This window comes from Apium graveolens, chromosome 1, assembly GCF_009905375.1.
Source record: "Apium graveolens cultivar Ventura chromosome 1, ASM990537v1, whole genome shotgun sequence".
NCBI classification, from domain to species: Eukaryota; Viridiplantae; Streptophyta; class Magnoliopsida; order Apiales; family Apiaceae; genus Apium; species Apium graveolens.
In genome coordinates, this window is record NC_133647.1 from 178720061 (window position 1) to 178792149 (window position 72089).

Below are 72089 nucleotides of genomic sequence, written 5' to 3' on the forward strand. Positions count from 1 at the left end.
GTTAGCTACGCTTTTATAATAATCACCATTGTAAAATTTTGGATTAATAATTTTATTTTGTATTAGTTTTGATTTAGAATTAATAGTCCGAAAGTGCAGGTTGTTGTGACAAGGTCATTTGTGATTCTGAGGGAAAGGGCCTGGTTGGGGAGCCAGTGAAAGTGGGAACAAAAACCCTTGTTGACCTTGTTAACTTCATGTGTGACATCCCTGATGATGATGACTGGGATGAAATGGAGGGGTTCGGGTTCGCTGCAGCATTTAAGAAGGTTATCGGGCACTGGGAACAGGTGTGTTGATCCTTTTCTGCTTTTATAATACCCAGGTAGTGACCTATTTTTTGACTTGTTTATTTTTTCTTGATTTTTTATAGGTGAAGAGTGATATTGCTGTTTGCTTGAATAGGTTCCGGAGGCCAATACGAAAGACTGAAATTGAGAAGGACTAGGCAGATAAGTTAAAAAATGAGCTTGATGAGGTCCGAGAGGCTTTTAAGACTGTTGAGGACGGGTTGAAGGGCCAAGTAAAGGCATAATAAGACCGGGTGGATGGGTTGGAGAAAGAAGTTGAGAAGCTTAAGGCTGAGTTGGTAGCTAAGGAAAATCTTGACAAGAATGCCATCATCGCCGAGTTTAAGGCCAGCGAAGAATTTGACATGGATGTTGCTCAATCCGTGGCTCCAGATGTGTAGAGAGCCTGGGTTGTTTCTGAGAAGCATGTCAAGATTGACCCCGGGGAAAGCTGGCCGAGCTTAATTCAGGAATTCCTTGTTGTGAATGCTGTAATTGAGCAAGGCAAGGGAGAGCCGGAACCCTATGATGGTACCAATCCCAGTTTCCTATAGATCTATCCCCACTTTGCAAAGATGTTTGGGCCATGTCCGTGTAATTAGTGATTTTTTCATACTTTGTTTATTTTAGATGATGTTTGACTATTGAATTGGCCGGATTGGTTTCTAATCCAGACTGCTCTTTTTATGGATTTGCTTTCGTTTATCAATGCTAATAGTTAAGTAGCATGTTTGCTTTATAATGCTTTTTATACTTAAAAATATTTTAAGTAAGATATGACTGCTTTCAACCCGGGTATGCAACCATAGCCGGGTTGATGTTTACCTTTGTATGTTCTCTGTACTTAGGAAATATTCTAAGTAAAAAATTTAATTGCTTTCTACCCGGGTAAGAAACCATAGCCGGGTTGATATTGGCTATTTATGTTTTTTGTACTTTGATAATATTCCAAGTAAAAAATTAATTACTTTCAACCCGGGCATGCAACCATAGTTAGGTTGATGTTGGCTCTTTATGCTTTTTGTACTTAAAAAAATATACTAAGTAAAATTTGATTGCTTTCAACCCAGGTATGCAACCATAGTCGAGTTGATGTTTTCTTTTTGTATTGTTTTTATACTTTGAAAATATTCTAAGTAAAATTGATTGCTTTCAACCCAGTTATACATCCATAGCCAGGTTGGTGACTACTTTTTATTGTTTTTATACTTAGAAAATATTTTAAGTAAAACTGTTTTCTTCCAACCCGATTATACAATTGTAGTCGGGTTGATATTTACTTTTTATTATTTTTATACTTAGAAAATATTTTAGATAAAAATGATTGCTTCCAACCTGGTTATACAACCATAGCCGGGTTGATGTTTGCTTTTTATTATTTTTATACTTAGAAAATGTTCTAAGTAAAACTAATTTCTTCCAACCCTGTTATACAACCATAGGCGGGTTGATGTTTGCTCTTTATTGTTTTTATACTTAGAAATTGTTCTAAGTAAAACCGATTGCTTTCAATTCAGTTATATTTCCATAACCAGGTTGGTGACTGCTTTTTATTATTTTTATACTTATAAATTGTTCTAAGTAAAACTGATTGCTTCCAATCCGGTTATACATCCATAGCCAGGTTTGTGAATATTTTTTGTGCTTTTTTACCTTAGAAAAAAATTCTAAGTATGCTTTTGACCCTGAACTTCTTGCTGAAGTGCTCCTTTATTTTCTCCTTGTATTTTTCCATCCTTGTTATAGCTTGGTCTCGGACCTCGTCAATAAGCTCAATGTTTGTTCTGAGCCCCTTCTCGTTATCTATTTCATCGAAGTTGATTGCTCGATGAGAAGGGGATCTCACTTCGATGGGGAGCATTGCTTCCGTTCCGTGGGCTAGCTTGAAAGGGGTTTCTCCTGGGCTTGTCCGGAGACTAGTCCTGTAGGCCCATAAAATATTGGGCAACTCCTCTGGCCACTTGCTCTTACTTTCTCTATGTCTCTTCTCGATGCCCCGGAGAAGGATCCGAATTTTGACTTCTACTTGCACGTTCCCCTGAGGGTATGCTACCGATGATTTTTTTGTGTTTGATACATCGATCTTGGAGATAGGTTTAAAATTTTGACCCGACAAATTGTGGTCCATTGTCTGATACCAGGACCCTCGGGATTCCGAACCTCGTCAAGATATTATCCATGAACTTTGTACAGTCTTGTTGGCTGATGGTCCTCATTACCTTTTCCTCTACCCATTTGGTCATGTGGTTAATTGAAACTAAGAGGTATCTCAGATCTCCTCTAGCCTGAGGGAAGGGTCCCATGATATCTATCCCCCAAACAGCGAAGGGGATTGGAGATATATTCCTGAAGAGTTGACATTATTTGTATTTTTTCACGAACTCAATAGCATCTTGGTGAATGGTGGGCCAGTAATAACCCTGCCTTATGATCTTATGAGCCAGGGCATTCACCGATATATTTGATCTCCACATATTCCTTCATAAAATCCATCAAACAATAATTAGTCTCCATAGGGCCGACATATTTCAGGATAGGGGAGGAGAAGGTCCGGCGATAGAGTAATCCTTCTTCAAGAAAAAACTTTAATGTCTTAGCTTTTAGTCTTTGGGCCTTCCCTTTGTCTTCTGGGAGCTCTCCATTTTCTAGGTAGTTGATGAAAGGGGTCATCCAGTTCGGGGTGTTGTCTATCTCCAGGACTTCATCAGTTTCTACAGTTGACTTTTAAAATTCCTCAAATTTAACAAAGCATTTCAGGTCTGATGAGTTCTGGACCAGCTTGGACAGGGTATCAGCCTCTGAATTCTCTTCTCGGCAGATTCGTAGAATTGGCTTTGTGGTATCAAAGCAAGGTAGCACTGGACCAAAGCTTGGTACTTGGCTAGTATGGGATCCTTCGCTATGTATTCACCATTTATTTGCTTGACTACAATCTGGGAGTCACTATAGATGTTTAGGTCCTGCACCCTGAGGGTCCTGGCTAGCATCAGTCCCGCAATTAGGGCTTCATACTCTGATTGGTTGTTTATTGTTGGAAAGCCGAAAAATATGGTAGTTGAAATCATAAAACCATCGGGGATTTTTAGGATGAGCTCGGCTCTTGACATTTCGTTTGTCAAAGATCAATCGACCTTCAGAGTCCAGGCTTCCGGGTTAAGATTATGTTTGCTGGCTAAATCATTACTCATAGATGTGGGCTCAACTTTCGGAAAGTCGTATTCAATGATGAAATTAGCAAGTGCTTGGGCTTTGATATCTTTCCCTAGAATGAAGTTTAAGTTGAACTGACTTAGCTAATTTACAAGCCTCCCCGAGACGTCGGGTTTATGTATTATCTTCCTTAAGGGCTGAATAGTCACAACCCGGATCTCCCTTCCTTGGAAGTAATTTCTGAGCTTTCTTGATGCCATAACCAAGAGAAAGGAAAATTTTTCGAATCTTGGGTATCTAGTCTCGGTATCTTTTAGTACTTGGCTTACATAATATACTGGTTTCTGTTTTCCATTTTCTTCCCGAATCAGTATTGCTCCAACTGCCAGGGTCCCGGTTGACAAGTAGAGGAATAGGGTTCCCCGGGTTGGGCTTTAGTTAGGATTGGTGGTTGGGAGAGATATCTCTTGATTTCTTCGAATGTTCTCTGGAACTCTGAATTCCAATTAACTTCTTTCTTATTGTTGGCTCCTTTCAGCAAATCAAAGAAAGGTATGTACCTTTCTTCCAGCTTTGACACAAACCTCCTGAGTGCTGCTAGTGACCCTTCTAGCTTCTGCACATCCTTCTAGGTCCGAGGAGCCTTCATCTCTTGGATTACTTTTATTTTCTCCGGATTGGCTTCAATCCCATGGTTGCTTATCATGAATCCCAAGAATTTTCCTGCTCCCACTCCGAAGGTGCATTTTTCTGGATTCAGCTTGAGTGTATGCTTCCTTAAATTATCAAAACATTCTTTAAGATCTCCGATGTGACCTGGGATGGTTGTGGACTTTGCAATCATATCATCAACGTAGGATTCCAAATTTCTTCCAAGCTGGGACTTAAAAATTTTATGCATTGCTCTCTGGTAGGTTGAGTCTACATTTTTCAATCCAAAAGGTAGCATGATAGAAGCATAGACTGCTCTGTGGGTGATGAATGATGTATTTGGGATGTCCTTTGGATTCATCTTGATTTGATTGTACTCGGAGAAGGCGTCCATGAAGCTTATCATAAGATTTCTGGATATGGAATCTATTAGTTGATCTATGTTTGGTAGATGGTAGGGATCCTTTGGGCATGCATCATTCAGGTTGGTGTAGTCAACACACATTCTCCATTTGCCATTCGGTTTATTCACCATGACCATATTAGCCAGCCACTACAGGTATTTGATTTCATATATGATTCCAGCTTTGAGTAATTTTTCCACTTCTTCGTCTATCGCCTTCTGCCTTTCTGGAACAAAATTTTTTCTCTTTTGTTTAACTGGCTTCCTGTTCGGGTTGATATCCAAGATGTGCATTGCTATAGATTCGTCCAGCCCGGGCATGTCTTTGGGACTCCAAGAAAATAAATCAGAATGCTCCCGGAGTAATGATATCAATTCTTCTTTGAAAACCGCTTTGAGCCCAGACCCTATTTTTACCTTCTTAGAAGGATTGCTCTCATCAATCAGAATTGCCTCTGTCTCTACTGCAGCCTCAACCTTTTCTTGGTCCTGTATTGACACCATTTGCTGTATACGGGCTTTAGCATTCTTTTTCATATAGATTTGACCTGGGCTGATATCCTTATTTGGTCGCTTTCCCTTGATTCATTTGTTCCAATTTTGGTTGCTTGCATAGTAGGATTTCCCTGGCTGAGAACCGGGTCTACTTCAATTGCTACCATAACTTGGTTGCTTTTTGGCTCTTCTGAGCCTGCCTTGGTTGCTTTTGGATCTAGGTTGGATTCAATAACTTGAACTTCTTTTCCCACTCATTCTCTAGAGCGTGGGCGGTGTTTCTTAAGGCTTTGCTATTTCCGAAGGATTGTGGCCTTCCTCTTGTTGTCTTGGTGAGTTTCTGCCATGACCAGGGCTTGGCTATAGCATCTTTCTGTGACTTCATAATCTCCTTTGACTTCTCTGATCCCGTTCGGAGTTGGGAACTTGATTTTCATATATGAGATGAAGGTGATTGCTTGCATCCCAGTTAGATCCGGGAGACCAATTATGCCATTGCAGGATGAAGGGGTGTTGATCACATATAATTCATGACATGGGTGACTTGATTGAGAGCAGTTCCAAATAGAACAGGCAAGTATAGTGTCCCCTGGATCGGGACCAAGTTGTTTCCGAATTCATGGAGGGGGTCCTCCCGGTACTCATTTGAGCGGATATTTCCTAGCTGCATTCGATCAACTGTATGATTGAAGAGAATATTAACCGAGGAACCATTGTCTATCAACATTCTCCTGACTTTATTGTTGAAAATATCTAGAGTGACTACCAGGGATTCATTTTAATTAGGATTGACCCCTTCATAATTCTTGTTTCTGAAAGAGATTATCATCCCCGAGAATAATTGAATATAAAGGACCTCATCTCCTGACTCTGGGCTGCGTGGGGGTGAGTGGGAGCCCCCCAGGACTACATTCACGATATTCTTGCCCTTTCTTGGCATTTCTCCTTTCTGATTATCATCTCGGGATATGTACTAGCCCAGGTTCCCTCTCTTGACCTGTTCCCCAACGAAGTACTTCAGAGATAAGAAATTTTCCGTTTTGTGGCCATGCGTTTCTGTTCACACTAAAACATACGCGAAAATACACGCAAGTGTACACGATCACAAGTAGTATAAGATTAAGTCAAGTTTGTTCCCACAGAGACCGGTTTAGGTTAAGTTCAGATTATGAACTTATGCAACAATGTATGATTATCGTTCACAGCTAAGACACGTAACTAATTGAGTTGATTAACTACTTAAGAGATTATATTAGCATGCATTAACTAAGAGATTAAAAGTGAATTACTTATATGAGAATAAAATATGGGATTTTAACTTCATTAAATACTTCATTCAAAGTTTATGTCCTTATCAGTGGTTTGCGATGGTGATGATAACTAATCAGATAACGTGAAATTAGTATACGTTATCTTTCGATATATGTATACCCTACTACCGAGCATCCACAATCATGATTGAAGCCAAATAGACACCAATTAAGATTAGACCCTATATGTCTATAAGATTTGAAAACATAACAGTTTAACAAGTTATCTATTATGATTACATAGGGTGTGTAAGATGGTTAAAATTACTCCACGAATTATGCATGTCAATTCATACATAAACCTATGCTAGCATGGCAAGTTCTAATCCTCTATATTCACTGTCACTTTAATTGAGATTAACAAACAATCTTAGATGTTAGCTACGCATCAAAGATGAATAAGCACAACCAAACTAGGAAATCATGAATCACCGCACACTAAAGATGTAAAATAATGAACTATTGAAATCCAAAAATAAATCCGCTGGAACCCCATGACAACGATTAGTTTATGATCGAACACATCGTCACCATGGGTTCCAATAAAAACATGATACTAAATAAGTTCAGAATACTACGAGATAATATAAAAGTACTAGGGTTTAGAATAAATAAAAAACAAGCATCCAAAAGTATCGCCTAAATCGAAGAATACAAAAGAATGAACTAATTCTTTTTCTTCTTAGCTGTCTTGTGTGCTCAAGGTCTTCTGAATGTTCTCCCTGGCTTCCTTTTTTTCGAAAACGTCTTCTTATCTTTATATATAAGCCCTTGGATCACCCGGACTCTCCAAATAACAAATCAGAGTTGAAACAGGATTTTACAGCTTTCAACAGCCGCGGGCACGCGGCACTGGAGCGCAGGCGCGCTCTCTCTATCAACATAGGAGCGGGCGCGCCTACTCTTTTGAAAAATTCCTGCATTTTGTTGATTCTTGCTCTGATCTTTGTGCAATCTTCCGCAACTCCATTCCTAACCTCTTATTAGCATAAAATCATTTGAAAGCTCAATTCCACCTCCAACTAGTGCCCTGAAACAACTAACCACCATACACATGAAATATACCAAATACATGAGTCCAAAATACCAACTTAAGCCGATATGAAGCGTTCCAAGTGGATATAAATTCCACTTATCACACCCCCAAACTTAAATCGATGCTTATCCTCTAGCATAAACAGACTCAACACTAAAAACACATCTAATGCATGAATGCAACTAATATGAATATGCAACGATCCCCTCGGAATAACCATAACCAATCAATAAGCAAATGCCTTTAGGAATTCAGTTACTCGAAACAAAGTTCAACTAAATCCCATAAACCAAGTTACAAACCAGAAACGTGCGTGTGTGCGATGCTTAACAGATATACTCTCCATACTAGATCAATAATCATATCCTATTTTTCACCAAAACAATCACAAGTTTAGAAGTAGAATAGATGTTAAACACATAATAACTCACATCACCTCATTTTTACTAGAGTTATTCAAGGATTCATGCTATTATAATAAACACATAAACACAAATATGCTTATTTGACCGTGTAATGAATGAGGTCCCAAAAGACTTATACAATAATACCCATGTAGCGAGCATTAGGTTAGCGGATCCCAGACTATACAAGCCTTAGGTCACTAGGCACAAAGTCCCCTAGAACTTAATTGCTCGAGGATTAAAGAGTTCACTTTTGGTCAATTCTACATAAACACATACTAGCACAAAAAAAATCTTTTTTTCTTTTTCTATTTTTTTTCTTTCTTCTTATTTTCTTCTCTTTTTTTCAATGATTCTGAATGAGTGTGTTTCGCTCCATCTCATTAAACCCTAGACTACTCATAAAAATATGAGCTGACTACTAGTCATTTGACGCCTAGCTTTATTCACAACAAGCAATGAAATACATGATTTTCCCCCAGTTTAAAAATTAGTGTTCCTGTGTCATTACAAGAATAACAAAAATTCTAAATATAACCAAGTGATTTCCAACAAACAAACAAGTATGATCATGATCTAGTTCAAAAGCAACCTATAAGACTTGTGAAAAAAACTTTATTTCTGGACATGCAAATCAATTCATTCGGACTTAAACATCCCTCTATTCGACATCACTACACTTAAATTAACATCAACCAATCAATCAGAAACAGCTCATCCTAAGGGATCATGTTATATGCATGCAAATGCAACTACATGGACTCACATAATAATAAAAAACATGCAAACAAATATGACCTAAAAGATCAATCATGCAAAAATACAAATGAACTACCACTAAACATGCAATATGAATCTATATGAACACAACACACACTACTAATCCTTACATTATCACCCCAAACGTAAAATTTTCAATATCCTCATTGAAGATAATAATAAGGATACAAGGCATACCTAATAGTCGGTAGGATCACCCTCCTCGGGTGGAGTATCAGGAGGCAGTTACACCGAATCAACTCCAAATACAGGCCAATCAATCTCGACACCAGTGGCCCGGAAAGCGATACCCAAAGCCTATGTCAAATCCGCAGCAAAACGACTATGAATGTCGTGCATCCCATCCATGCGGCTGGTCAATCGCCTGTACTGCGTATCTCCAAGTCCAGAAATATCCCCTGTATGTTGGGCACGAGAAGATCTAGCGGCTCCACGAGAGGATCTAGTAACTGCCTGACGTGCTTGAGAAGAACCCCCTGCATAAGTCTGATCAGCTTGCCGGCCACCCAGTAGATAATCATATGTATAACCCAAGCCCTTTTCATCGGCTTTACCGCTATACCACTCCTACATCACTGTAATCGTAGAACTATCAATGGGAGCACTCGGCAGCTGTAGCTGCTCATGCTCAGGCCACCGAACACCAACCGAAGCACACAACTTCATAACAATAGAGGCATGAGGAATCGTCTCCATGGTACCCCCTCGCAGAAAATGCAGCATACTCTGATGAATTACACATCCGAGATAAATATATTCTTCATTCAAAATCCCCCATAGCATAATAGCCCGATCCACAGTAACCTCATGACAATGCGAAGATGGCATGATATTAGCACACACAAACAGGTTCCAACCCTAGCATACTTGTTCATACACGAAGCAGGAAAATTAAGCGGCTCTTCGTGCCCGCCTTGCACTTCCACTCTGTGCCCGGAACATACAACTCTACCACAATATAATCCAAGTCCAAATCCTCCCTAGACTTCTGCACCCAATCCTCAGTTGTCGGTTTCCTCGCGGGTTGATTAATAACCCGACGAATAACCTCAGGAGTATAATCAACAATCAACCCATGAACTACAGAAAACCCATTCTTTTCCGCCTTAGCATTTGTATAAAATTCCCGCACAATGCTCATCGGGACCGCAACAGGTGTCTCACAGAAAGTCTTCCATCCCAACTCAATAATCATAGTCAAAAGCTTCCCATCATTCACCGTGGGTAAGAATCCCCTCTCCTTAGCAATCGACTTAGACATCAACCTAGTAAACTCTACCTGAGCCTCCGGAAAAGAAAATCTGTTAGCCGTAGCTCCCACACTAGAATCTTCGGTAGACGAGGGATGAGTGCTACTACTCCCAGCGGTTCTCGCTAATTTGGGTGCGATAACAACAAGTGAAAAGAGATTTGGGTGCTTGTAGTGTATAGGAGAAGCTAGGGTTTTGTGAGAATCGGAGATGTATGTGTATAATAAGAGATGTATATATATAATAGGTAAAAGAATGGGTGTGGGATTAGAAGTGTTTAGAGTGAAGAATTAGGGTATAAATAGGTTTAATTTCGGGTTGGGCTTGGTATAAACTGAATTTTTTGATTTTTATCTCTTTTTTTCTTTTCCAGATGGGTCGCGCGACCGCCCTGCTTCAGGCACGGGCCTGTCGTGCTTCTGGAAAAAATTCTAGAATCTTGATTTTTTTTGTTTTTTTTCTTGAAGCTACTATACAACAAACATGGGTTGCCTCCCACGAAGCGCTTGGTTTATGTCATTAGCTTGAAGTGAAAACTCGAAATCAAGTCATCGTAAGAACGAGGCTCACCACCTCACGGTTTGCCGTATCACCTTAGTAATGCTTCAACCCCTGACCAGTTACTTTAAACGCATGGTCCAGATGCTTATCAAAAATCTCCACAGCTCCATGTGGAAACACAGTTTTGACAATGAACGGACCTGACCACCTCGACTTAAGCTTTCCTGGAAAAAGTCGGAGACGAGAGTTGAACAATAGAACTTACTGATCAGGCACAAATGACTTGTGCACTAACCTCCTATCATGCCATCTCTTGACCTTCTCCTTATATACTTTATTATTTTCATAAGCCTGTAGTTGAAACTCATCGAGTACATTAAGTTGAAGCATTCTCTTCTCTCCAGCTGCTACCATGTCCAGATTCAGCTTCTTCAAAGCCCAATACGCTTTATGCTCTAACTCCACAGGTAAATGACACGTCTTCCCATACACCAATTGGAACGGAGACATTTCTAGAGGAGTCTTGAATGTTGTTCTATAGGCCCAAACAGCTTCATTTAGCTTCATCGACCAATCCTTCCTCGATGCACTCACAACCTTCTCCAAGGTTTTCTTGATCTCTTTATTCAACACTTCAGCTTGCCCATTAATTTGAGGATGGTAGGCTGTGGCAACACGATGATTCACATGATACTTTTCCATTAATACAGTAAATTTGTGATTGCAGAAATGTGATCCCTCATCACTGATTATGAACCTTGGAGTACCAAAATGTATGAATATCTGCTTATGAAGAAAATTGATAACCGCCTTAGCATCGTTGGTTGGCAAAGCTTTAACCTCAACCCATGACACATAATCCACCGCCAAAAGAATATACTGATTATTGCATGACAAGACAAATGGCCCCATGACGTCGATTCCCCAAACATCAAAAGTCTCAACTTCAAGAAGAACATTGAGAGGCATCTCGTCTCCCTTGGACATATTTCCAACCCTTTGGCAGTGATCACATCTTAACACGAACTGATGAGCATATTTAAACAAAGTTTTCCAGAAAAATCCCGCTTGAAGAATTCGGGCAGCTGTCTTCTCTCCACCATAATAATGGCCACCATACACAGTAGAATGACAGTCTCGCAGGATACCCTTTGTCTCGCTATACAGAATGTACCTCCAGATAATCTGATCTGCCCCCTGTCTAAACAAGAATAACTCATCCCATCGATACCACTTCACCTCATGTAGAAACTTCTTCCTTTGAGCATAAGAGAGTTCTGGGGGAATGACATTACTCACAAGATAATTCACCATATCTGTAAACCATGGTTCATCTTCTTGCACCCAAAAAGTTGCTCATTGGGAAAAGATTCATTGATTAAAGTCTTATCTTGTGAAGCTTTGCCTTGATCTTCCAAACATGAGAGATGATCCTCTACCTGATTTTCCGTACCTTTCCTGTCCTTGATTTCCAGCTCGAAATCCTGAAGCAATAGAATCCATGGAATCAAGCGAGGTTTTGAATCTTTCTTCGAGACCGGATATCGAATAGTGGCATGATCAGTGAAAACTGCCACTTTTGTTCCAAGTAAGTAAGATAAGAATTTCTCGAAACCGTAGACAATTGCCAAGAGCTCCTTCTATGTAGTAGTGTAATTCAGCTGAGCACTATTAAGGGTTTTACTAGCATAGTAAACCACGTGGAAAATATTCTTCTTTCTCTGGCCAAGAACTGCTCCAACTGCAAAATCACTAACATCACACATTATCTCGAAGGGTTCATTCCAATCAGGTGCAGTAATAACAGGTGTTGTAGTCAATCTCTTCTTCAAGCTCTTAAAAACAACTAGACATTCTTCATCGAATTTGAAGGGAACATCCTTCTCTAACAGATTGCACAAGGTTTTAGAGATTTTGGAGAAGTCTTTGATGAATCGCCGATAAAAACCCGCAGAACCAAGAAAACTGCGGACTCCTTTAACTGAGATTGGTGGAGGAAGATTTTCAATAACCCCCACCTTGGCCTTATCCACTTCAAGACCCTTGATAGATACCTTGTTCCCAAGAATGATACCCTGTTGCACCATGAAGTGACATTTTTCCCAGTTGAGCACCAGATTGGTCTCAACACATCTTTTCAGCACCAAACCAAGATTATGCAAGCACTCGTCATACGAAGTCCCAAACACATAGAAGTCATCCATGAATACCTCCACATTAGTGCCAATCATAATATGTCCATCATGCATCTCTGAAAAGTAGCGGGTGCACCACAAAGTCTGAAAGAAACTCGATGGAAAGTGAAAGTGCCAAAAGGGCAAGTAAAGTGGTCTTCTCTTGATCTTCTGGGGCAATGCAAATATGATTATAGCCCGAACACCCATCTAGAAGATAATAATACTCATGGCCAGCCAACCTGTCAAGCATTTGATCAATGAATGAAGGAGGAAAGTGATTCTTCCTGGTGGCTTTATTCAACTTTCAATAATCCATGCATACTCTCCACCCTGTGACTGTCCGAGTAGGAATGAGCTCGTTCTTCTCATTAGCAACAACTATAATGCCTTCTTTCTTAGGCATACACTGCACTGGGCTCACCCATGAACTGTCAGAAATCAGATAGATGATCCCTACATCCAGCCATTTAAGAATTTCCTTCTTCACAACCTTTTTCATGATATGATTGAGTCTTCTCTGTTGTTCAACTGTTGGCTTACTTCCTTCCTCAAGTAGAATTTTATGCATGCAGTTATAAGGGCTAATTCCCTTAATATCTGCTATAGTCCAACTAATCGCTGATTTAAACTTTCTCAGAACTCGCAAAAGTTTATCTTCATCACTACCTAAAAGGTCAGATGCAATAATAACATGCAAAGTAGATGCATCACCTAAAAAAGCAAACCTCAAGTGATCAGGAAGTGGTTTTAGCTCAAGTGTGGGAGCTTCCTCAATAGAAGGCTTAAGACGCTCCTAAGAATTTTTAAGCTTTGATAATCCAAGAGACTCGAATGGCAAGTCCGCTCTCCTTTTCCATGACAAAGCATTCAAATACTGCATCTGCTCTGCCCACTCTTCATCTTCACTATCAGATTCCCCTGCTAAGGCTCTCTCTAAGGCATCAGTCCTTAGCAATTTATCAATCTCTGAAGTCACTATAGAGTCAACCAAATTTACTTTAAAGCACTCATCTTCATCAGTAAGGAATTTCATTGCATTGAAGACATTGAAAGTCACATCTTGACCCTGAACTCTCATAGTAAGCTCACCCTTCTGCACATCGATCAGAGTTCGGCCTGTAACTAAGAATGGTCTCCCCATGATGATGGGAATCTTCTTATCTCCCTCGAAGTCCAGAATGACAAAATCAGCAGGGAAGATGAGTTTATCCACCTTAACCAAGATATCCTTCACTACTCTTCGTGGATAAGTGATGGAACAGTCAGCCAGTTGCAAGGACATGTTTACAGGTTTTGGATCAGGCAGACCAAGTTTCTTGAAACCGGACAAGGGCATCAGATTGATGCTAGATCCCAAGTCACACAAACACTTGTCGAAAGAAAGATTGCCAATGGTACAAGGTATCGCGAAGCTTCCTGGATCTTTAAGCTTAGATGGAAGTTTCTGTTGCAGCACAACACTGCACTCTTTCGTTAGCGCAATGGTTTCCAACTCTTCAAGTTTTAGCTTCCGAGATAGAATACCCTTTATGAACTTAGCATAGCTTGGCATTTGTTCTAGAGCTTCCGCAAAAGGTATGTTAATGTGCAACTTCCTGAAAACCTCCAAAGACTTAGTAAATTGCTTGTCGAACTTCTGCTTCTGAAGCCTTTTAAGATATGGAGGTGGAGGATATACTTGTTTGTCTTATTAAAATTGATAAATAAATATTATATTTATATAATATAAAATTCTAAAATTAATATTCATGTAACATATGTATATATATAATTATATATTATAAAGTGAAGTACTGAACTAATAAAAAAAAGTTATAGTGGTTCACTTTTTACTAAATTTTTCTGGCAACTTCTATAGTTTAAGCCTTGTTTTTTAGTTCTGTAACTGTTGATATGCACTGTCGAATAAGCATACAACAAATATAATCAGAAAATTATGTCATCAACTGTTATAAAGCTATTTTATTATAAACTTTGTAATTTCTTATTTGGCAACAAATGTATTTTATAATTTATTTACTTCAAAATTCTAATAATTATATTTGTATTTTTAATTTTGAGTGATGCGGTTTTAAAACCGAAACCGATCCGATTAAAACCGAACTGAGGTTTTTCAAATCGAAACCGAACCGACGGTTTCGGTTCTCAATTTTAAAAACCAAGGACATGAGGTTTCGGTTTCGGTTTTGGCCAAAAACCGCCCCGAACCAAACCGCGCTCCACCCTACTTGGAAGAGTTCCTTGTGGTCGGTTTAATAAGGCGTTAGCAATCTACCCTAATTGATTCTCCAGAGTCTTAATCGAAACCGCTTGGCTTTTGCACATAAGCCTCAACTCCTCCAATTCAGATTTTCTATTCGAAGATGGATTGACACCTCCATGAGATTGTTGTTGCACTCCCTGTGGCTGAAATTGTTGCCTTGGTGCGAACTGTTGCTGAAAACTAGGAGGATTGAATTGCTTGTTTCTAAACTGCTGGTATGGTTGTTGTGGCTGTTGCATACCACCCTGATTATTTCTCCAGCTAAAGTTAGGATGATTGCGGTTGTTAGGATGATAAGTGGCAAGAACTGGTTGCTGCGACCTCTGAAAGTTGCTCACAAACTGAGCTGACTCACTAGATATAGTACATTGCTCCATCGCATGTGATCCTGCACAAAGCTCACAAACACTCATTATCCAGTTGAACACCATAGTTGGTCAGAGAATCGACCTTCATAGTCAACGCCTTTAGCTGAGCAGCGATAGCCGTACCTGTATCCACCTCCAAAATTCCTGCTACCTTGCCTTGTGGTAGCCTCTGAGTTAGATTATGATATTCATTCACTGCCATCATCTCAATTAGCTCATAAGCTTCCTCATAGCTCTTAGCCCATAAGGCTCCACATGATGCTGCATCGAGCATAGGTCTTGACTGTGCTCCCAAACCATTATAAAAGCAATTGATCACCATCCAGTCAGTCATTCCATGATGAGGACACTTCCTAAGCATCTCCTTATAATGCTCCCAAGCTTTACATAAAGATTCTCCCGATTGCTGCACGAACTGATTAAGAGCATTCCTGATTGCAACTGTTTTTGCCATATGGAAGAATTTAGTAAGAAATTTCTGAGCAAGATCCTCCCAAGTCGCAATAGAACAGTTGGTAGAGAGTGCAACCAACTCTTAGCTTTATTCCTCAGAGAGAATGGAAAAAGTCTCAGTTTCATAGCATCTTCAGAAACATTATCAAATTTGAAGGTGTCACTGATCTCGATGAAATCCCTAATGTGCATATGGGATTTTCCGTTAGAGAACCCCCAAACTGGACTGAATTATGTACCATTTGAATTGTGTCAGGCTTGATCTCTAAGGTATTAGCTGCGATAGCTGGCATGAAAATGCTAGATTGAATGTCATTGATCTTTGGTTGAGAATAATCCATCAACGCTTTTGTTGCTGCTATTGGTTCTCTCATTGTAATCAAAACTTCTTCTTTAACTTTTTCAATTTCTTCGAAAACTTCTTTTTCCTCTTCTACAACTTCGTATAGTGTTTCCTTACGAGATTAAGAATGTGTTCGTATACACGCTCTCTAGAGTACCTGAACACAACAAAGTAACCATAGTAAGTACAGTAATCCGAGTCAGTGAACTTTAACGACCACTATTGTCAAGCACATAAACTAAAAATTAAGACCGAGTCCCCGGCGGCAGCGCCAAAAACTTGTTCACACTAAAACACACGTGAAAATACACGCAAGCGTCCGCGATCACAAGTAGTATAAGATTAAGTCAAGTTCGTTCCCACATAGACCGGTTTAGGTTAAGTTTAGATTATGCACTTATGCAACAATATATGATTATCGTTCACAACTAAGATAAGTAACAAATTGAGTTGATTAACTACTTAAGAGATTATACTAGCATGCATTAACTAAGAGATTAAAAGTGAATTACTTATATAAGAATAAAACATGGGATTCTTACTTTATTAAGTACTTCATTCAAAGTTTATGTCCTTATCAATGGTATGCGATGGTGATGATAACTAATGAGATAACACGAAATTAGTATACGCTATCTTTCGGTATACGTATACCCTACTACCGAGCATCCACAATCAAGATAGAATCCAAATAGACACCAATTATACTTAGACCCTATATGTCTATAAGATTTGAAAACATAACAGTTTAAGAACAAGTTATCTATTATGATTACATAGGGTGTGTAAGATGGTTAAAATTACTCCATGAATTATGCATGTCAATTCATACATAAACCTATGCTAGCATGGCAAATTCTAAACCTATATATTCATTGTCGCTTTAATAGAGCTTAACAAACAATCTTAGATGTTAGCTACGCATCAAAGACGAATAAGCACAACCAAACTAGGAAATCATGAATCACCACACACTAAAGATGTAAAATAATCAACTATTGAAATCCAAAAATAAATCCTCTAGAACCCCATGACAACAATTAGTTCATGATCGAACACATCGTCACCACGTGTTCGAATGAAAACATGATACTAAATAAGTTTAGAATACTACGAGATAATATAAAAGTACTATGGTTTAGAACAAATAAAAAACAAGCGTCCAAAAGTATCGCCTAATTTGAAGAATACAAAAGAATGAACTAATTCTTCTTCTCCTTAGTTGTCTTGTATGCTCAAGGTCTTCTTAATGTTCTCCCTGGCTTCCTTTTTTTAAAAAATGTCTTCTTATCTTTATATATAAGCCCCAGGATCACCCGGACTCTCCAAATAACCAAATCAGAGTAGAAACATAATTCTACAGCTTTCAACTGGTGCGGGCGCACGAGACTAGAGCGCAGGCGCGCTCTCTCTATCAACATGGGAGCGGACGCGCCTGCTCTTTGGAAAAATTCCTGCATTTTGATAATTTTTGCTCTGATCTTCGTGCAATATTCCGCAACTCCATTCCTAACCTCTTATTAGCATAAAATCATTTGAAAGCTCAATTCCACCTTCGACTAGTGCCCTGAAACAACTAACCACCAAACACATCAAAAATACCAAATACTTGAGTCCAAAATACCAATTTAAGCTGATATGAAGCGTTCCAAGTGGATATAAATTCCACTTATCAGTTTCATCATAATCACATTGTCGATTGTAAGGCCAACTCTCTGAGGGAGTCTGTATTGGCTTTAACGGATAGTAGAATGGCTTATCTTTGATTTTTTTAAGGATTTTCTCCCTTCTTATCTGTTCTTTCATTTCTTCCAACCTCTTCTTTCTCTTGCTTCTGTCTCTTTCTGACTGCTTTGATCTTTTTGGTGCTTCTTCCCTTTAGCTTCGATTCGGTCAAAGAGATATCTTCGGGATTGTTGAGAGTACCCAGACTCTTCCGGTTCCTCTTCTTGTTCAGCTTCCTCTTGAGCATGGGCCTGCTCATCCCTCTATAGCCAGATTGCTTCATCTACTTCATCACTAGTCAGGTTGGCCATGTATTCCTCTGTCACTGAAACATTGGTGTACTTGTATTGGTTCAGCTCGATCAAATTTCTAGCATCCCGGGTTGTTACTACCCTTTCCATGATTGGGGTGTGTGTCAATGCTTGTTCGTGGATGGTGTCTTGGTCAGCTCCAGGGTCCCGTACCTGTGAATGGTCCTGGTCCTGGATATCGGCAGAGGGTCTCCCAACCGTACTCTTCCCTGCACTTGCTATTGTCTCAAGTGTACAAACAACAACTGACCAAAATTTCAAGCTAAAAAAGTAGATATAAGGTTGTTTTTCAAAAATAGCAAAAATTACCCAGAACAACAGCAAACAAACTTTCTGGGTTTTACTAACAATATTGCGGAATAAGTTTAACTGGGTCTATAACACGAAGACAGTATGCAAGCTAAAGAAGATATGAGTTCTAAAACAATCAAAACTATTAATAGCACACACAAACGTGGCTTAAAAATGAACAAAACCGGGCTCACACAAACGTCGCCTAAAATGACGAGCACACACAAATGTGGCTTAAATAAATAATATTCATGGTTATGAGAGAGCTAGGTTGCTTGTGTTCTTAAAGGCTAAAGAAATGGACTCCTCTAAGAGTTTACTGATGGAGGTGAATCCAGGGGCACCGGGACCCTAGAATAGAGAGCCCCTCCTTCTAGCGCAAATGATTCGGTGTGCGGGGTTGCTCTTTCCGACGCCTATCCTAGACCCTTCTCGCGGTTGCGATGTAGCTGTCGTGGGGTGTCTGCAAAACAACACCAGAGGGGGGTTTGAGCCCTGCGGCGCCTCTGGTGTGAGAGTAAGAACTCGCTTGGGGAAGATGAAGATAAATAGGGATGCAAGGTGGCTGTGTGTGTATATTTATGTGTAAGAGAACGTAACCCCTAAATCCCTTCCCTTTGGGGTATATATAGTCCGAAGGTAGGGTTTAGGGGTGTACCTTTATATCAGGGTTGTTCGTTGTTTAAAAACATTATTTTAAAAACACTGATCTCAAGGACTTATTTAAGAAAATTAGTTATTAGTTCATCTTTTTGTGGTTGTTTATTCTAGTTTGTGTTCCTCTTGTAAAATGAGTTACTCATACGTACTATCTACCATTAGGTTGTTAGTAGCTAGGCAGGTAGGATCATACTCTTTGTCGGTCATTTTATTTTTGTTATTGTCTTCCTTGATAGATTAGTAACATTTTTTTAAATAATCTTCTGTCAAACAGTTTAATTGTTATGCAGATATGATTACGCACTAGGTAAAGCATTGTCCGATCCTTTGTTTGTTAAATTTGCAGTACTGACTTAATCTCGTTTAGACTAGTAACTAGTTCTTCATAAAGTTGTTCAATTTCTATTATTGCATTTCCTAATTTCTGATGAAGTTAGTTACTAGTTCTTCGTGTGTTATCTACTGGAGCGTTGTTGGTTATAGTTGACTAGGCGTTAACTGAGTACATCATATGAGAGTAATTACTAGTTCTTACTATTTTTTTACTAGAGTGTTGTTGTGCAAAATTGTCTAGAAATTATGTTAGCGCATTACGTAAGCATAATTATTAGTTCTTATCATTTTCTACTAAAGCGTTGTTGGGCAAATGTGACTAGGAATTATATAAGCGCATTGTTGCTGAAGATAAGTTACCTATTAGTTCTTACTATTTTGTACTAGAGTGTTGTTGGGCATTATATGAGTGCATTGTCGCGAATATACAATTACTTACTAGTTCTTACTATTTTCTACTAGAGTATTGTTGGGTAAAGATGACTAGCCATTATAGGGGCATTATATGAGTGCATTGTCGCGAAGATACAATTACTTACTAGTTCTTACTATTTTCTACTAGAGTATTGTTGGGTAAAGATGACTAGCCATTATATGAGCGTATTATCGCCGAAGATACAGTTACTTACTAGTTTTTACAATTTCATAACCTTTATTAATAAGCGAAACCTCTTTTTAAGTTGTACTTAGGTTTAATTTATTTTTTGGTTCCACCACCTTTTGGTTTCACCTTTTATGTTATTTTATCATTTTTGATTCCTATATGACTTATAATTTTATATGCATTATTTTTACCCATTTTTTGAATTTTATAAGTCATACTTATTTATTATTTTTATAGGTTTGGATCTTATTTTTAATTATGTTTTAAAATAAATAGGTTCATAAATTGGCCCAATTAAATAGATTTCGAGAACTATAAACCCCGACCAAGTAAATAGGTCATGTGTTTAAATTGAAATATTTTAATTTAGAATTTTTTAATTTGTTGATGGAATTCCATTTTAATAATATGATATGGATATTATAGAAACTATATTTTGATTTCACCATTGAAAATTATAAAGTTGTTCAAACTGTAATATGATTACAGTTTTATTTTCGTAAAATTCTAAATTATTTCTTGATATGGTATTTCATTTTATCTTAGTACGGTTATGCCGTATTTTGATTTCACCCACAGATTTCTCTTTCAGATTTCTCTTTCATAGAGTTTTATGTTGGTTTTTAACAAAATATAGATTATTGGAATCATATAATAATTACGATATTTCTATTTTTCGTAGAATTATTTTTCATTTTTTATTAAAATAATAAAATAGAATCATTTATACATCTATCTATACTATATTATAATAGACGAAACATTAAAAAATTGGTAATAGGTCAGTCGGTACTTGCTGAATTTACTTAATTTCCCTTACTTTATTATTCATGTTATTTTTTACTTTATTACCCTTATTAATTTATACTAATTTATATTAAAGTATATTTTAATTAATATTGAAGTATATCTTAATTGTCAGAATCGATTTTAAGCCAAATATATAAATATAAGATGAAATAATTACAGTAAAATATACTTATGATACCGGATCCATGCAGAATGGGAATAGAGGATGATGGTTGAAACTTCAGCCTCAGCCCAACCCCATTATCTTTTCCCCCTTATAAACCCCGCAACCATGATTTGTGAAAAAAATATTAAATTATTATTATTTAAAAGTTATTATTATGGGGCCTATTTGATTATTATTAGTATGGGGCCTAATCTATACTTCTTTACTATCGATACTTTTATACATATTTTACTATTTACTCTAAAAAATTAAAAATTCGCTTGTTAATCGTATGACCGTGTATTCACATGTTATGTAGATACAAATAATATTAAATATGCATGAAGGTCTCGGGTGAAGCAAAATCATAACTACTATTCAATCGGGTCAAAATAAATTACACTATTGAACCGTCTAAAAAAAATTAAATCAAAAGATAATTCGTTGGTATGTATAATGGCCCGTGAAAAAAATCAAATAATAAACATTATCCATTCATGCTTAAACAAAATTATATTATTGATGTGCGAGCTAAAATAATAAATAAAAAATTAAGTATAGTTAACTGAATTTGCTGCAACGGGTTAAAACAAAATAAATAAAAATATTACTGACACAGGTAAAAATATTGTATGACTGAACTAGGCTAAACCAAAATTAAAAGTGAAAGATTATTCACGATAAATAGACATCGAGATAAAAAATATCTATACAACTCATATGGGTTAAAACAAAATAATATCAACATGGACTAAAATAAAGTTCAAAACAAATTAAATATAATTACTTGAATTTGGTTGATTTAACGAACTTATATAATTACAGATTTTTTACTTATATTTTAAAGACGAAATATTGAAAATTTAGTTGGTAGTCGACTAATCAAATGTTATATAAATACAAATAGGATAAAATATGTATAATGGTCTCGGTCCAAATAAAATTATATACACTATTCACCCTGCTCAATACTATATTATAATAGACGAACCATTAAAAATTTGGTAGTTGATCGGTTGGTACTAGCTGAAATTATGAAATTAGCCTTACTTTATTATTTTTTCATTAAAATATGAAAATTGATTAAAAATGTATTATCTCTTCAATATATAAAAAGAAAAATAGAGGCAAATTGAGTCATTTTAATGGTTGTAAAATTACGATTTTACCCTTTTATGTTAAAAATTTATAAAATGTCATCCTTGCACAATTTTAGGTAAAAATAAGTAGAAATAATGTATCACCTAAAAATCGAACCCTTTACCTTATCAATTTTGTGTTGCTACTATACATGCTACATAACTGTTTGAATTCATTTTAATATTCTTATTAGATAAATCATATTCTCTCTTTTTATCAAATTCTCTTTTTATAAATTTAATTTTTTAGTAAATCAAATACTGATTTATATTATCTATTTATGTCACTCCGTTTTTTTTAATTTAGTTATTATAGTCTTCAGTTATATATTAAAAGGGGACTATAGGCAAATTGAGACAATAAAATAGGCTAAAAAGTTACCATTTTACCCTTGTATACCAAAAATTTTGAAAAATGACATTCTAATATAATTGTGCTAAAATAAGAAAATTATGTGGATTATGTTGATACTTAGAATCGAACACCTATCATCCTACAAGGAAACTGATCTCATAACCAATATGATACAAAGATCTTTAAGTTTATTTTACATTTTTATTAAATAAAGCACATCATCTCTTTCTGTCCTAATTTCTTATATTATTTTAACTTTGAGCAAATAAAATGTTGATTATATTTTTATATAATTCCTTTTTTTTTCAATTTTCATAGTTTTATATATAATTATAAATTCAATCATCTTTTATAAATTTTATTACCCTTAAATTATTTTTGATTAAATAATGCTAAATATATTTTTAATTATTATAATATCATTATATGTACTTTATTTAAATTAGTCATATTACTAATAAGGGTGTAAAGTGGGGTGAAACGTAACAAATTCATGCTCAAGAATGAGATCATTTTAATTTGTAATGTCTAAATTTGAATTTGATATAATTTGATTCAAATATAATGTAGTCCGGATATTATAAATCAGATTTAAACCGAATTTGAGCATTATTATATAATTTCTCATACTAACCAAATAGTATGTGATGCCTCATATACTTGGCAAATATTATCTAATAATATAAGGTATGATTTTTATTTAAGGTATTGATAACTAACAACCTGAAAATTTTGAATTTTTTACCACCTAGCAATAACATCAAAACTTTCTACAAAAATTTAACAAACAAATATTGAAAAACGCAAATAAATAGTTTATAATAAATGACCATTGATTATATATATTAAATTATATAACAAAAAATGTACAACCCAATTACGGTACGTTCGTCCTATCTATTTCTTATTAATTTTTGTCATAATGTACACTCGCTAAAATGACATGTCGTTATTTATTAATTTTGATATTTATTTCACCCTCACTAATTCAACGGTTTTTTTAAAAAAAAACATTCACACTTCTCAACTTTCTAACTCTACATATTCACCATATTCACCCTAAAAGTGAATAACTAGGTTGAGATTCTGAAACACAAAATATCGCAAACGCAAAAAATATTATCATCGATTAAACATTCTACAGTCTTTTTGTAAATTTAAATAAGCAAAAACTTATAAAATTGGAATGATAAAAAATGTGCTTTTTTCATAACAGATTTTTATAAGATATACTAAACTGAAGCACAAAGTTATATCAATCAATTTGCTAAATGAAATACTAAATACGTTGACAATCAGTGAACTTTTTTTATTTATATTACATATACATTATTTTTGTACTTGAAGTAATGTGTGTTTGTGTATTACAGTCAATTCAAATATTATTACATTTGTTTAAAAATTTATTAATAACATAATTAAATAAAATACACAAAGATTCAAAAAAATAACAAAATTTGCAGTAAATTTGAGTTAAAAATTTAGATCTTCAAGTATGATAATACTTTTCTTAGACCAGTGTACGATGAACTTGATATATATAACCGTGTACTTGAGTTCATCCAGACCTGATGTTATGTGAAATAAACGAGGGTCAAGTGGTAAATTTTGAAAAGAATATTAATATTTATCAAGCGGTCATTAAAGATGTATATAAATATTACCTCATGGAACTAACTGATATTTTATACATAGTTAAACAAAGTGAGATAACTCCAAGAATGACTATTAGGGTGCTCGCGGGTCGAGTTGGGCGGATTACTTGTAAAGCCCTAAGTCAACCCATTTAATTTGATTTTGATAATTTTTAACCAAACTAAAACTCGGATTAAATTCTATCGAGTTGGGGCCATTAGAAGTTGAGTTCAGTTGGGTCGTTCAGAATAAAAAAATATTATATATGTGTACAACAATGTTAAGATAAAAGAAAGCAGGCTTGATGGATCTTTTTAAGTACAAGTTTTTACTATGATACATATTATACTCACATAGAGTCCTTTTGATCAAGTTCCAACATGAATACCGTCAAAAGTATATATAATATTAGTTAAAGTAAGTTTGTATGCCAATTTAACAAAATAAAAATTTGGCTATGTACAGTTGCATTTAGATGCCGTTTTCAAGTAGAAAGTTACTTTCATCTACCACAATGATGTCAACTGTTAATCATGTTACGAGAGGTTGAATAAAAAGATTCAACTCAAATCATATTATTACAAGTAGAGTAGCAGGTCGCGTTGGAATGGGTGGATTACACACAAAATCCTAACCAAACTCATTAATTCGATTTTATTCATTTTTAACTAGATTAAAGTTCAGTTAAATTTTTTGGATTGGGTTAGGGTCGGTTCGGGTCAGTTCAGTAGGTTATTGTATAAAATTATAAAATTTTGTAATATGTCTTTACGCGGTCAAATTTTATATTTTACAAATATACTATATTTATACTAAAATCACATGAGTATATGTGCGACCAGGTCAAACATGACTATTATACATTTAAATAATAATTTATACGTACTAAATTGTTTAATTTAATAACACTGATTTAAAGTCATTTGAATCTAAAATATTTTTTTACCAAATTTGAATTTATTCTATGTCTTTTGTGGTATTGATATATATTTAAATTTTATGAAATAAAATCTAACAAAAAAATTGATCCATAAGAAGCATATATGATATTACAAAATTAATATACAATATAAGATAAAGCAAAAAAAGCATTTTCCCATTTTCTAATTATAAAATTATTTTAATATATATAATTTTATTCGAGAAATTATTTATATATATATACATGCCTATGCCTCGCATGGGCTTTTACGCTGGTAATTGATATATTAAAACACACTCCTTTGCAATGCACATAAGATATGACTCTAAAAACATCTCAATTCTCTTGCATCTAAAAACACACTCCTTTGCAATGCACATAAGATATGACTCCTTACATTATTTTAAAAGTGTTATTATATATTTATTTAATAAATCTTATCTAATTAAAAAACTATTTTAATGGCATTATTATATGATTATTTTATAAACCTAATCAATTAAAAACTCAACTATTTTATTTATTTATACTATTATATTAAAATTAAAATATTGAGACAATCACACATATTCATTTATTTAGGCTTAAACAAAATTAAACATATTGATACGGGATAAAACATAAAATAAAACTAAACTAATTACGCTTAATTATATTAAAAACAAAATATTGAAATTAATAACCTTTATTAATAAGCGAAACCTCTTTTTAAGGGGTACTTTATTTTCACTTATTTTTTGGTTCCGCCACCTTTTGATTTCACCTCTTATGATTCACTATATAACTTTAAGTGTATTTTTTTATCCTTTTTGATGCCTATAGACTTATAATTCAATATGTATTATTTTTACCCATTTTTTAAATTTTATAAACCATGCTTTTGGGAACCATTTTTAAGAGGTACTTTGGTTTCACCCCTTTTCGGTTTCACGAACTTTTGGTTTCACCCCTTTTTAAATCTTACTATAGCTCTAAATATAACATTTTTTTCTATATGAATTATAATTCTATATGTGCAAAATTAAAATATCCAGTATTTGAGGAGAAATACCCGAAATACCATTTGACGGGATGTTCCGCCCAAACACGCATATGAAGGATGCGTATTCAAACTTTAAAAATTAATAAAGAATATACATGTTCAACATGCGCATTCACATTTTATTTTTTGAATACGCATGTTAAACATGCACATTCTACTAAAAATCAAAAGTAACAAAAGTGAATATGCATGTTCAACATGCGTATTCTTTAGTAAGTTTTAAAAGCTTGAACCGCATTCGGTATTTTGGGCGGTTCTCGCGCATCTGAGTATTTTGGAAGGTTGAATTCCAAAAGTGGTGTGTTTTGGGTATTCCTTTTTTTATTCTTATATACCACATATGTATATTGTTCTTATATAAACAAAATTGTATATATATTATAATTTTTAGATTCATACCTATAAAATTATGTTTTTACACCAAATACAAATTTATACATACATAAAAAATATTTTATTAGAAAACATATGCGAACACAAACTATGTAAGAACACAAATCCAGTTAATAATAAGAAATCTAATATGCAATTAATTAGTAATGTTGATAAAATATTTTGTTAAATATTAATTATGTCTTTTTGAAAGATAGACACATAATAATGTCGAGTTTATTGTTCTAATAAAATTTGAGTTAATGAAAACTACATATAATTTCAAAAGAATAATTACAATAATCGTACAATTTTATTTATTATATATTTTAAATTACATTTATAATAAATTTTTATAATCATAATTATATATTGATATTTTGATCGCGGCTCGTACTTCGCACGGGTTATCAACTAATCTACTATATATCTAATACAGCAACATGGGGGTTCGCTGAGCAAATTTAATCATAAATACAATAATTAATATCCATACAATATTTATTTTAACCATTAATGTTCATTCATTATTTAATCATAAATACAGTAATTAATGAGCAAATTTAATCATAAATATAATAGTTAATATCCATACAATATTTGTTTTAACCATTATCCTCATTCATTATTTAATCATAAATACAGTAATTAATATCCATACATTATTTGTTTTAATCATTAATGCTCATTCATTATTATATAATTAATACAGATTCATTCATGTAATTTTTATTAACTCAATTAAAACATCATTAATATGCAAGTCATTAAAAATAATTTCTTCATAAAATTTACATACTCTATTAAAAAAAATTAGTATAAAAAATTTAAATGATAACCATTGCATAAGAATTCATATAATACATAAGTTATCACATCATTAACTTATTAATATCGATTAGTTGTTGCATACTTAATATATATTTATTTATAACTAATTATTATAGAGATACATGCATGCATCATATAATACATAAGTTATCCCATAATTGACTTCCTAATATAGATTAATAATTGCATACTTAATATATATATATATATATATATTCATTTATAACAAATTATTATAGAAATACATGCACGCATGTATACATACATACATCCAAACATATGTACGTATGTACGTATATATGTATATATATAATAATTTAGTTAGAGATGTTATATTTTCAGAGCAGTTTCTTAATTATCAGAGCAAGACAATAAAAATATTATATTATCCTCAGTTTATTTTTCTATTTGGCATGGCGTAGTATTGTCTTATCCTTTTTATTTGCTCCGAAAATTAAAAACCTGATCTTCAAATGAAATTTCCCTTAAATTTCCCTTTTAGTTAATGATTCAAAATTTTTTTATCTACGAAAATTGTCCTTATTTTTAACGTAAGTTAAATTCTAAACACGTGAATACATACATTATTAATTATCAAATTAATAATATAAATAAGTGAATTTTAAATATAAAGTAAAAATAAATATTAATAGTAATAGTAATAATTTTAAATTTCATTAAAAAGAAAAAATATTTCATTTTAATAGCAGGTCTATAAAACATATATATTAAAAATTCTAATAATAATAATAATTATTATTATTATTTATATTATAGTAATAATAATTATATTATTATTATTATTATAACAAAATAAACAATATTAATACATGAGAAACTTGAGTACAAAATCATGTTATTTATAAAAAGTGGTAGTACATTTAAATTATAATAAATTTAATTTTACAAAATATTATTGTTCGGCATTAATTTTAATGATATTTTCACAGCCTACCACTAACCTTTAATGTGTTGACTAGCATATACCATATTTATCACATTAACACTAATATTTAGATCTATTATAAACATTTGCGAATTAAATATTACAAACAAATGAACTAGATAAACTTATATATTAAATATGATTATGTGCATCACAACCATTTATACCTCTAACTGAATATATATTTATATCTAACCAAGTCATACTTTAAGTATTATATTTTTGTATTTACACAAAAATAAATAAATTAAGGGCTTTTATATATATATATACATATATATATAAATACACACACATATATATGTATATGTATGTGTGAATTTATGTAAAAAAACCTTTAACTTATGGTCTTCATAATTCATAAAATATATGATAATGTTGGTTTATATTGGTATTTAACTGCGTCATTATGGCATGAACAATCTTGGTAAAGTTTACATATGAAATACAACCAGAAAGCGCCTAGTATGCCGAGAGATGTGGATTTATTAATATTTTTTGAGAGAGGAGAAAGAGTTACCGAGGTCGGAAATTAAAATTGAAGAATACTAAAATTCAAATAACAATTATAAAACAAAATCTTATGTAAACAAACAACTATATTATGTAAAATTACTAAAATTTCTAAAAAACTTCCATGATCATTCTTAACGGTAAAAAACAAGAAATGCAACTACAAGTCTCTACGTCAATTGTAGATCAACACTATTGCACCAATGTCATCACAATAAAAATCTACTCATATACACAAATAAATCCATCATCATTTGGAGGGGGGACAATGAAATATTATCAACAAGAATAACTAAAATAATATCGATTCGCCCAATTTAGAGCATGCCCGTGCATTGCACGGGTTATAGAGCTAGTTGTTATTAATAAGAGAAATCGTCTTTTTTAAAGGGTACTTTGGTTTCACCCCTTTTGGGTTTCACAAAATTCAGGTTTTTCACCCCTTTTTAAATCGTACTTTACCTCTAAATATATCAATTATATTTTTTTTACTCTTATATCAATATGACTTAAAATTCTATATGTAATATTTTACCCCTTTTTTGATTCTTATATATCACATATTCATATTGTTTTTATATAAACGGAATTGAATTTATATCGTAATTTCTAGATTCATACCTATTGAATTCTATTTTAGCACCAAATGCAAATTTATACAAACATAAAGAATATTTTATTAGAAAAAAATATGCGATCACAAACTATATAAAACACAAATCTAACTAATAATAAAAAATCTAATATGCAATTACTTAGTAATGTTGATTTAATATTTTGTTAAATTATCCATTAATCGTGTTTCGATTAAAATGTTAGTTATGTCTTTTCAAACAACATATAAATTATAACGTTGATTTTGTTGTTCAAATAAGATTTGAGTTAATGAAAAATACATATAATTTGCCCGAAAGGGTTGGCTCAGTTGGTTGAAAAGGGGATAACTATCCTCTTGGTCACAGGTTTGAATCCCACAGGAGGAGAATTTATTATTATGTCTCCTGAGTCAGAGCTTGTCGCTTAAATGCGGGTTCCCTATAATAAAAAAATACATATAATTTTAAAAGAAAAATTGCAATAACCGTACAATTTTATTTATTATATATACTTATATTGATATTTTGATCTGTGCCCGTGCGAAGTTATCAACCAGTTTCCACTAGAGTGTTGTTAGGCAAAAGTGATTAAGCTTTATATAAGCGGTGAGCGTAGTTACCAGTTCTTACTATTTTCTACCAGAGTGTTGTTGGGAAAATGTGACTAGTATTATATGAGTGCAGTATATGAGTGCCGCCGAAGAAACAATTACTTACTAGTTCTTATCCAATATCCGGTTGTTCGCCTAAAATATATTGTTTGTCGAAAATATAATTATAGTCACTAATTCTTACAATATTCTTACAATATGAGTAGTTTTTGCAAGAATTATAATGGGAACTTTATGCGACTTATTTGGACCCCGTGTTGCTTCAGCAACACTTATGCTCCTTACAACACCAGCAGTTTACTGCAGTGTCAACTCAATACTGGATGAGTTCAATGTTTTCTGCTCCTGTCGTTGGCACTGCTAATGGCTTAACTGGAGGCTGGGGAAACCTTGGTGGTGGGGCAACTCAGATCATAATGCCATATGTGTTTACAATTATTCACCAGATTGGTGCAACTAAATTCACAGCATGGAGAATTGCTTTCTTCATTCCAGCCTTGTTCCAAACCTTGTCCGCCTATTCGGTCTTTTTCTTAGGACAAGACTTGCCTGACGGCAACTTCTCACGACTTGAGAAATCCGGGGATAAGCACAAAGATAAATTCTCAAAAGTGCTCTACCAGGCAATCACAAATTACAGAGGATGGATCTTAGCACTAACTTACGGGTATTGTTTCGGGGTTGAGCTGACAGTGGACAATATAATTGCACAGTATTTTTATGATAGATTCCAGGTTAACCTTCACACTGCAGGAATCATTGCAGCAAGTTTTGGGTTAGCATTTAGCAAACATATTTTGAAGGCAATTAGGAGGTTACATCTCAGATGTCATGGCAGCAAGTTTCGGGATGAGAGGTCGACTATGGACCCTGTTTGTTTTTCAAATTCTTGGAGGCCTCTTTTGTGTTCTCTTGGGAAGATTGGGATCTTTAAGTGCATCCATTACTGTGATGCTGGTATTCTCTGTATTTGCTCAAGCTTCATGCGGTCTAACATATGGAGTAGTTCCTTTTGTTTCGAGAAGGTATCTTCTTCCAGAAGCACACGTAAATTTATATATTCTATCTTATTTGTGAACTTAAAACAAGGATACTTAATCCCATCCTCTATAGGAACCGCATGACCTGATAAAAACATATTGAACACTTTTCCCATCGTCTACCTTCCATGAAATTAATCCCTACTCTGTAATTGTTACTATATTTAGTTGTGTTGATTAATCGTAATTACTACATCCCCATAATGATTTTAAAAAACGCTGATCTCATGGCCTTATTTAAGAAAATGAGTTATCAGTTCATCTTTTTGTGGTTGTTTATTCTAGTCTGTGTTCCTCTTGTAAAACACGTACTATCTACCATTAGGTTGTTTAGTAGCTAGGCAGGTATGATCATACTCTTTGTCAGTCATTTAATTTCTGTTATCCTTTATAGGGTTAGTAACATTTTTGTAAATAATCTTCTGTCAAACAGTTTAATTGTTATGCAGATATGATTACGCACTAGGTAAAGCATTGTCTGATCCTCTGCTTGTTAAATTTGCAGTATTGACTTAATCTCCTTTTAGACTTGTTATACAGTTGCTCAATTTCTATTATTGCCTTTCCTAATTTCTGATGAGTGTTGTTGGTTATAGATGACTAGGTGCGATTGCATTAGTTGAGTGCAGTTATTAGTTCTTACTATTTTCTACTAGAGTGTTGCTGGACAAAGATAACTACGTATACGTATTATATGAGCGTATTGCCGCTGAAAATACAGTTACTTACTAGTTTTTACTATTTTTTTTGTGTTGTTGGGCAAAATTGACTAAACATTACTATTTTCTACTAGAATGTGTTATTGGACGAAGGTGTCTAGGGATTATATGATCGCATTAGGTTAGCATAGTTACTAGTTCTTACTATTTTCTAGCAGAGTGTTGTGGGGAAAAGGTGACTAGGCATTATATGATCGCATTAGATGAGCGTGATTACTAGTTCTTACTATTTTCTACCAGAGCGGTGTTGGGAAAAGATGACCAGGCATTATATGAGCACATTACCGCCGAATATACAATTACTTACTAGTTCTTATCCGTTATCCGGCTGTTCGCCTAAAATACTGTTGTTATTCGCCAAAAAACCGCCGCCGAAAATACAATTACTTACTAGTTCTTATCCATTATCCGGTTGTTCGCCTAAAATACAATTGTTGTTCGCCTGAAAAATATTATCATAGTTACTAGTTCTTACTATTTTCTACAAGAGTGTTATTGGAAAAACTGACTTGTAATTATGTAAGCGCAAAGGTGACTAGGTATTATACAAACACATTGCCGCCAAATATACAATTTCTTACTAGTTCTTATTATTTTCTACTAGAGTGTCGTTGGGCAAAAGTGACTAAGCATTATATGAGTGATGAGCGTAGTTATTATTTCTTATTATGGTTGGGCAAACATGACTAGGCATTATTTGATCGTATTAGGTGAGCATAGTTACTAGTTCTTATTATTTGGAAGAAGGTGACTAGATATTATACAACCGCAATTAGATAAGCGTTCTTACTATTTATTACTAGAGTATTTTGGGAAAAGATGACTAAGCATTATATGAGCGCGGTACATGAGCGCACTAACGCCGAAAATACAATTATTTACGCATTGCCTCCGAAGATACAATTACTTACTAGTTATTATCCATTATCCGGTTGTTCGCCTAAAATACCATTATTGTTGACCGAAAATATAATTATAGTTACTAATTCGTACAATATCCTTATCTGGCTGTTCAACAGGTCACTTGGCGTGATATCAGGGTTGATCGGAGGAGGTGGAAGTGCAGGGGCAGTTTTGACACAAGTAATCTTCTTCAGAGGATCAAGATTCAAAACTGAGACATGTATAACTCTCATGGGCATCATGATTATATGTTGCACTCTTCCAATACTGCTTCTATATTTTCCACAATGGGGAGGTTTGTTTTGGGGTCCGTCATCTAAAGGTATTACGGAAGAGAACTACTACATGTCTGAATGGACCGAAGAGGAACAAGAGAAAGGTTATCACAGAGCAAGCTTAAAATTTGCAGAGAATAAGGTGAAAGAGGTAAAAGGGTGAGTTCTGCTTCCGGGCCTTCAAAGGGAACTCCAGAATCAATCCTACACGCGTAATTCTCAAACTACACTTAAAAATTAGGTAAAGTGTAATATATTAGCACTCCATACATTTTTATCTGCTTGAAAGTTTTCTAGCAAAGTATTATGGTTGGGAAATTTTAGATAGAAGATTCAAGAACGTCATCTCTATTTTTTCTAAGCCATTACGTTGCTACATAACATGACTACTCGCATGCGCTGTAATCACTCTCTATTCACTTAACTGCTTGCTTCTTGTTCTGTCACAGTATGTCTTATTGTATGAGATAAACAGTAACAGCCTGGACAGCTCGATAAGCATAACATCATAATTGCGTAGCAAAATCATGATGACAATAAATTTGAATAAACGAAGAATAATCCAAAAACTAGTAGCTATAAATAGCGATTATCTAAATATAGCCCTGTCTATTGTTCTCTGTATGATGTGTGCACGCTCGCTCTACTCTGTGTTCCGGAAACATCTTGTTACATGTTATGTAACGGTTTGAATTATTGTATAAAACAACCGAGTCAGCGACAATGGTTGTCCCTATAGTTCATTAAGCATACGCCATACGGCCGTATAGCTAGGGGCCATGGGTGAAGTAGAAAATGTAAAGGCATTTCAATGTTTTTCCCCTATTAAATGTTTGAAAAATTTAGATAGAAGCAAGAAGAACATGATCTTTGTTCCATACATCTGCATGTGTTTTCTTCATGGTACTACTTATATCTTGATATGTCATGGTTTGTCTGATTGTATGAGGCAACCAAAACATCCCTACAGTTTGTTAAGCATTAAAGGCAACCAAAACATCCCTACAGTTTGTTAAGCATTAAAAATGTAAATGGAGAGAGAATCTACTGCAACAAGAAACTCGATTAAAGGGGAAAAAAGGAATTAACCTAAGTTTACAAGATCATACAAACAAATCAAAGTCAACAGTACCTTGTTCGGTGACAAAACTACCATATTTAAAAAACGAAGGCTAATATATAGTAATAGATTAAGATATTGTTAGATTCAAGAAGTGTCAGCAGCTAAACATGGACATCACCAATATTAGAAACATGGCACTAGTAATGCCAATGTGATGGTAACAATATAGAATATACAAAATCATGGACCGATATACTAGTGATTCTTAGATTACCGTTAAATTCATGAATGTTATCCATGATCAGTCATCGGTAGCATAGAATTGTCCAGATATACTATCCATAACAGCTAATTGCATATCTTCTGATGGTTTCCAGTGACGCTTCCGTTGGTTTATAAACCAATTGTTAATTTGCTTCTGGTCTAAACCCGTTGCTTCAGCCAAGAAAATTTTATCAGCTTCCTGAAAACAAAATGATTCTATGCTACCATTTGTTATGCCCCTTCCACCAGTCGAGTAAAGTATCCCTTGCCTCCATAGGTAGCTTTCCTTTATGCTTCTTCTTTGAGAATTCCATCTTCAGTTTACTTATGTGACTACCAAACCTGTGCAAAAGCCTATCCTTCAATTCTCTGTCTTCGGTTTTTGTTTGGGCATCTTGTACCTCTATCTCTGTTACAGGGAGAATTTCGTATAACACGTTTGTGGAGATTGATGGGTGAAACAAGGATCAACGACGGTATTTGAAGGCGGAGGAAGGTTATGTATGGTGGAGGCTGAGCTTGTATGTTGACTCTTTAAAAAAGAATAGTGTTTGTTATTCTCTATCAAGTGTCGACTCCTGTCTTATACAAGTGCCTACATACCCTATTTATAGGGATCAAGCCTCACGTAGTTCTTGGGGAACAAGTCACATAGGATAGGGTTAGGGTTCTTCAATCCGTGCAGCCCAAGCCCATGATTAAAGTCAGGCCTTCAGCCAATTAGTCACGTAAATCTCGACCGGCTCCACATGCTTCCTACAATCTCGCGGCATCTCTGCATTTCTTCCCGTAATTGTAGGAACAACCCGTATCCGCCCCGAAATCTACGAGCAACTCAGTCATCGATGAGTCACTTTCCATGTTGTACACGAAGTCCTTTAATGCGGGCCGACCTGGTCATCTCGGCTCGCACCGCCTTCCTTTTCAATTAATAAATACAATGTTTCCTTCGTTTTCATAAGATGTGGGCTCATGGACCCAACCCACGTGTGGGAACCTGAGCCCAGCTTGCGTGTGGGCACCTGAGCCCAGCTCATGTATGGGCACCTGAGCCCAGCCCGCGTGAAGGCACTTGAGCCCAGCTCGCGTATGGGCACCTGAGCCCAGCTTGCATATGAGAGCCCAGATGACAAGTGTGAGCCCACCTTACATGTGTGAGCCCAGCTCGCATGTCATGAGCCCAACCCGCATGTGCTGGCCCAAGTCACATTAATCCACGATTCTAGCTCACACATGAGATCCCAGCTATTCATTGTTCCCATGGGGACCTGTTTAGGGCCCATGATCGAAAGCGGACATAACAACTACCCCCCAAAATTCCTGGTCGCATCTTGAGGCTAGGAATTTTCCAACATTAGCTTTTTATGGCCCCGCAAGTGCGAGCCTACGAGGTCGCACCAAGCCGCCTCGCGTGCATTGCCTCGCATGCCTTTCAACGATCACGTATTTTGGACACATGACAGCTGTTGGACAGCTGACGTAGGGATACGTGTCGTCCCTAGAGATGGTGACACGTGTCAGTGGTCCTTTCTCCCTCCTATCCTCTATAAATATGTGGGACTTCAGTTCATTTCTTCACTTTGCCAAGAACACTAACGAATTGCTGCACATTTTGCTCAAGGATCTACCACGGCAAAAATTATCATCACCACAAGAACCGTCTACCGACGGCGATATTCTATGGGAACAGATTCATCAGGATCATCCTATACTTCACCTACAGGTACCTCTTTGATCTTTAATAATTCATATCCATTTATGTTTATCCATATGCACCATGCGATCACACACCACATGTTCGATGCGAGCTCACACACAATCACGAAATGCGATGCGAGCCTGTCTGCTCACTTAGATAGTTAGGTGCGATCCCGTGTGAGACGTGAGGACACTTAGGTGCGACCCCATTCCTGTTTTTACTTTCTTTTAGGTCCACACACTAATATTCACCATCTTTTACAGATGTCGAGTGCGTCTTCAGCCCGCTCTTACGGATCATCTCGCTCTTCCTCAAGCCGGCTCGTCCCTCTGCCAGCCTGGCTCGCTCTTCAACTACTCCATCTCTATTAAATCAATATCCACCTGAGCAGCGAGGCTCGAAGGACTTCCAACACGAGTTGACCTCCTTATCTGGACGTCTGAGCCAACCCATTTCTTCCGGCTCTGCTATCACCCCTCAAGGGGACCTGAACATTGCTAGAGTTGAGAACTCAATGCGAGCCGCTGGCTCTGGCTCGCTGGATATTCACCTCGACCCTAACCCTGAAGACTACACCAGGGCAAGGAATATTTACGATTGGAGAAACAGGCCCATGGACCTCTCCAAGATACCAGCCTCCCTCGGGATGGAGGAACTTTTAACCCGCGAGCCCGCTCTTTTGGACAAAGAATGAGCTGAGGAGATTTTAAGAGAGATAGTTGAAGAGAGTGCGACCCACCTTAGGCAAGCTGCATCCAATAACCTCGACCCCATTCATGTCGACTCGGAGTCCACTGACAGCGACCTGGGGAGTGCCTACTATGACACCAAGAAAGGGAAGGAGCCTGTAGCCGCAGAAGATCCCATCTTGAGGCTCGAGGGTGAAGAAGATGGCTCACATTGGTCTTATGATTCTCCTCAAAGCGAGGAGGTGGCAGATGTTACAAGTCAGTATAATATCTGCAACTATAACTATGTCCCCGCAACTTCTCTTAAACCTTATGTGCCTCCTGCCCAACCCAAGCTTGAGGGTGAAGTTATTTTCAGAAAGCAGATCATCCCAGATGGGGAGGAGAGTTCTACTGCGGCCGAGGAAATAAAGGTGCTCGCTTGCCGCGACCTGCCCACCTCGCTTACGCAGAAGCACTTGGCTGAGCACATCGAGCAGTTCCAGCTCGAGGGTCATATTATCTTGCCCTTGTCGTACATGAGATGCTATAGATTCAATCACCCGGAGAATGGAGGCAGGGTGACTCGCATGGTTTTGTCCACCTTTCTACTAAGGCTAAGAATCTCATCTCCCCTCCATCCTTTCATTAAGGATGTTTGCGAATACTACCAGCTCGCACCCCTTCAGATCAATCCAAATGGATACTGGGCCGCCCTCGCACTGTACATCATATACCATAAATGTGGGTACCCTCCTTTAACCGTGAGGCAGCTGGGTTATTTCCTCAATTTGAAGCACTCTCCCAACGACTTTGGGTATTTCTACCTCTCTGTCTGGCCGTGCTTTAACAAGAAGAACCTCATCCACAACGGGCCGAGCAATTCAGGGAAATGGAAGAGCCCCTACTTCAATATCCATGAGGTGTCTCGAGTCCATACTCACTTTTATTATAATCCATGTAAGTTCTTACTGGCCGCATTCCTTTTTTTCGCAATAGTTCTCTCTTAACAAAAAATGTTTTTACTCATCTCTAGCCATCCTGCCTCGCACCGTCCTTGCTGGAAAGGAAAAGATAAACGCGGATAGCCTTCTGGAATTCCCAAGGCGGACAGGGATATCAGAAAACTCATAACGACCTCAAACCTGGTCGTGTGTAGATTTTTGAAAGAAGGAGTGAGGCTGACTCCCCAAAAGGAGAAGCCAAAGAAAAGAGCCTGAAAGGGTAAGAACATCTGGCCCGCACGTGTGAGCCTGTATGCTCGCATGTTTACATTTCCTGCACGCATCTCACTTTACATTGCATTTTAATTCCCTGCATTTATTATCTGCTCGCATCTCTTCTCTCCATTGTACCTTGTTGTGACTAATGTATCACTTTATTGTCTTCTTTTCAGAAATGGCCATCTCCCCTATTCCCTTTATGGAAGAGGCTAAGTAAGCTGCGACCTTGGGGGGCTCGCTCTCAGGTCAACCCTCCAGCCCTCATGACTACTCTTACTGAGTATCTCAGGGCCTCAGGGCCTTCTCCTCGGCTGAAAAGGCATCGAGGCCACAAAGAGGGAAAAACCGACGAGCCTGACCCAAAAAAGGCTGCTCCATCTGATACCCCTCTCCCCACTTCTTCTGTCAACACGGTCGTGACCATATTTGGTCGGCTCACTCAAGCTCACACCAGCGACCAGGATGTGAAGAATTGGTCTTCTTCTTCTCTTGAGGCCAACAACGATGCACTGACCCGGGCCGCGGCTGAGGTGTATTATCGTCAGCTATTTAAGGCTCGAGAAATGCGAGCCCTCAGCCAGACCAACATAAAACTCGGCTCTAAGGTCAAGTCTCTTCAGAGCAAGGTCGCCGAGCACGGGCAAGAGAAAGTTAATCTGGTGAATAACTATAATCAAAAGATGTTTGACCTGAATGCTGCTCATGAGAAGGCATTAAGGGAACATAAGGAGGCTCATGACCTGGCCGCGAATGCGTGGAAGAAGAAGAAGAAGGATGGCCTCGATGAGAAGGTGCTCGAGATGGAGGGGTCAGTTTCTGCCTTGACCACGGGCCGCGAGGCCGCCCTCGCTGATGCTAGGAACCTAGGGGCTAGGAATTTCATGAAAATCTTTATCAGCAAGGTTCCTGACTTTGATTGGGGTACTCTGGGTACTGGTACAACTAGGCACGCTGAGAAGCTGAAGCTGGAGATGGAAAGGGATGCTCAGATTGCTGAGGAGGCCCGGCTCGCAGCTAAGCAGGCCCGAGTCACGGCTGATGAAGCTCGTAAGGAGGCAGAGACTGATAAGCCTTAGTTTAATTTTATTTTGAGAATAGACTTTTAGATGGGTAAGCGGGCACCCTTCTCGCCTCGCGTTTGTATTTGAAATATTCTGCCTTGGGGCATAACTTATTTTGTATAAAATTCCAAGTCTTTTGTGCCCGTATTTATATTTATTGTGCTAGCTGGTTTTCTTAATTTTGTGTAAACTTATTATGCCCCTACTGACCAAAAGCTATCATAACCCTAGCCGCGTCTGGCGGGTGGTACACCTTCACCGCGAGCCGAGCTCATCAGCTCGCATCATTGTTCAATCAAATAACATAAATGATATTTCAAGTAGAATAGGCTCGCACCATTACTAACTCACAAGTGTTGCATGTGTGCTTTCATTAGCGAGCCGGGCTCAGGGGCTCGCATCTTGTTCCTGTGTCCTCTCCTCGCATAATGCGACCCTGACCATGTATGCCAAATGTCCATACTTGATAGGGGCTGGGCTCCCGGCCCGCATCTATCGCCCTGCGAGCCCAAGAGTATGGGCTCACATCGCGGCCGTCTCTAACTTTTAAGTCAGTTAAGGGGGTTTGTGGGCGCCTCTCACTATTTTCATAGTTTTATCTTCATCTTTAATCCGCTTTGTGCTCATTACTTTTCCAAGCGGGCCGGGGCCCAACTCATTTCATAGACTTGTTGTGAAGCGGGCCGTTGCCTGGCTTGACTTATAATTTTAACATGTTAATAAAACAATTGTTTTATCCTCGTGTGGGCTCCCAAGGATGGGCTCCCCTGCTGGGTATTTTAATCTATTAACAGGAGTTAAAATATCAAGGGCACAAATAGATATCAATCGTTTATTCATAGATAATGAAAAGTGAAAGGAGTACATGTTTGTGGTCTCAGGAAGGCACCTATATGGCACTACCCCCGAGACTTGGGAATATTTTAAGATAATACTAAGTCTGAGAAGAATAATATTACTAATAGTACTTGCGGAGGTGTTCCGCGTTCCAGGATCTTGGGATCAACTTGTCTTGCATATCATGGAGGTGGTAGGTCCCCTCCCAGAGCACTGATTTTATCTTGTAGGGGCCTTCCTAATTTGCCCCAAAGACTTCGTGGCTCACCACCTTGGTGTTTGGCATGACCCGGTGCAGAACCAAATCTCCCACCTTAAAAGTCCAGGCTCGAACCTTACTGTTGTAGTGCCTAGCTGTCCTCTGTTGATACACTGCTATCCTGATCTGAGCATCTTCCCGAGTTTCTTTGATCATGTCCAAACAGAGCCGATGGTTGACCTTATTTGTCTCTGAGTCATAGTTGTCCCTCCGAAAAGATCCTGCCCCTACCTCAACGGGCACCATAGCTTCACACCCATATACCAAAGAGAAAGGGGTCTCTCCAGTTATAGTTCGGGGGGTCGTGTTGTAAGACCACAGGACCTGTGTGAGCTTCCCTGGCCATGTCCCCTTCTTCTCTTCAAGTTTTGCCTTCAAGGTGTGCTTAATGATTTTATTAACAGTCTCCGTTTGCCCATTGCTTTGGGGGCGGCAAACTGCACTAAAATTCTTCTGAATTCCCAGCTGCTCACAAAATTCCCGTATATTCTTGCTATCGAACTACTTCCCGTTATCAGATATTAACTTGTAAGGGATGCCATAGCGGCACATAATGGTCCTATGCACAAATTCCTTGAGCTTTTTTGTTGTGATAGTGGCTAGGGGCTCGGCCTCTGCCCACTTTGTAAAGTAATCTACTGCAACAACCGCATACTTGACCCCTCCTTTGGCCTTCGAAAGCTCCCCAATCAGATCAATTCCCCACATAGAAAATGGCCAAGGGATCATGAGGGATGTGAGAGGGGCCACGGGGCTGTTGTAATAATTGGCATATCGCTGACACTTATCACAAGCTCGGGAGAATTTGAAGGTGTCATTTTTCAGCGTTGGCCAATAGTAACCTGACGGAGGATTTTCTGATCTAGAGAGCTACCCCCGAGTAATTGCCACAAATGCCCTCGTGTACTTCCCTTAGAATATAATTACATTCATCCCCATCTATGCACTTGAGGAGGGGCACACTGAACCCTCTTCTGTATAGGACCCTATCGTATATCACATAGCGGGTTGTATTGTATTTTATTCTTCTTGCCTCATTCTTTTCGTCCGGGAGTGATCCTTCTTTTATGTAGGCTAAGATAGGTGTCATCCACGTAGGGCCGAGGTTATCACTGAGGCTTCCCACCTCGTGCTGGGGCACACTAGGCTGCCTCTGTATGTCAAGGGGCATGACCCCTAGCAGAGTGACCTCGCGGCACGAGCCGAGTTTAGCTAGCTCGTCCGCGCCTTCATTCTGCCCGCGCGGGATTAGTTCCAGCCTCACCTCGTTGAACCTTGCGATTATCCTCTGCGTACACTTCAGATAAAGCTCCGTTCTTGCCCCCTTAGCTTGATACCCCCCGTTTATCTGATAGACCAAAATCATGGAATCACTAAACACATTCAAATTCTCCACCTTCATTTCCATAGCTAGCTTGAGACTGTTAATCAGGGCCTCATACTCAGCATCATTGTTGGTTACATGAAAGGCCAGATGGAGAGTGCGTCTGATCTTATACGCCTCTGGGCTGATTAGCTCAATTCCAAATCTTGCACCATCCCCATTAGAGGCTCCATCCACAAATAGGCTCCACCATGGGGCACTATTTTGGCTTTCCATCCTGACCTCTTCTGTACTAGGTATGACAACAAGGGCTCCCTACTCCACTTCTTGATGTGGAGGAAATTCCAGCACAAAATCGGTCAGGGCTTGGCCTTTGATTGCGGTCCTTGGCTTATAATCCACCTCGAACTGGCCGAGCTCAACCGTCCACTTCAGCATTCGACCAAAAGACTCCGGTTTGTGCATTACTTGCCTGAGGGGGTAGGAGGTTCGTACTTCTATCCTGTGCACCTGAAAATAGGGCCTGAGCTTTCGGGAGGCCAGGATCAGAGCATATGCTAATTTCTCGAGGCTCGTGTACCGAGTCTCCGCGTCGACTAGCCTTTTACTCACATAATATACCAGGAGCTAGATACCATCCTTCTCTCGAACCAATACTGCACTTACTGCAAAACCAGAGACGGCCAAGTATAGGACCAGAGTCTCACCTGCCTTTGGGTTGGACAATATTGGAGGGTTGCTGAGATGCTTCTTTATGTTCTGAAAGGCTTCCTCACACTTTTATGTCCACTCAAAATTCCTTCCCATTCCTTTAATTGCTTTGAAGAACTCCTGGCATTTGTCGGAGGACTTTGAGATGAAGCGGTTTAAGGTAGCCACTTGCCCCGTTAAACTTTGAACGTCCTTCACCCGTCGGGGGGATCTCATCTCGAGTAGGCCTCGTATCTTAGTGGGGTTGGCCTCAATGCCCCTATGGTTGATAATTAATCCCAAAAACTTCCCTGACTCGACCCCGAACATACATTTCTAGGGATTGAGCTTCATCCTATACTCCCTTAGGATTTGGAACATTTCTGATAGATGGTGGATATGATCCTTTGCTTTCTTTGACTTCACAAGCATATCATCTACATAGGCCTCCATAGTCTTCCCCAACTGATGTTTGAACATCTTGTTTACCAACCTTTGATAGGTTGCCCCAACATTAAGGAGCCCGAAGAGCATCCCGATATAACAATAGGGACCCCGATCAGTAATAAAGGAGGTATGCTCCTGATCTGGCCCATATATTGGGATTTGGTTATATCCCGAATAAACATCCATAAAGCTAAGTAGTGCGTGCCCAACTGTGGAATCAACCAGCTGGTCGATTCGGGGTAGAGAAAAACTATCATTCGGGCACGCTTTGTTTAGGTCAGTGAAGTCCACACATGTCATTCATTTGCCATTTGGTTTCTTAACAAGAACTGGGTTGGCCAGCCACATGGGGTAGAAGGCTTCCCTTACAAACCCTGCCTCCATCAGTCTATCCACCTCTTCTTTGAGGGCCTCTGCCCTCTCTCCACTAATCGGCAGCCTCTTCTGTCTGACCATCTTTTTTTTCGGGTCCAAGTTTTGCCGGTGGCACATGACATTCGGGTCAATCCCTATCATATCAGAGTGTGACAATGCAAAGACATCCAAATTTTTCCTCAATAATTAGGCCAGATCCTCCCTCAAGTCAGGACTTAAGTTAGAGCCTATTCTAAGTACTTTGGAAAGATCATTCGGGTCTACCAAAACTGGAATTGTGTCATCTGCGACCCCAGCCCTTTCGACCATTTGGGGCATTCTCGGGTCTAATTCTGCCCGAGCCTCACTGGTTTCTCCAAATACTATGATTGTAAAATATTTCGTGTCCTCGAGCTAGGGCTCATGAGCTCGAACAGGATTTACCAAACGTTCAGAGGTCATAGTGACCGTGCGAGTGATTTCATTGGGCAGATCCATAGTTGTTGTTGTTTCTTCGCATGCCCACTTCTCTTTCCTGAGTCTTGCAGTGATTTTTTCTGGGCTCTCTTCTTCATCACTTGCCTCTTCTACAATCCCCTCTTGTACCAACATGATGGGCTGAGAGGCTTCCATCAGCAAGGCCCTTGGGTGCGGTTCCACCTGAATCCCCATATGCTCGAAATAGTTCTCGAGCAATTCCTCGATTGAAATCAGGTTACAAGTCTCGTGTCCTTCAAGCCGTACTCTCTTCCTGCCCTCTGCCTCTTCCATGAGGATATCGCCTTCACCCGGTTCGGCCGTTTCCTTTGATGCATTTCCTGACTCGGCCTCCCTGAGTGCCTAGTTGTAGCAGACCCTCGATTCATATTGACAGCTCTTCAAGAGGCCTACCTCCTTGGGCGTTGGGAATTTTACCGTCATGTGATTGATCGAGGTCACCATCCTCATTGCTCTCATAAGGGGCCTGCCCACTATAACATTGTAGACACAAGGCTGATCTACAACTATAAATATAGTGATCTGAGTGGCCACATAAGGCTCTTCTCCTAAGGTTACCGGGAGCCGAATTGTCCCTTTTATTTTGATTGAGTTTCCCGTGAACCCATACAAGTGTCCACCTGTCGAGGTTAATTCTCTACCCAGCAATCCTAGCTTCTTGTAGGCATCATAAATCAAAACGTTAGCCGAGCTCCCGGTATCCACCATTGCTCGATGAACATTCACCGTTCCAATCTTCATTTTTATGACCAGGGCATCAGTATGAGGGTAATGCACCCATTTGGCATCGTTCTCCCTAAACATGATGTCATCAGTCTCCTTTTCAAAGAGCTCTGGGGGCCTTTGGCTCAGATGGTTGACGTTGGTGAGGGGCTTGTCCTTTGCTTCCCGAGCATATTTATTCATCACCTTCCGGCTGTCTCCGCCAATGTGAGACCTGCCTAGAATAATATGAATGCTTCCGGCCCGAGGTATCCTTTCTTTGTCCTATGGGGGTGGAGGAGGGACCGATCCCTCTTGTCTCTGTAGTTCTCGCTAATTTTCAGTTCCCTCACCGACTTTTCCACTCTCTTAAAGGGTTCGGCTTGCTCATAAAATTCGGCCAAGGTTCTCGGCTTGTTGTGCATATGTTGTGTACTTGATGATTTCATAAACAAAACATCTAAGTATATTTTACTTAGTGAAATTATGTAGCACTCGATGGATAAGAATTTTAATCCCGACGGATAACTCATTATAGTCCCGACGGATGATTAACTTATTATCCATCGAGTGAGTAGCTTATGTAATAATAAGTTTGTAGCACATTTATGTATGCACCTTTGTATAGAATCTGTAGTAGCATATAAGTCATGTTGAATTTAACTAGATATGCAGAATAGGTTGATTAATTGTACATAAATGATGTCTTGTAATTCTGCATAAGTGAAATAGAGTCAAGTGCTAAAATAGCTACCGACGGATGATTAACAAAGCCATCGACGGATGATCAAATGACTATCAACGGATGTTTAATATAGCAGTCGACGGATGATCAATTAAACCATCAACGGATGCTCTAAAAGTCGACGGATGATCATATGAAGAATTCAAACAGCAGTTGAACAGTGAAAGCTGACACACAGCCGTCGAGATGTATACAAACACACCGTGGAAGCCCATTAACTGGGTAATAGAGGACGAAAAGCAGCAAAGCTTAAGACTGTTAGATTTTATATTTGTTCAGTCTTTTTGACTTTGTAATCTTGGTATTATATAAACCAAGAAAGTAGCAAATAGAAAAATAACTGAGATAACTGAGAAACACAAAAACAGAGAAATCTTTGTAAGCAGAATCATTAGCATTTCACGTATTCTCAGTAGTTCAATTTGTAAGCAGCTGTGAGCATTCCTGCACACAGAGTCCTCTCGATATATTATATATATCTCTGGTGGAATTGTTTAAATCCACCAGAAAGTTTTTAAAGACTCTTATTTTTAATTACTTATATTTTGATTCAATTAAGTTTACATTCCGCATTGTGCTAATCAAAACAAATATATCTATAATCAAGTTGAACATTTTTATTTCAAGAAAAAGGTTCAAGAATTCCATTCAACCCCCTTCTGTAATTCTTGCTACATTGTTAAGGGACTAACAATTAGTATCAGAGCAAGCTCTTAATCTACAAAGAGTTTAAAGATCAAAATAATTCAGCAAGATGAACAAGAAAGTTGTTGGAGTCAAGATTCCTTTTCTTGATAAAGATAATTACCATCATTGGAAGGTAAAGATGCATCTTCATATGCTTTCTCAAGATGAGGCCTATGTGGACTGTATAGAAAGAGGTCCTCATGTTCCAATGAGAGCTGCTACAGGAAATGAGCTATCTGTTCCAAAGCTAAGGCATGAATGGTCTGATCCTAACATTGAACAAGGCAGGAAAGATAAAAAGGCCATGAACATTCTGTTTAATGGTGTTGATGCAGACATGTTTGATAACATCATCAACTGCAAAACTGCCAAGGAAGTTTGGGACACAATACAGATAATTTGTGATGGAACTGAGCAAGTTAGAGAAAATAAAATGCAGCTCCTGATTCAGCAATATGAGCATTTTCACAATGAAGAAAGTGAGTCACTCATTGACATTTTTAGTAGATTCCAAAAACTACTAAATGCTCTTAAGTTGCATGGAAGAGTCTATCAGACTAAAGACTCCAATCTGAAATTTCTCAGATCTCTTCCAAAGGAATGGAAACCAATGACAGTCTCATTGAGAAACTCACAAGATTATAAGGAGTTTACTTTGGAGAGACTGTATGGCATTCTGAAGACCTATGAGCTTGAGATAGAGCAGGATGAAAGAATGGAGAGAAGAAAGAAGAAATGAGGATCCATTGCACTAGTTGCTGATCTGGAAAAGGAGAAGGAAGTGAAAATGGAAGCTGTAGAATCAACTTCAAAGGTCTGTGAGAATAAGGGTAAGGGGCTAGCTGCAGAAAGTGAAGAATCATTGAGCCAAGATGTTATGGAGGACATTGATGAGCACCTAGCATTTCTTTCAAGGATATTTACCAAGCTCAAGTTCAAAAAGAACTTTGGAGCAGCCAAGCAAAATAGAAACATGGTGGATAAGTCAAAATTCAAATGTTTCAAATGTGGCTTGGCAGGGCATTTTGCAAATGAGTGTAGAATGTTAGATTCCAGTAAGAAAAGGTTTGAGTCTGTGGATTATAAGCAAAAATACTTTGATCTACTCAAACAAAAGGAAAGGGCTTTTATTATACAAGAGAATGACTGGGCAGCAGATGGTTTGGATGAAGATGAAGATGTCAGCTATGTCAATCTAGCCCTAATGGCCAAGTCTGATGAAACAGAGACAAGTTCCTCAAGCAATCAGTTAATCACTACAAACCTTGCACATTTATCTAAAGCTGAGTGTAATGATGTCATAAATGACATGTCTATAGAATTGTATCATTTGTGTGTTACACTTAAGTCTCTCACTAAAGAAAATGCTAAAATCAAAGAAAACAACTTGTTTTTAAGTGAGAGGAATAATGTGCTTGAGTCTCAGTTTGTTGAGTTTGAGAAACTAAAAATTGAGTATAAGATTGCCAAGGAGGAATTAACTGAGTCCTTGAAAAAGGAAGAAATTTTGAAGAAGCAGCTCGAGCGTGAACAAGAGGTGATTAAAGCATGGAAAACATCCAGGGATGTTCATGCTCAAATCACCAAAGTTCAAGGAATTGAGTCTTTTTGTGATGAATCCTGGAAAAAGAATAAAGAGAAACTAGAGCCTATTTTGGTAGATGGGTTGCTGACAGATGTAGACTCGACGGATGATGAGGACTATCCGCCGGATAACAAAAAATGTTATCCGTCGAATGATAAAAATCCTCATCCGTCGGCTGTAAGCAAACCCATTAGCAAAGCCAAATTAATCAAGCTAAATGATAAGTATGGGTCTGTTTCCAAGAAATTTGTTTCAGGAGAGTCAAGTCAAGCTAAGAAAGGGAAAAAGGCTAATATTGGTCACATGACTGTCAAACAGTTAAGTGACAGACTTGAGAAAATAGAGGTACAAACATAGACTAAAAAGAAAAATAGTAGGAATGGTAAAGTAGGGATTAACAAACACAATAACTACACACCTGATAAATATGCTCATAGAAAAATCTGTGTCAAGTGTGGTAGTGTAAATCATTTGTCTGTTAATTGTAAATCTGCCATGCCTACTCCCATGTCTTTTCAGCCTCAATTTCCAAACATGAATGTCATGCCTCCCATGCCTGTTAATGCTATGCCTACACAGAATATGAATGCACAGTTTGCTAATATGCCATTTGCACCTAATCCATATTATGCTGCATACAATATGCCTCAAATGTCATTTAGCATGCCTTACTGGAATAACATGTTTGCACCAAGCATGCCATTTCCTGTTAGCCATAACATGCATGATAATTCTGTTGCATTTAGTGGTTTCAAAGGTACAACCCAATTGACTAAGGAAGAATCTGAAATTCCTAAGTCAAATGAGATAAAACCTAAGAAACAGAAGAAGAAAGCTAACAAGGCAGGACCCAAGGAAACTTGGGTACCAAAATCAACTTGATTTGATTTTGATGTGTGCAGGGAAACATAAAGAATCTTTGGTACTTGGATAGTGGTTGTTCAAGACACATGACTGGTGATTCTACCTTGCTCACAGAGTTTAAGGAGAGAGTTGGCCCAAGTATTACTTTTGGAGATGACAACAAGGGTTATACTGTGGGATATGGCTTGATTTCAAAGGATAATGTCATCATTGAAGAGGTTGCCTTAGTGGATGGTCTCAAACACAATCTGTTGAGTATCAGCCAGCTTTGTGATAAAGGCAACTCAGTAACCTTCAATAAAGAAGCCTGTGTTATGACTAATAATCAAAATAATAAAGTGGTTCTCACTGGTGTGAGAAGAGGAAATGTGTACCTAGCTGACTTCAACTCAACTAAAGCAGAATCTGTAACTTGTCTTCTCAGTAAAGTGAAAGTTGGCTATGACACAAGAAGCTATCCCATTTAAACTTCAAGACCATGAATGAGCTGGGAAAGAAAGAACTAGTAAGAGGCATTCCTCTAGTGGAGTTTACAAAGGATGGACTGTGTGATGCGTGCCAAAAAGGGAAGCAGATCAAAGCATCATTCAGGAATAAACTTGATTCAGCAATTGAAGAGCCTCTGCAACTGCTTCACATGGATCTGTTTGGACCAGTCAATGTATTGTCAATTTCAAAGAAAAGATTTTGCCTAGTAATTGTAGATGATTTTTCAAAGTTCTCTTGGACATATTTCCTAAAGTCTAAAGATGAGGCTAGTGAAATCATCATCAATCACATAAGGCAAGTTAACAATCATCCTGATTTCAAAGTTAAAAGAATCAGGAGTGACAATGGAACTGAGTTCAAGAACTATGTCATGAGAGCATTTTGTGAGGAAAATGGAATCTTACATGATTTCTCAGCAGCAAGGACTCCACAACAGAATGGAGTAGTGGAAAGGAAGAACATATCACTTATTGAAGCTGCAAGAATAATGCTTGAAGAATCAAAATTACCAACATATTTATGGGCTGAAGCTGTAAACACTGCATGCTACACTCAGAACATCTCTCTGATTAATCAAGCAAGATGCATGACTCCTTATCAATTGTTCAAGAACAAGAAGCCAACTCTAAACTTTCTTCATGTCTTTGGCTGTAAATGCTATATTCTGAGAAATCAAACTGATCAAAATGGGAAGTTTGATGCTAAAGCAGATGAAGGAATTTTTGTTGGATATGCTGTTGGTAAAGCATATAGAGTCTACAATCTGAGAACCAACATTGTTGTGGAATCTATACATGTTGTGTTTGATGATAAAAAGATTGAAGGACTGAAAGATGGAGATTACCATGAGAGCCTCAAATTCGACAATGTTGAGATGGTCAGTGATGGAAGTGATGATGAAAGTGATCAAGAAACAGTGTCCAAGGATAATGCAGACAAATCTACCACCAATGAAGCACAAAACTCAACATCCGTCGAGTTACAAAATGCTTCATCCGTCGGAAGGCAATCTGTGTTATCCGTCGGTAGACAACCTGCCTCATTCGTCGGTACTCAAAATTCACCATCCGTCAGGTTATCAAAAGGAGCAGGAAGTAAGGCAGATCACCCATAGAAAGTACCCTTTTCTCAAATCAAAGATCCACAAACTCAGGGGGAGTTTCTAGCAATCAAAACTCAATCACACATCAAGATAACATTGAGATCTCTTCATCTAGAGCTAATCTACCTCAACCAAGGAAATGGACAAAAGATCACCCCTTTGAACTGATTATTGGTGATGTTTCTTCTAGAGTTCAAACCAGGAGAGCAACTCAAGAAGAATGTCTATACAGCAGCTTTCTGTCAAAGGAAGAACCAAAGAAGGTAGAAGAAGCCTTGTTAGATCCTGATTGGATTTTAGCTATGCAGGAGGAGCTAAACCAATTTGAAAGGAATAAAGTATGGAAGCTGGTACCCAAGCCTAAAGGAAAGAATCCAATAGACACCAAATGGGTATTCAGAAACAAGATGGATGAAAATGGCATAGTAGTAAGGAACAAAGCCAGATTGGTTGCTAAAGGCTATTGCCAGCAAGAAGGAATAGATTTTGATGAAACATTTGCTCCTGTTGCAAGACTTGAAGCCATCGGAATCTTCTTAGCCTATGCAGCCCATGCCAATTTCAAGGTCTATCAAATGGATGTCAAAAGTGCCTTTCTGAATGGAGATTTGGAGGAAGAAGTGTATGTTAGTCAACCTCCTGGCTTTGAAGATCCAAATTTTCCAGAGTATGTCTATTATCTACTGAAAGCACTTTATGGACTGAAGCAAGCACCTAGAGCCTGGTATGACACTTTATCAAAGTTCCTTTTGGAAAATCACTTCACAAGAGGTACTGTAGATAAAACCTTATTTTTCAGAAATGTTAATGGCTCTAGCATACTTGTTCAAATTTATGTAGATGATATTATTTTTGGTTCTACAGATGAGAAACTTTGTAAAAAGTTTGCCAAAATGAGGCAAAGTAAGTTTGAAATGAGTATGATGGGAGAACTAACTTACTTTCTTGGTTTACAAGTTAAGCAAGTTAGTGATGGAATATTCATTAGTCAAACTAAATATATTTTTGATCTCTTAAAGAAGTTTGATCTAATGGATTGCACATCTGCAAAAACTCCCATGGCCACTGCAACTAAGCTTGAACTAAACACTACTGAAAAGTCTGTGGATATTTCAAGCTATAGATGCATGGTTGGCTCACTTCTGTACTTAACAGCTAGTAGGCCAGATATAATGTTTGCTACATGTTTATGTGCTAGATTTCAGGCTGATCCTAGAGAGTCTCACTTGATAGCTATTAAGAGAATTTTCAGATATCTCAAGGGAACACCAAAACTTGGCATTTGGTATCCTAGAGATTCTGGTTTTGATCTAACTGGTTATTCAGATGCAGATTATGCAGGTGATAGAATTGACAGAAAAAGCACAACAGGAACTTGTCAATTTCTAGGAAACAAGCTTGTGTCCTGGTTCAGTAAAAAGCAAAACTCAGTTTCTACTTCTACAGCTGAAGCTGAATATATTGCTGCTGGCAGTTGCTGTGCACAGATTTTATGGATGAAAAATCAATTGCTAGACTATGGTTTGCAAGTTGGGAGGATTCCTATTTTCTGTGATAACACAAGTGCAATTTCCATCACTGAAAATCCAGTGCAACATTCAAGGACAAAGCACATAGACATCAAGTACCATTTTATAAGGGAACATGTAATGAATGGTACTGTAGAGTTACATTTTATTCCAAGTGAGAAGCAACTTGCAGATATATTTACCAAGCCACTGGATGAATCCACATTTTCTAGGTTGGTAAGTGAGTTAGGTATGCTTAATTACTCTTGAATCTATCTTAGTTATTTTGCAAGTTGATATGTAGCCAGAAATTTAACTGATTTTTAGTCATGAGTGAAATTTTGGCTAAGTCAAAATTTGCATCTCGACGGATGACCATTATCCATCGAGTTGAGTCATCCGTCGATATACTATGTCCAAATAAAAATCAATTACTTTTCTAGAATCTTTTAAAACTCGACGGATAACAGTTTATCCTCATCCGTCGAAGTGTCTAAATCTTAACCGTTAATTCCCTGAACATTATCCATCGAGTATACTTACAGTTTGTAAGCATTACACGACGGATAATGGGTGGAATTTTTACAGTTTATTTTTAAACGACTAATTTAGGCAATTTCTATTGGGTAATTTACTTTTCTTTATTATTTTCATCCATTGTTTTTGAGATAGTATAAAAGCTTGTTTCATTCCAATTATTTTCTTTTATCATTCTCAAATTCAACTGCTTTTATTTTATTCTCTCTCAAGAAAATATCCTCTTTCTCTTCAAGCTTTCATTCTCTAACAATGGCACCTGTAGTAAAGATCATGTCTCAGACTGGGTTCATTTATGAGAAGAACTATCACTGCTTTGGTCAATAAGGGTATTCAGTAATTAGAAGACTATCACAAGATGATGGACTTCGTGAAGAACTGCAAGTTAAGTTATGCCATGCTTGAATCACCCACAATTTACTGTGAAGTTGTTGAAGAGATGTGGACCACTGCAATCTACAACTCTACTGACAAAACCATCACTCTAACTATCAAAGGTAATGAGTTCTGTATCAATAGTGATGTGATAAAAGCATATTTCAAAATTCCTGATGATAATGTAACTTCACCACACACTGACACTGATATTGTCAATATGCTTAATTCCATGCATTATGCACTTCCTACTACTAAGCTAAGTGAGATTAGAAGATTAGGTCTTAGGAAGGAATGGAGTTTCATGTGTGATGTTGTGACTAAAGTTTTCTCTGGAAAAGTCAGTAATTTTGATTCTGTGAACATTTCGATGCTTAACATGCTATACATGCTACTTACAGATAAATTTTATAATTTCAGTGACCTTGTCTTGTATGAGTTAGGTTTTAAACTAGGTGAGTTAGCCAAAAGGGGAAAGAATGTATATTATGCTAGATTTTTCATGATATTGGCTAACCATCTTTGTCAAGAGATTGTACTTGAGAACTCAAACAACAAATTAGCTTGTTGGGTTCAAGAGAGAAGAATCATTGTAGATTTGAACAGAGCCAATCATCATAGGGATGTGCCAATGTTCTACTTTCATGTAATGCAGACACCTCAGGTAAGTGAGGTAAGTTCATCCATACCCTCAACTATTCCAATCTCCTCAATTTCTTTGAGTTCAGGAGTAGCTATGGCAATTGTGACAATGACCAAACAGTTGCCTACCAAAGCTTCCAAATTAACTACAATTTCTAAATCCAATTCAAAGAAAACCCCCTCTGGTATCTCTCAAAAGGTACCAGTTGAAAAATCTACCAAAGCCAAAGAGGGGAGTGTGAAGGAGGGTCAGTTAGGTGAGGGAAGGGGTGAACATCAAAGAAACCCCAAGGATAAGGTTGGAGAGTTGAGTGAATCCCAGCCTAGCCACACTGCAGTTTCCCAACAAACTGCAGTGCTTAAAAAGGACAAAAGCTCACTTCTACCTGCATCCTCCCAAAAGGATGTGGCTATTGAACAAAGCTCTCAGCCAAGAGCACAGGCCAAAATATGGCTATTGAACAAAGCTCTCAGCCAAGAGCACAGGCCAAAAGGGTTAGGGACACAAGCTCACCCCAAACTTACACAAGAAAGAAGAAATCCAAAACAACTGGGGATGCACAGGGCACACACACAGTGCAAACTGGTGCTAAAGACACAGTCCATGCACTTTCTCAAATTCAGATTGATGTGACTCCAATAAATGTGGAGTCACAGCCAAAATCTCTTATAATAGAAGCCTCTGAAACACCATACTCACCAACAAACTCTCTGGAAGTGGATATGATAAACACTTCAATTCCTAATTCCCCTTCTTTAACTCTGTTGGGGAAGCCAAAATCTAGTGCAAGTGAGCATCATCTTTTAGATGATTTGTTGGCTCACTTGCCAATTCTTTCAGATACTATTGTGACATCTGTGACTCAAATAACTTCAATCAACACAGAGTCAACAATAGTTTCTCTTCCCACCTCATTCATTTCTACTCTCTCGATGGATATTGTTCATCCATCGAGTAGTGATTGTATCCCGACGGATAAGCTTAACAGCAGTTATCCGTCGGATAGCTTTACCACTCACCCGATGGATATCACTTATCCGTCGAGTGTCTCTGCACAACTTCAAACTTCAATCATTTCTAGTGCAGAGGATTTAGTGGTAATACAGTCACTCTTAGGACTGAGAGAGGAGAATGCATTGAGTGAGAGGCTGGGTTGCTCCCAGGCAAAAGGAGAGGAAAAGAGTGAATCTCAGCAATCCATTTATTCAGGATTGGCAAAAGTGAGTGAGAGGAGTCCCACCTTAGTAGGTGAAGGTGAGGGTGGGGAGCCAGGGTGAGACCCTGATGCAACAAAAGAGAGATTATGAGAGAAAGGCAGGTACAGGAGAAATAAGGGTGGATCCAGCCATTGCTAGTGAGTCAATGATTGTGGATGATGCTGAAAAGGAAAGACAATTTCAGCAACATTACAAAGCTAAAATTGATAACATTTCCTTGGATGCTGACACTTTTACTCATCCTATGTCAGCCTATCAATTGTTGGCTGCTCAGGGCAATGTGGAGGCAGAACAGACTTTGAATTTAGTACACACCTCAGAATCTCTTCAAAGAGATAAAGCTGTTGTCAATAGGATGCCTTCTCAAGCTGGTGAGCCATCTGAAAAATTTGGAGTAAATTCTAATGATGATGACTCTGTTTTTTTGGATGGAAGCATGAACTTAGGGGAAGATGAAGGCCCAAGTTCTGTTCTAAATTTACCTGGATGGGCATGGACAAAGGAATTTACACCAGGACAATTTGATGTATCTTTGGTCAAGCAAGTGGTGGCTATTCAAAAGGCCCTTCAGGAGACTTCAGATGCTGGTACCAAGGCTATTCTTCAAGCTCACCTAGACTCTCTACATCTCTTGAAGATCCAGCACTTAAGACAGAATATGAGTGTGGATGAACTAAAAAGAGATATAGCTGACTTGAAGACAGACAATTTTGAGAAGCTGGATTCAGTAATGCCATATAGTACCATGCAAGATCTACTACTGAGATTAAGGAGAGAATCAGATTCTGAAAAGAAGCTAGCCAAGCTGGAAAACAGAGTTCAAGTTATTGAGAATTCAGTGGCTATCCTTCTTCAAAATCAACAGACTCAGACAAATCTTCTTATGGAACTGGCTAAAGCACAAGGCCTAACTCCTCAACTTGATGATAACAAAAAGGGGGAGAGAGAATCAAGTAAGTGGGAGAAAGGACCAACTGAGGGGGAGAAACTTCAAGTACAAATCAGCAAAGTAATTGTACCTTCAATTACAATCTCCAAGCCAACAGTTGCAGATGATATAGATCTAATTAAAGCAGCAGCAGCAAATTTGAAAGTTGCTGAAAAAGGAAAGTTGAGTTTGATCAACTGGAATAAGATTGATGAGGAGATATAGAAAAAGTTTGAACTAGTCAAGGAGCCAGTTAAGTCAGCCATCCATCACTCTCATATCAAGCCAATCAGTGTGAATGAGATGAGCATGAACTATCTGGAAAAAGGACAATCTTCCTGCATCAAGTCTACAAAGGCTGAAACAATTCTTAAACCAAGGGCAAATTATCCTAAATCATCTGGGAAGAACCCTATGGACACTGTGTATGAGACACCCAAGCCTGATGAAAAGAAGCTTTTGTCAAGATCTATTGTCTTCTATAAAGATCCAGCTGATTCAGCTTCAAAAAGGAGAATTGCTAAGATATTCAGAAGTGGAAAGAAAATTTGTGTGGTAGCTGGACATCCACAATTTGCTCAAACAAAGAAAGAAGAAAAAGCCAGATTAAAGCAGGAAAAGAGGCAAGCTGCTCTAGATGTAAAGAAGTCTAAACAAAAGAAAGAACAGATTGCTATCTTGGCCAAGCTACAGGCTGTAAACTCTTCTCAACAAATTCCCTCTCAACCATCTGAAGCTGCTGAATCAAAGAAGAAAATTGAAGAACAGAAGAAATCTCCATGAAAGAAAGAATTGGCTAGAAGAACAAAAAGGAAACTGGATGTTGTTGACTAGGAATTGGAAGATCAATTTCCTAAGGAATCCACTCAAGCTACAACTCAAGCATCAAAGCCCTCTGTGGTATTTGAAGACATAAGGGTAGTGGATCCCTACAGGAACATACATGGTGAACCTATTGTGCCAAAGGATGAGCCAATAGAGTGGGATAAAATACCAATTCCTGACTTCAACTTACCAATCCTTAGCAAGCCAAAAAGGACAAAGTCAAGGGCAGTCAAGAAAGTGAAGCTGTCACCTCTCAAATCTAAGTCAGTAGTTAAAGCTCAACCCAAGGTCAACAGGGGAGACTACTTGTACTTGTGTGACATCAAAGAATTTTCAGATCTAAATCTTTATCTGGATGAACTAGATGAAGTGAGGGCAATTGATGCATACAGAAACCTACCTGAAAGGTTGGTGTTCAAGTACAAAGGAGGAAGGGAGATTCAGTGGCCACTTCACAGGATTCTTCAAAAAAAGCCAAGCTGTGCTGATTAAAGTCTATTCATCCTTCAAGAAAAACTTTAGGTTCAATGTAACTGCAAGAAGACTAGTATTGAAGAAGATTGAAGAGCTGATGAGTGTTAGAGCTAAAGATGCACTCCCAAAGACTCTAATCATCCCATACACAGGGAGAAGAGTGCATCTAAGGCCCTACTGGCTGATGGAATTCATGGATGACAAGGGTGTAAGGAGATTCTTTAGATTAGAAGAACAATTGAGTATCTCTAGCAATGAGACTCTCTTGGAAATGCAAGAAAAGCTAGATCTCTCAGAATCTGATGAACTAGAATTCCACAGGCAGCTCCAGAATCAAATTGAAGAAAATAACATAAAGCTTGGAAGAAGATCCAGACCTTCAAGGAACTAGAAAAATCTGCTCAGGCTAGAGGAGCATCTTGAATTAACTGTGAGCCAAACCTTGTACATTTTGTTTAATTGAAGCACTTTCAGTTTATCTACTTGTCTTTAAAGATGTATGTTCAGGATGTTTTGTTATCATCAAGTATCTCTTAATTTATGACTACAATTCCAGTAGACATAAATTGGGGGAGATTGTTGTGCATATGTTGTGTACTTGATGATTTCATAAACAAAACATCTAAGTAGATTTTACTTAGTGAAATTATGTAGCACTCGAAGGATAAGAATTTTAGTCCCGACGGATAACTCATTATAGTCCCGACGGATGATTAACTTATTATCCATCGAGTGAGTAGCTTATGTAATAATAAGTTTATAGCACAGTTATGTATGCACCTTTGTATAGAATCTGTAGTAGTATATAAGTCATGTTGACTTTAACTAGATATGCAGTATAGGTTGATTAATTGTACATAAATGATGTCTTGTAATTCTGCATAAGTGAAACAGAGTCAAGTGCCAAAATAGCTACCGACGGATGATTAACAAAGCCATCGACGGATGATCAAATGACTATCAACAGATGTTTAATATAGCAGTCGACGGATGATCAATTAAACCATCAACGGATGCTCTGAAAGTCGACGGATGATCATATGAAGAATTTAAACAGTAGTTGAACAGTGAAAGCTGACACACAGCCGTCGAGATGTATACAAACACACTGTGGAAGCCCATTAACTGGGTAATAGAGGACGAAAAGCAGCAAAGCTTAAGACTGTTAGATTTTATATTTGTTTAGTCTTTTTGACTTTGTAATCTTGGTATTATATAAACCAAGAGAGTAGCAAATAGAAAAATAACTGAGATAACTGAGAAACACAAAAACAGAGAAATCTTTGTAAGCAGAATCATTAGCCTTTCCAGTATTCTCAGTAGTTCAATTTGTAAGCAGCTGTGAGCATTCCTGCACACAGAGTCCTCTCGATATATTATATATATATATATATATATCTCTGGTGGAATTGTTTAAATCCACCAGAAAGTTTTTAAAGACTCTTGTTTTTAATTACTTATGTTTTGATTCAATTAAGTTTACATTCCGCATTGTGCTAATCAAAACAAATATATCTATAATCGAGTTGAACATTTTTATTTCAAGAAAAAGGTTCAAGAATTCCATTCAACCCCCCTTCTGTAATTCTTGCTACATTGTTAAGGGACTAACACGGCTCACTTGCCTGGAGGCTCTTCCAAAATTTTGACACCTGGTACACTTCCATCTCAGTGTTAAACTGTATAAGATATTCCGCCGGGTCGGCTTCACCATTGAATATAAGATCGGGGTTATGCCCGAATATTCGAGGTAGGGGAGATGATCGAATAGCAGCGGTGAAGGAAGAAGGGGCTGCTGGGGTTGGGGGCCCCCTCTTCTCTCGCTCCATCTCATCCAAGATCTTCTTCAGGTCTCTTACCCTAACAACTTCTCCTTCCCTGTCACCATCCGCGTTACTTGAATGGCGTGAGCCCTGAGGTCGCTCACGGCGTCCCCCACCTCCAGCTCGTACTTGCGACTCCTCTTCGTGATTGTCTCTACGTCTACGTCGCTCCTCCCTCATGGGCGAGGTGCTGACGTCTTTCTGGAGGGGTCGCTGCACGCTTTCTTTTTAAAGTTTTTAGATCTACAGGCTCCTTCTCTTCTCTCTCTTTCTTGAAATTCTCTAACTTGAGCCTGAGGTCATGATCACTTAGCTTTTTACCAACACGGTTTAGCATGCTAGTCGACCTTGCCTCAGACGAAGCTGGCTTCTGCCCCGATCTCTACATGCGATGCATCTTTCTTCTGCTTGATCTCAGTTGCCACTTCATAAAAATCGTGGATCAGTGTCTTTTGAGGGCCTCTGCCCTTCCAGCTACGCTGAGAGACCTTGAGGCGGTGTGCCTTACGTTTGGCATTCCAGCCCGAGCTTTTCTCTATCCTTGACATCCGGGCATTAATCTTGTTCATCTGATCGGCTAGCCCTTTGAGGTACGTCATGACCGCCTGCCCATCCACGGTTGCGATTGGTGGGGGTGGCGCCTGATTCTCTGGGGGTGTGTGCTCGACCTCGTTCCGGTCCTTCTTCTTGCCCCCGCTTCCTGGTGTCACCGTTTGTTTACCTTCTTTGGTCATCTCTTCTCCCTAAGATAAAAATCCCCCTCCTTCTAGCGCCAATCGTTATAGGGAGAATTTCGTATAACAGTGTTGTGGAGGTTGATGGGTGGAATAAGGATCATGATGGTATTTGAAGGCGGAGGAAGGTTATGTATGGTGGTGGTTGAGTTTGTATGTTGACTCCTTAAGAAAGAATAGGGTTTGTTATTCTCTATCAAGTGTCGACTCATGTCTCATAAAAGTGCCTACATACCCTATTTATAGGGATCAAGCCTCAAGTAGTTCTTGGTAAACAAGTCACATAGGCTAGGATTAGTGTTTTTTAACACGTGCAGCCCAAGCCCATGATTAAAGTCAGGCCTTCAGCCAATTAGTCACGTAAATCTCGACCGGCTCCACACGCTTCCTATAATCTCGCGGCATCTCCGCATTTCTTCCCGTAATTGTAGGAACAACCCGTATCAGCCCCGAAATCTACGAGCAACTCAGTCATCTATGAGTCACTTTCCATGTTGCACATAAAGTCCTTTAATGCGGGTCGGCCTGGTCATCTCGGCCCGTACCGCCTTTCTTTTCAATTAATAAATAAAATGTTTCCTTCGTTTTCATAAGATGTGGGCTCATAGGCTCAGCCCGCGTATGGGAACCTGAGCCCAGCTCGCGTGTGGGCACCTGAGCCCAGATCATGTATGGGCACCTGAGCCCAGCCCGCGTGAAGGCACTTGAGCCCAGCTCGCGTGTGGGCACCTGAGCCCAGCTCGCGTATGAGAGCCCAGATGAAAAGTGTGAGCCCACCTTACATGTGTGAGCCTAGCTCGCATGTCATGAGCCCAGCCCGCATGTGCTGGCCCAAGTCACATTAATCCACGATTCTAGCCCACAAATGAGAGCCCAACTATTCATTATTCTCATGAGGACCTTTTTAGGGCCTATGACCAAATGTGGGCATAACAATCTCTCCTTCACTAAATTTATCATCTGATGATACACCACCTTCATCTGCTAAAACAAGATACAATTTATGTCTTTTGTATTTAGATTAAGAAGTTATAAAAATTTGGAAAATAAGTGCATAAATGATAGAAATATTCCGGTGACATCATGTACAATTGGTTTGCGTTATTAAAATCTTGAGTAATAGTCTCATTAATGAATTAAAAGCCACAATTTGGATTCAAGCAGAAAAAGTTGGTTGTATTAGGAAAATTTTGCTGCTTTCTTACCCCCAATCCGGGTATGGTGTTGTAGTGACCAATCTGGATTCAAGTAGAAGAAATTGGTTACCTTAAAAAATTTTGCTGCTTTATTGCCCTAATCGGGGTATGGTGTTATAGAGACCAATCCGGAACTGGTTGACGTAGAAAAATTTTGCTGCTTCCTTACCTCCCAATCCGAGTGTGGTATTATTTCATCAACCCGGATTGACGCTGGAGAAATTGGACCCAGATATAAGGTTTTGAATTCCAAAAAATTGGGGGAAGTTGTAACATTATTTTAATTTTTCCATCTCCTCAATTTGAATCGTGGTCAGTTAATTCCCCTTGAAATAAGCCCCACAATGATTATTGTATTTAATTACAGGTATATGTATACATATATTTATATGTATATATATAGCTGAAGGGGTGGCCAATCGTGTTGTGCCATGTGGCAGGGGCAGTTTCCCACCCCCACCCCCACCCTCTATAAAAGGCTGTGCCCCTTATTCTCTTTCTTTTTTACTTCTCATCAAAAATCAACAATCACAACTTTTTACTTTTTCTCCAAATTTCTAAAGAGCTAAAGGGTTATTTTTGATTCTCCGCCATTCACCGTCGTTGGTTCTTTCGTTCTATTCTTCTTTCGACTTGTGAGTTTCTTCTCCTTCTTCTTTCTTTATTGTACTTTCGAGTTTTGCATGCTTTCTTTTCTTTTTCATCCGTAAATTTGATGTAGAATAGGGGTTGTGTGTGTTGTTTTTGTCTAGATATTTGTGCTTTATGCTTTATTTTGAGTTTTTTGTTTAGATCTGTGAGGAATTGGTTATTTTTATCTTGATTTTTGTCTCGATTTTCTGGGTTTTTCATGGTTGTTCTTGTTGTTCTTGTTGATTATAAGTGTATGTATATGTAAAAGTGATATATGTTGGTGTTTGATTTATGTTGACAACTATTTATGATTTAGGGTTTGTTGGTTATGCCCGGGTCGTGGGGTTATACCCGGGTAGGTTGTCTATTATTTATTAGTATACTGTTATGGGTTGTACTGTTCTTATGGGATCGGTTCTTGTTTTACCCGGGTCGAGTTTTATACCCGGGTATGGTTGACTATTTATATGCTATTGTATTTTCCTTTTGAAAAGTAGGAGTAGCATGTTTAGGATAATGCTAATCCGGACTAGCGATGTATGGCCGGGTGGACTTGTATTGACGGTCCGAATTGACAGGTTATGGTAGAACTAACATAATGTGTGGGGTCCGGACCGAATAGTAAAAACATAAAACTCGTAGGAATCCAGACTAACTCATATGGATCTTAATATGTATATGATCCGGACCAAGGTGCTTGCTAAGAGGTATTTGAGGTGTTATCCGGGTACATCAAGTCAGGAGAGTGATTCGGATTCTTTAGAGAAAAATCAGTCCAGGGTAGAGATGGATAAGATAGCTGCGACCTCAAACGAGATTATTAGTGGGTTCTGGGTTCGAAAGCTCCCAGATCGAGCCATACCCTTTACTCCAGAGGGCTATTGGATTAACGTCAAATACCACTTCATGATAAAGGTCCAGAAGGTCGACAACTCTGTGTATTATATGAGAATAAAATATGAGAAATAGCAAAATGGTCACCTCGGGGTATACAATGAGGTGGAGCTCGAGTGTGCCTTTGTTGATATGACCATAAGCAAGGATCACTATGCTTTAAAAGACTCTTTTACTGATGCGGACCTGATTGAGATGGATAAGGTGGTCCAAGCAGCCTTCCAGTTGACCCCAGACATTGAGTGGAGATGGTCAGCTCCTTATGAAAGGATTTACCACAGGTCGGTTGACGGTTTTGACCCGGTTTGGATGGAGCATCTTAGGTCCGGGTGGAATTCCTGATATCACATGTTTGTCAAGCACCTTTGCAAGCATGTTTATAAGATTTCTCTTATGCAGATTACTCCAAATGGGATCAAATCTATGACTTGGTTTATAGCCTGTTGTAATAAGTTCGGGTATCATCCAACCGAAAAATTATTCCACCAACTCTTTTACTTGTCTAAATTGAGTTAGAAGCCCTTCTATGAGATCCGGTTCAGAGCTTCCGAGTGTGGGTTCGGTTCGGGTAGGACTAAGCAGGTTATGCACTTGTCCTCCCTGAAGCACTGAAATAGGGAGATTATATTACTTAAGGGGATGGATTTGGCCTATCTTCCCTACTTCACTCTAGAGGGGATTGAAACCAAGTTTCACCTGGCTATACTTGAGGGTGGGGTTGTGGATCAGATTAGGGCTTTCTGTGATTGTCTCGGGTATCAGCTTACCCGAGATACTTTCTTGAATCACAAGACTCTTTTCAATTTTGGGTGTAAGTCTTTTCTTTGTTTGCTTTGGTTTATATTTGTTTGTTGTATATCCAGTTTTTGTTGTGGTTTTATACCAGGATCTGTTGTGCTATTCTTATCCGGGTCTTCTATAGTGTTATGCCCGGCTCTACTTTATTACTCTGACTTTGTTTTCTTTCAGGTTTGCCTCACTACAATCGGGATTACGATGCTATCACATTTTCTTCTGCTTACGTTGTTGCTTTCAATAGTATAAAATCCCGTAATTTTTAGAATTTGATTAATAATATTAATAATAATAATAAAATATTGAAAAAAGGGATTAAAATTTGATTAATATTAGGATTTAATATTGGGGTTAGACTAATGGGTTAAAATTTGGATCAGATTTTAATACAGATAACTTGTAGGTTAAGATATAGGGTTTGTAGCATTATAAATACACCATATTCGTCTTTATCGTTGTTATTCATAAAATTCGTAGGATAAAAAGCCATAAAAATTAGTAATCTTGTAAAATTCATAAAAAATTCATCGTAAGTCAGAATTCAGTGATCCTGGACTTTTCGGAAAGGTTTATGCGTTCTCTACAATGTTCGTGATTTGTGTTTTTCAAGAAAACATAGTTTAGAGAGTCAAAAAGGCTAATTTTGGATCTGGTCAGGTTTGGAGGTAAGTTTTCGATCGATTTTTCTAGTATTTTCAAAATTATGTATTACGTGTTTATATTTAATTATCAAAACATGGGCTAAGTGATGATATATTTGATAGTATTATGTGATATAGAATATGTATCGATCAATATATGTGATGTCTAGACGATAATTTGAGATCTCTGATTTATATCATGGTTTGTGAAAATATCGAATAAGAAATTAGGACCGCAGTCACCAGATTGTAGTGACAGTTTTCTGAAAATTTAGGACCGTTATCAAGGGGTTGTAGTGGTCGTGGCATGAATTATGGGTTTCAAATTATTGTTTTGTATGTGTTATATGTATTGTGTGTATTGAATAAGAATAAGAATAAGAATGTGTATCGAAAGTGTTTGTTTCGTATATCGTATCATATTTTGTTATATGTGTATGTGTTACTTGGCCAACTAGTTGGATCGATTCTTTGCTTGTTGGGCTTCGCAGCTCATTCATTTAAAATTTTAGGTTTCGCCTAAGAGTTCGAGTTAGATAGCATTAAAATTCAAGGACTTAGAATTGGATTAGATTGACTTTTGGACCGCTTCCGTTAGCTGCGCTTTTGTAATAGTCACCATTGCAATAGAATTTTGGATTAATAATTGTATTTTGTATTAATTTTTATTTAGAATTAATAGTCCAGAAGTGCAGGCTGTTGCAGTTGGTATCAAGAGCAGACTGTCCTTCGGAGTGTATTAGGTATGGGACTAGTACATTCCCCAGGATGCGTTTTTGTGGACCATAGTTTGACCTATAGGAGATTAGAGAGAGTAGACATATAGGATTGTTGTGAATTTGGGGATCAAATTCTTTTTTAAGGGGGTAGTATGTAATATCCCGTAATTTTTAGAATTGATTCATTATAATAATAATAATAATAATAATAATAATAATAATAATAGGATATTGAAAAAAAGTATTAAAATTTGATTAATATTAGGATTTAATATTGGGGTTAGACTAATGGGCTAAAATTTGGATCAGATTTTAATACAGATAACTTGTAGGTTAAGATAATAGGGTTTGTAGCATTATAAAAACACCATATTCGTCTTTCTCATTATTCATAAAATTCGTAGGATAAAAAGCGATAAAATTGTAAAATTCATAAATAATACATCGTTAGTCAGAATTCAGTGATCCTGGACTTTTCGGAAAGTTTTTTGCATTCTCTATAACTTTCGTGATTTGTGTTTTCCAAGAAAATATCGTTTATAGGGTCAAAAATGCTAATTTTGGATCTGGTCAGGTTCGGATTTAAGTTTTCGATCGATTTTTCTAGTATTTTCAAAATTATGTATTACGTGTTTATATTTTATTATGAAAACTTGGGCTAAGTGATAATATATTTGATAGTATTATGTGATATATAATATGTATCAATCTATATATGTGATGTCTAAATGATAATTTGAGATCTCTGATTTATCCCATGATTTGTGAAAATATCGAATAAGAAATTAGGACCGCAGTCACCGGATTGTAGTGACAGTTTTTTGAAAACTTAGGACCGTAGTCACCAGATTATAGTGACAATTTTCTAAAAATTCAAGACCGTTATCACCGGGTTATAGTGGTCGTGGCATGAATTATAGGTTTCAAATTATTGTTGTTTATGTGTATTGTGTGTATCGTATAAGAATAAGAATGTGTATCAAAAGTGTTTGTTTCGTATATCGTATATCGTATCATATTTTGTTATATGTGTATGTGTTACTTGGCCAACTAATTGGATCGATTGTTTGCTTGCTGGGCTTCGCAGCTCATTCTTTTAAAATTTCAGGTTTCTCCTAAGAGTTCAAGTTAGATAGTATTAAAATTCAAGGACTTAGAATTGGAGTGGATTGACTTTTGGACCGCTTCCGTTAGCTACGCTTTTGTAATAGTCACCATTGCAATAGAATTTTGGATTAATAATTATATTTTGTATTAGTTTTGATTTAGAATTAATAGTCCAAAAGTGCATGCTATTGCAGTTGGTATCAAGAGCAGGTTGTCCTTCGTAGTGTATTAGGTATGAGACTAGTACAATCCCTAGGATGCGTTTTTGTGGACCATAGTTTGACCTATAGGAGATTAGAGATAGTAGACATATAGGATTGTTGTGAATTTGGGGACCAAATTCTTTTTAAGGGGGTAGTATGTAATATCCCGTAATTTTTAGAATTTGATTAATAATAATAATAATAATAATAATAATAATAATAATAATAATAATAATAATAGGATATTAAGAAACGGGATTAAAATTTGATTAATATTAGGATTTAATATTGGGGTTAAACTAATGGGCTAAAATTTAGATCAGATTTTAATACAAATAACTTGTAGGCTAAGATATAGGGTTTGTAGCATTATAAATACACCATATTCGTCTTTTTCATTGTTATTCATAAAATTCGCAGGATAAAAGCCATAAAAATCAGTAATCTTGTAAAATTCGTTAAAAATTCATCGTGAGTCAGAATTTAGTGATCCTGGACTTTTCGGAAAGTTTTTTGCGTTCTCTACAACTTTAATGATTCGTATTTTTCAAGAAAACGTCGTTTAGAGGATCAAAAGGCTAATTTTGGATCTGGTCAGGTTTGGAGGTAAGTTGTTGATCGATCTTTCTAGTATTTTCAAAATTATGTATTACGTGTTTATATTTTATTATCAAAACTTGGGCTAAGTGATGATATATTTGATAGTATTATGTGATATAGAATATGTATCGATCTATATATGTGATGTCTATACGGTAATTTGAGATCTCTGATTTATGCCATGGTTTGTGAAAATATCGAATAAGAAATTAGGACCGCAATTACCGGATTGTAGTGACAGTTTTTTGAAAATTTAGGACCGTTGTCACAGGATTGTAGTGACATTTTTCTGAAAATTTAGGACCGTTATCACTGGATTATAGTGGTCGTGGCATGAATTATGGGTTTCAAATTATTGTTGTTTATGTGTTATGTGTATTGTGTGTATCGAATAAGAATAAGAATGTGTATCGAAAGTGTTTATTTAGTATATCGTATCATATTTTGTTATATGTGTATGTGTTACTTGGCCAACTAGTTGGATCGATTATTTGCTTGCTGGGCTTCGCAACTCATTCTTTTAAAATTTCGGGTTTCGCCTAAGAGTTCGAGTTACATAGCATTAAAGTTCGAGGACTTAGAATTGGAGTGGATTGACTTTTGGACCGCTTTCGTTAGCTGCGCGTTTGTAATAGTCACCATTGTAATAGAATTTTGGATTAATAATTGTATTTTGTATTAGTTTTGATTTAGAATTAACAGTCCAGAAGTACAGGCTGTTGCTGACAAGGTCGTTTGTGATTCTGAGGGAAAGGGCCCAGTTAGGGAGCCAGTGAAGGTGGGAACAAAAACCCTTGTTGACCTTGTTAACTTCATGTCTGACATCCCGGCTGATGTTGACTGGGATGAAATAGAGGGGTTCGGGCCCGCTGCAGCATTTAAGAAGTTTACAGGGCACTGGGGACAGGTATGTTGATCCTTTTCTGCTTTTAAAATACCCGGGTAGTGACCTATTTTTTGACTTGTTTATTTTTCCTTGATTTTTTTATACGTAAAGAGTGATATTGCTGTTTGCTCGAATATAGCTTTTAATGAGGTCCGGGAGGCTAATAAGAAGACTGAAATTGAGAAGGACAGGGAAAATAATTTAAAAAATGAGCTTGATGAGGTCCAAGAGGGTTTTAAGACTGTTGAGGAGGGGTTGAAGGGCCAAGTAAAGGCAGAAAAAGACCGGGCGGATAGGTTGGAGAAAGAAGTTAAGAAGCTTAAGGATGAGTTGGTAGCTAAGGGAAATCTTGACAAGAATGCCATCATCGCCGAGTTCAAGGCCAGTGAAGAATATGACATGGATGTTGCTCAAGTCGGGGCTCCAGATGCGTAGAGAGCCTAGGTTGTTTCTGAGAAGCATGTCAAGATTGACCCCGGGGCAAGCTGGACGAGCTTCATTCAGGAATTCCTTGATGTGAATGCTTTAAGTAAAATTGATTGCTTCCAACCCTGTTATACATACATAGCCGGGTTGGTGACTACTTTTTATTATTTTTATACTTAGAAAATATTTTAAGTAAAACTGATTTCTTCCAACCCGATTATACAATCGTAGTCGGGTTGATATTTACTTTTTATTATTTTTATACTTAAAAAATATTTTAAGTAAAACCGATTGCTTCCAACCCGGTTATACAACCATAGCCGGGTTGATGTTTGCTTTTTATTGTTTTTATACTTAGAAAATGTTCTAAGTAAAACTGATTTCTTCCAACCCGGTTATACAACCATAGGCAGGTTGATGTTTACTTTTTATTGTTTTTATACTTAGAAATTGTTCTTAGTAAAACTGATTGCTTCCAATCCGGTTATATATCCATAGCCAGGTTGGTGACTGCTTTTTATTGTTTTTATACTTAGAAATTTTTCTAAGTAAAATTGATTGCTTCCAATCCGGTTATACATCCATAGCTAGGTTTGTGACTGTTTTTTGTGCTTTTTTACCTTAGAAGAAATTCTAAGTATTCTTTTGACCCTGGACTTCTTGCTGAAGTGCTCCTTTGTTTTCTCCTTGTATTTTTCCATCCTTGTTATAGCTTGTTCTCGGACCTCGTCAATAAGCTCAATGTTTGTTATGAGCCCCTTTTCGTTAGCTATTTCATCGAAGTTGATTGCTCGATGATAAGGGGATCCCACTTCGATGGGAAGCATTGCCTCCGTTTTGTAGGCTAGCTTGAAAGGGGTTTCTTCTGGGCTTGTACGGGGACTAGTCCTATAGGCCCATAAAATATTGGGCAACTCTTCTGGCCACTTGCTCTTACTTTCTCTATGTCTCTTCTCGATGCCCCGGAGAAGGATCTGAATTTTGACTTCTACTTGCATGTTCCCCTGAGGGTATACTACAGATGATTTTTTGTGTTTAATACCTCGCTCTTGGAGATAGGTTTCAAATTCTGAACCGACAAATTGTGGTCCATTGTCTGATACCAGGACCCTCGGGATTCTGAACCACGTCAAGGTATTATCCATGAACTTTATACAGTATTGTTGATTGATGGTCTGTTATTCCCTAACAATACAACAAGAATTACAGAAGGGAGGGTTGAATGTAATTCTGGCTTCTTTTTGAGATTTATGAAAAATGGTTTGAACTCAATTTATATCTAACTGTTTAATTTGCAAACTGCGGAATACAGAGTTAAGTTAATTAAACATAAAGTAATAAAAACTCAAGTCTTTAAACCTTTTTGGTGGATTTGAATGTATCCACCATATATATATATATATCAAGAGAACCCTGTGAAGTTTGAATAGCTCACAACTGCTTTACAAGTGAACAACTAAGCTTTCAGAGAAATGCTCCAGGATACAGCTTACAAATGTTTCTCTGAAAAATGTTTTTTGCTTAGTCTATTGTTGTTATTGTTCTACTTGCTAAACTTGGTTTATATATCACCAAGTTTACATATAATAAGATAAGATAATAAAACAAAACCTATCAAGTCTAACTCCATGCTGCTTCATTACTCTATTCCAACATCTTTGAAAATCTTCATTACTTGCATGGAAATGGTAATGCTTCTTTGTTCTCAAAACCCTGCTAAACATGCTGCCACATTCCTTTGGCAAACACTCGATGCATGTGACTGTGTTGTCATTGTCAACAAATATTTGAATTGATCATCCGTCAGGTACATGCTTGTTATCCGTCGGGTAGCCTTGTTGATCATCCGTCGGGTAGCCTTGTTGATCATTCGTCGGGTAGCCATTTATCACTTGACTCTATTTCATTTGTGCAGAATTACAAGACATCTTATATTTACATTTAATCAACCTATTCTGCACATCTACTAGCAGTCTACATGATTCATGAGCTACTACAGAATCTATACAAAGTTGTTTGCAGAAATGTGCTACATGACTTATTGTTATATAAGCTACTCACCCGATGGATATCAGTTAGTCATCCGTCGGGACTATATTGAATCATCCGTCGGGACTATAATTGATCATCTGTCTGGTGCTACAAAATTCACTAAGTTAAATCTACTAAGGTGTTTTATTTGGCTTATCATCAAGTACACAACATATTCCTAACAATCTCCCCCAATTTATGTCTACTGGAATTGTAGCCATAAATTAAGAGAAACTTGATGATAACAAAACATCCTAAAGATATAGTTTGAAAAATAGTAGATAAAACTAATAAGTGCTACAAATTAATGAAAGTTGAACAAGGTAAAGTACACAAATAAATTGCTCACAATTGTTATCAGGATGCTCCTCTGGTCTGAGCAGATAGATCTATTTCCTTGATTATCTGGATTTCTTCCTAAGCCTTCTGTTATTTTCTTCAATTTGATTCTGAAGCTGTCTGTGGAATTCAAGTTCATCAGCTTCTGAGAGATTTAGCATTTCCTGCATTTCCAAAAGAGTCTCATTGATAGAGATACTCAATTGGTCCTCCAATCTGAAGAATCTTCTAACACCTTTGTCATCCATGAACTCCATCAGCCAATAGGGCCTTAGATGCACTCTCTTTCCTGTAAAGGGAATATATAGAGTTTTTGGAAGTGCATCTTTGGCTCTAATACTCCTTAGTTCCTCAATCCTCTTTAGAACTATTCTTCTTGCAGTCACATTATACTCAAAGTTTTTTTTGAAGGATGAGTAGACTTTAATCAGAACAAATTGGCTTTCTTGGAGAATCCTGTGAAGAGGCCATGCCATCTCTTTCCCTCCCTTGTATCTAAATACCAATCTTTCAGGAAGATGTATGTAAGCATCAATTCCTCTTACTTCTTCCAGTTCATCCAAGTAGAGATTTAAGTCTGAAAATTCCTTGATATCACAAATGTACATGATTAAAGTTCACTTTCCTCTTGGAAATTGGTCTTCCAATTCCTCATCATTAAAGTTCACTTTCCTCTTGGAATGAAGTTTGTATCTAAATCTTCTTTTCTGCTGTGATTCTTCTTGCATTTTCAGATCCTTAGGTTCAGTGATTACAGTTAGTTGTACAAGAGATTCTGTTGTGGTTTTTATAGCTTGAAGCTTGGCCAAGATAGCAGCTTGTTCTTTCTTTTGCTTTTGCTTCTTAGCATCCAAAGCAGCTTGCTTCTTTTCTAGCCTGATTCTTTCTTTCTCTTCCTTCTTTGCTTCCACAAACAGTGGGTTTCCAACCACCACACTCTTACCATTTCTGTAAATTTTGGCAATTCTTCTTTTCAATGTTGAATCAGCTGGATCCTTATAGAATGCAATAGATCTTGACAACAGTTTCTTTTCATCTAGCTTTTGTGTCTCAAACACTGTATCCATAGGATTCTTGTCTGAAAACTTAGGATAGTTCCATTTGGCCTTCATGATGAGATCTTTCTTTGGAGATTTGATACAGGAAGTTTAACCCCTTTCTAGATAGTTCATGCTTATATCATTCATGGAGATTTTCATAACTTTAGAGTGATGATTGAAGACTTTGTCTGGCTTCTGTGTTGGGCAAAATATCTTTTGGATGTTCTCATCAATTTTCTTCCAATTGATTGGACTCAATTGCTTCTTCTCAGCTGCTCTCAAATTGGCTGATGCTTCTTTGATTAGATCTATGCTATCTTTAGCAGGTGGCTTTGTGAAAATAATTGTTGGCACAATTGCTTTACTTACTTGAACATTGAGCACTTTTTGCTCCCCCTCACTTCTTGATTCCCCTTGTCTGAATAAGACAATTGAGCTTTCTTTCTCCCCCTTTGAAGAGGTTTCTTTCTCCCCCTTTTTGTTATCAACAAGTTGAGTAGAAGAGGAGGTTTGTGCGGCCACTAGCCTTTGAAGCAAGTCTATTTTTTGTGCTTGGTGTAGATGAATTGCTTTTAGAGAGGCTTCCATTGCTATCATTATGGTATCCAAGGAATCTATTTTTGTGGCAAGATCAGAATTCTTCCTGAGTTGTCTCTTAATGTCAAGCATTGTAGCTTCTGGAAGTTTAGAATCCAACCTGTCAGAAATGTCCCTTTTCATTTGATCAATTTCACCTTTGATTGAGGTGACATCCTGATTATGTTGAAAACCTCGGATTTGTTGCAATTGAAGAGAAGCAAGGTGTGCTTGTATGAGCTTCTTGGTGCTGGCATTTGTTGTTGATTGAAGAGCAGTGTGTGTTTGACTGATAAGTTGGATGAGTGTGGTCTTGAAATGATGTTCATCACATTTCTTGGAGAAGGCCCATGATGGCATTCCTGATCTAGAACTAGGGCCTACTTCTCCCCTATGTCCAATGGCTCTTCTGAACCACCAGTCTCATAGTCAATATCAGCAACTGTAGAGGGCAGAGCTGTGATTGCATCATTTGCTCTTTGCATAGACTCTGTTGTGTGCACCAAATTGAGCATCCTTTATGCATTGTCATTGCCCTGTCTAGCTAGAAAATGATATGCTGGAACAGGGTGAGTAAATGTCTCAGCATCCAAGGAGGTAGAATCTATAACAGCTTGACTTTGCTGAAATAGTCCCTCTCTGTTTGTATCCGGGACATTCATTAACTCACTTGCAATGACATTCACCCTTATATCTCCTGTACCTGCATTTCTCTCATTATCTCTCTTTTCTTTTATCAAGGTCGCACCTTGGATCCCACCCTCACACCCTCACCTTCACCATCTAAGGTGGGACTCCTCTCACTCACTTTTGCCAGTCCTGAAGAAATGGACTGTATTTGATCACTCTTTTCCTCTCCTTTTTCCTGGGAGCAACCCAGACTCTCACTCAAATCACTCCCTTTCCTCAGTCCTAGGAGTGATTGCACTACTACTAAGTCTTCTGCACTTGTAAGAATAGATGAAATTTGAAGCTGTGCAGAGACACCCGGCGGATGAGGAATATCCATCGGGTTAGCAGTTTGACTATCTGACGGATAACTGCTGTTAAACTTATCTATCGAGATACAATCACTACTCGACGGATGATAAATATCCATCGGGATAGAAGAAATAATTGAGTTTGGAGTGGAGACTCTTGTAGACTCTGTGCAGATTGATGAAAATTTTGGCACAGATGTCTCAACAGTCTCAGAAAGAACTGACAAGTGAGCCAACAAATCATCTAGAAGATGATGCTCACTTGCATGGATTTTTGGCTTCTCCAAGAGAGTTAGAGATGGAGAATTTGGTTGAGATGTATGAATCATATCAACATCCAATGAGTGTGTGGGAGAGTTTGGTGTTTCAGGTGCTTCAATTATAAGAGATTTTGGTTGTGACTCCACATTTATTAGAGCCGCATCAACCTGACTTTGAGAAGGTGCAGTGACTGGGTCTTTTGCACCAGTTTGCATAGTGTGTGAACCCTGAGCATCCCCAAGGGTTTTCGATATTTTCTTTTTGGCATAAGTTTATGGTGAGCTAGTGACCCTACCTCTCTTGGCCTGTGCTCCTGGTTGGGAGCTTGTTTCAATGGTAACATCATTTTGGGAGGATGAAACCAGGAATGAGCTAATATCCTTATTAACAACCACAGTTTGTTGGAAAACTGTGGGGTGGCTAGGTTTGGGTACACTCTTCTCACCAGTCTTATCCTTAGGGATTCTTTGATTTTCACCCTGTCC

The 72089-nt window shown here is 37.6% G+C and overlaps 3 protein-coding genes, 1 non-coding gene and 1 pseudogene across 4 annotated transcripts; 2 read left to right on the forward strand and 3 right to left on the reverse strand.

Annotated features, from left to right (window-relative positions):
* Positions 1-1944: 1944 nt before the first annotated feature.
* Positions 1945-2418, reverse strand: LOC141712181 (uncharacterized). The gene has a single exon (XM_074515019.1). The coding sequence runs from the start codon at positions 2416-2418 to the stop codon at positions 1945-1947; it is 474 nt and encodes a 157-aa protein (XP_074371120.1).
* An 11282-nt stretch (positions 2419-13700) lies between these two features.
* On the forward strand, positions 13701-32883 carry LOC141712194 (high affinity nitrate transporter 2.5-like; annotated as a pseudogene).
* LOC141683582 (small nucleolar RNA R71) lies at positions 15411-15517 on the forward strand. Its single transcript, XR_012560360.1, has one exon. It is a non-coding gene; the product is annotated as a small nucleolar RNA R71 (small nucleolar RNA).
* Positions 32884-40588: 7705 nt separating the features above from the next.
* LOC141712210 (uncharacterized) lies at positions 40589-41326 on the reverse strand. Its single transcript, XM_074515060.1, has one exon. It carries the CDS (start codon positions 41324-41326, stop codon positions 40589-40591), a length of 738 nt encoding a protein of 245 aa, XP_074371161.1.
* Positions 41327-66964: 25638 nt separating this feature from the next.
* LOC141712220 (uncharacterized) lies at positions 66965-67522 on the reverse strand. Its single transcript, XM_074515070.1, has one exon. It carries the CDS (start codon positions 67520-67522, stop codon positions 66965-66967), a length of 558 nt encoding a protein of 185 aa, XP_074371171.1.
* Between the last annotated feature and the right edge of the window lie 4567 nt (positions 67523-72089).

Coding starts and splice junctions, on each gene's coding strand:
- LOC141712181 (XM_074515019.1), bottom strand. CDS start 2,418: ATGGACCACAATTTGTCGGGTCAAAATTTTAAACCTATCTCCAAGATC.
- LOC141712210 (XM_074515060.1), bottom strand. CDS start 41,326: ATGGAAAGCCAAAATAGTGCCCCATGGTGGAGCCTATTTGTGGATGGA.
- LOC141712220 (XM_074515070.1), bottom strand. CDS start 67,522: ATGGATAATACCTTGACGTGGTTCAGAATCCCGAGGGTCCTGGTATCA.